Source organism: Coregonus clupeaformis, chromosome 7 (genome assembly GCF_020615455.1).
Source record: "Coregonus clupeaformis isolate EN_2021a chromosome 7, ASM2061545v1, whole genome shotgun sequence".
In the NCBI taxonomy this organism is placed as follows: Eukaryota; Metazoa; Chordata; class Actinopteri; order Salmoniformes; family Salmonidae; genus Coregonus; species Coregonus clupeaformis.
Window position 1 is genome coordinate 71,186,169 of NC_059198.1, and position 60,948 is coordinate 71,247,116.

Below are 60,948 nucleotides of genomic sequence, written 5' to 3' on the forward strand. Positions count from 1 at the left end.
CTGGTATAGAGGTCCTGGATGGCAGGGAGCTTGGTCCCAGTGATGTACTGGGCCATACGTACTACCCTCTGTAGTGCCTTGCGGTCGGAGGCCAAGCAGTTGCCATACCAGGCGGTGATGCAACCAGTCAGGATGCTCTCGATGGTGCAGCTGTAGAATTTCTTGAGGATCTGGGGACCCATGCCAAATCTTTTCAGTCTCCTGAGGGGGAATAGGCTTTGTCGTGCCCTCTTCACGACTGTCTTGGTGTGTTTGGACCATGATAGTTTGTTGGTGATGTGGACACCAAGGAAATTGAAGCTCTCAACCTGTTCCACTACAGCCCCGTCGATGAGAATGGGGGAGTGCTCAGTCCTCTTTTTTTTTTCCTGTATTCCACAATCATCTCCTTTGTCTTGGTCACGTTGAGGGAGAGGTTGTTATCCTGGCACCACACGGCCAGGTCTGTGACCTCCTCCCTATAGGCTGTCTCATCGTTGTCGGTGATCAGGCCTACCACTGTTGTGTCGTCTGCAAATTTAATGATGGTGTTGGAGTCGTGCCTGGCCATACAGTCATGGGTGAACAGGGAGTACAGGAGGGGACTGAGCACGCACCCCTGAGGGGCCCCCGTGTTGAGGATCAGTGTGGCAGATGTGTTGTTACCTACCCTTACCACCTGGGGGCGGCCCGTCAGGAAGTCCAGGATCCAGTTGCAGAGGGAGGTGTTTAGTCCCAGGATCCTTAGCTTAGTGATGAGCTTTGAGGGCACTATGGTGTTGAATGCTGAGCTGTAGTCAATGAATAGCATTCTCACGTAGGTGTTCCTCTTGTCCAGGTGGGAAAGGGCAGTGTGGAGTGCAATAGAGATTGCATCATCTGTGGATCTGTTGGGGCGGTATGCAAATTGGAGTGGGTCTAGGGTTTCTGGGATAATGGTGTTGATGTGAGCCATGACCAGCCTTTCAAAGCACTTCATGGCTACAGACGTCAGTGCTACGGGTCGGTAGTCATTTAGGCAGGTTATCTTAGTGTCCTTGGGCACGGGGACTATGGTGGTCTGCTTGAAACATGTTGGTATTACAGACTCAGTCAGGGACATGTTGAAAATGTCAGTGAAGACACTCGCCAGTTGGTCAGCACATGCTTGGAGTACACGTCCTGGTAATCCGTCTGGCCCTGCGGCCTTGTGAATGTTGACCTGCTTAAAAGTCTTACTCACATCGGCTACGGAGAGCGTGATCACATAGTCATCCGGAACAGCTGGTGCTCTCATGCATGCTTCAGTGTTGCTTGCCTCGAAGCGAGCATAAAAGTGGTTTAGCTCGTCTGGAAGTATTGTGTCACTGGGCAGCTCGCGGCTGTGCTTCCCTTAGTAGTCTGTAATAGTTTTCAAGCCCTGCCACATCCGACGAGCGTCAGAGCCGGTGTAGTACGATTCAATCTTAGTCCTGTATTGACTCTTTGCCTGTTTGATGGTTCGTCGGAGGGCATAGCGGGATGTCTTATAAGCGTCCGGGTTAGAGTCCCGCTCCTTGAAAGCGGCAGCTCTACCCTTTAGCTCAGTGCGGATGTTTCCTGTAATCCATGACTTCTGGTTGGGGTATGTACGTACGGTCACTGTGGGGACGACATCATCAATGCACCTATTGATGAAGCCAGTGACTGATGTGGTGAACTCCTCAATGCTATCTGAAGAATCCCGGAACATGTTCCAGTCTGTGCTAGCAAAACAGTCCTGTAGCTTAGCATCTGCGTCATCTGACCACTATTTTATTAACCGAGTCACTGGTGCTTCCTGCTTTAGTTTTTGCTTATAAGCAGGAATCAGCAGGATAGAGTTATGGTCAGATTTGCCAAATGGAGGGCGAGGGAGAGCTTTGTATGCGTCTCTGTGTGTGGAGTAAAGGTGGTCTAGAGTTTTTTTTCCTCTGGTTGCACATTTAACATGCTGGTAGAAATTAGGTAGAACGGATTTAAGTTTCCCTGCATTAAAGTCCCCGGCCACTAGGAGCGCTGTCTCTGGATGAGCGTTTTCCTGTTCACTTATGGCCTTATACAGCTCATTCAGTGCAATCTTAATGCCAGCATTGGTTTGTGGTGGTAGATAGACAGCTATGAAAAATATAGATGAAAACTCTCTTGGTAAATAGTGTGGTCTACAGCTTATCATAAGATACTCTACCTCAGGCGAGCAAAACCTAGAGACTTCCTTAGTATTTGATTTTGTGCACCAGCTGTTGTTTACAAATATACACAGACCGCCACCCCTTGTCTTACCGGAGTCAGCCGTTCTATCCTGCCGATGTAGCGTATAGCCCGCTAGCTGTATGTTGTCCATGTCGTCGTTCAGCCACGACTCGGTGAAACATAAGATATTACAGTTTTTAATGTCCCGTTGGTAGGATAACCGTAATCTTAGGTCATCCAATTTATTCTCAAATGATTGAAGATTGGCTAATAGGATTGATGGGAGAGGCAGTTTACTCGCTCGCCATTGGATCCTTACAAGGCACCCCGACCTACGTCCACGATATCTCTGTCTCTTTCTCATGCAAATGACAGGGATTTGGGCCTTGTCGGGTGTCTGTAGGATATCCTTCGCAGCCGCCTCGTTGAAGAAAAAATCTTTGTCCAATACGAGGTGAGTAATCGCTGTCCTGATATCCAGAAGCTCTTTTTGGTTGTAAGAGACGATGGCAGAAACATTATGTACAGAATAAATTACAAATAACGCGGAAAAACACACATAATAGTACAATTGGTTAGAGGGCTGTAAAACGGCAGCCATCTTCTTCGGCACTGAGTTTGAAGGTAGGCCTTGAAATACACTGCTCAAAAAAATAAAGGGAACACTTAAACAACACATCCTAGATCTGAATGAATGAAACAATCTTATTAAATACTTTTTTCTTTACATAGTTGAATGTGCTAACAACAAAATTACACAAAAATTATCAATGGAAATCAAATGTATCAACCCATGGAGGTCTAGATTTGGAGTCACCCTCAAAATTAAAGTGGAAAACCACACTACAGGCTGATCCAACTTTGATGTAATGTCCTTAAAACAAGTCAAAATGAAGCTCAGTAGTGTGTGTGGCCTCCACGTGCCTGTATGACCTCCCAACAACGCCTGGGCATGCTCCTGATGAGGTGGCGGATGGTCTCCTGAGGGATCTCCTCCCAGACCTGGACTAAAGCATCCGCCAACTCCTGGACAGTCTGTGGTGCAACGTGGCGTTGGTGGATGGAGCGAGACATGATGTCCCAGATGTGCTCAATTGGATTCAGGTCTGGGGAACGGGCGGGCCAGTCCATAGCATCAATGCCTTCCTCTTGCAGGAACTGCTGACACACTCCAGCCACATGAGGTCTAGCATTGTCTTGCATTAGGAGGAACCCAGGGCCAACCGCACCAACATATGGTCTCACAAGGGGTCTGAGGATCTCATCTCGGTACCTAATGGCAGTCAGGCTACCTCTGGCGAGCACATGGAGGGCTGTGCGGCCCCCAAAGAAATGCCACCCCACACCATGACTGACCCACCGCCAAACCGGTCATGCTGGAGGATGTTGCAGGCAGCAGAACGTTCTCCACGGCGTCTCCAGACTCTGTCACGTCTGTCACATGTGCTCAGTGTGAACCTGCTTTAATCTGTGAAGAGCACAGGGCGCCAGTGGCAAATTTTCCAATCTTGGTGTTCTCTGGCAAATGCCAAACGTCCTGCACGGTGTTGGGCTGTAAGCACAACCCCCACCTGTGGACGTCGGGCCCTCATACCACCCTCATGGAGTCTGTTTCTGACCGTTTGAGCAGACACATGCACATTTGTGGCCTGCTGGAGGTAATTTTGCAGGGCTCTGGCAGTGCTCCTCATGCTCCTCCTTGCACAAAGGCAGAGGTAGCGGTCCTGCTGCTGGGTTGTTGCCCTCCCTACGGCCTCCTCCACGTCTCCTGATGTACTGGCCTGTCTCCTGGTAGCGCCTCCATGCTCTGGACACTACGCTGACAGACACAGCAAACCTTCTTGCCACAGCTCGCATTGATGTGCCATCCTGGATGAGCTGCACTACCTGAGCCACTTGTGTGGGTTGTATAGACTCTCATGCTACCACTAGAGTGAAAGCACCGCCAGCATTCAAAAGTGACCAAAACATCAGCCAGGAAGCATAGGAACTGAGAAGTGGTCTGTGGTCACCACCTGCAGAACCACTTCTTTATTGGGGGTGTCTTGCTAATTGCCTATAATTTCCACCTGTTGTCTATTCCATTTGCACAACAGCATGTGAAATGTATTGTCAATCAGTGTTGCTTCCTAAGTGGACAGTTTGATTTCACAGAAGTGTGATTGACTTGGAGTTACATTGTGTTGTTTAAGTGTTCCTTTTATTTTTTTGAGCAGTGTACATCCACAGGTACACTTCCAATTGACTCAAATGATGTCAATTAGCCTATCAGAAGTTTCTAAAGCCCTGACATCATTTTCCAAGCTGTTTAAAGGCACAGTCAACTTAGTGTATGTAAACTTCTGACCCACTGGAATTGTGATACAGTGAATTATAAGTGAAAAAAATCTGTCTGTAAACAATTGTTGGAAAAATTACTTGTGTCATGCACAAAGTAGATGTCCTAACCGACTTGCCAAAACTATAGTTTGTTAACAAGAAATTTGTGGAGAGGGTTGAAAAACGAGCTTTAATGACTCCAACCTAAGTATATGTAACCTGACTTCAACTACACTGCTCAAAAAAATTAAGGGAACACTAAAATAACACATCCTAGATCTGAATGAATGAAATAATCTTATTAAATACTTTTTTCATTACATAGTTGACTGTGCTGACAACAAAATCACACAAAAATTATCAATGGAAATCAAATGTATCAACCCATGGAGGTCTGGATTTGGAGTCACCCTCAAAATGTAAGTGGAAAACCACACTACAGGCTGATCCAACTTTGATGTAATGTCCTTAAAACAAGTCAAAATGAGGCTCAGTAGTGTGTGTGGCCTCCACGTGCCTGTATGACCTCCCTACAACGCCTGGGCATGCTCCTGATGAGGTGGCGGATGGTCTCCTGAGGGATCTCCTCCCAGACCTAGACTAAAGCATCCGCCAACTCCTGAACAGTCTGTGGTGCAACGTGGCGTTGGTGGATGGAGCGAGACATGATGTCCCAGATGTGCTCAATTGGATTCAGGTCTGGGGAACGGGCGGGCCATTCCATAGCATCAATGCCTTCCTCTTGCTGGAACCGCTGATACACTCCAGCCACATGAGGTCTAGCATTGTCTTGCATTAGGAGGAACCCAGGGCCAACCGCACCAGCATATGGTCTCACAAAGGGTCTGAGGATCTCATCTCGGTACCTAATGGCAGTCAGACTACCTCTGGCGAGCACATGGAGGGCTGTGCGGCCCCCAAAGAAATGCCACCCCACACCATGACTGACCCACCGCCAAACCGGTCATGCTGGAGGATGTTGCAGGCAGCAGAACGTTCTCCACGGCATCTCCAGACTCTGTCACGTCTGTCACGTGCTCAGTGTGAACCTGCTTTCATCTGTGAAGAGCACAGGGCGCCAGTGGCGAATTTGCCAATCTTGGTGTTCTTCTCAAATGCCAAACGTCCTGCACGGTGTTGGGCTGTAAGCACAACCCCCACCTGTGGACGTCGGGCCCTCATACCACCCTCATGGAGTCTGTTTCTGACCGTTTGAGCAGACACATGCACATTTGTGGCCTGCTGGAGGTCATTTTGCAGGGCTCTGGCAGTGCTCCTCCTACTCCTCCTTGCACAAAGGTGGAGGTAGCAGTCCTGCTGCTGGGTTGTTGCCCTCCTACGGCCTCCTCCACGTCTCCTGATGTACTGGCCTGTCTCCTGGTAGCGCCTCCATGCTCTGGACACTACGCTGACAGACACAGCAAACCTTCTTGCCACAGCTCGCATTGATGTGCCATCCTGGATGAGCTGCACTACCTGAGCCACTTGTGTGGGTTGTATAGACTCTCATGCTACCACTAGAGTGAAAGCACCGCCAGCATTCAAAAGTGACCAAAACATCAGCCAGGAAGCATAGGAACTGAGAAGTGGTCTGTGGTCACCACCTGCAGAACCACTTCTTTATTGGGGGTGTCTTGCTAATTGCCTATAATTTCCACCTGTTGTCTATTCCATTTGCACAACAGCATGTGAAATGTATTGTCAATCAGTGTTGCTTCCTAAGTGGACAGTTTGATTTCACAGAAGTGTGATTGACTTGGAGTTACATTGTGTTGTTTAAGTGTTCCTTTTATTTTTTTGAGCAGTGTACATCCACAGGTACACTTCCAATTGACTCAAATGATGTCAATTAGCCTATCAGAAGTTTCTAAAGCCCTGACATCATTTTCCAAGCTGTTTAAAGGCACAGTCAACTTAGTGTATGTAAACTTCTGACCCACTGGAATTGTGATACAGTGAATTATAAGTGAAAAAAATCTGTCTGTAAACAATTGTTGGAAAAATTACTTGTGTCATGCACAAAGTAGATGTCCTAACCGACTTGCCAAAACTATAGTTTGTTAACAAGAAATTTGTGGAGAGGTTGAAAAACGAGCTTTAATGACTCCAACCTAAGTATATGTAACCTGACTTCAACTACACTGCTCAAAAAAATTAAGGGAACACTAAAATAACACATCCTAGATCTGAATGAATGAAATAATCTTATTAAATACTTTTTTCATTACATAGTTGACTGTGCTGACAACAAAATCACACAAAAATTATCAATGGAAATCAAATGTATCAACCCATGGAGGTCTGGATTTGGAGTCACCCTCAAAATGTAAGTGGAAAACCACACTACAGGCTGATCCAACTTTGATGTAATGTCCTTAAAACAAGTCAAAATGAGGCTCAGTAGTGTGTGTGGCCTCCACGTGCCTGTATGACCCCCCTACAACGCCTGGGCATGCTCCTGATGAGGTGGCGGATGGTCTCCTGAGGGATCTCCTCCCAGACCTAGACTAAAGCATCCGCCAACTCCTGAACAGTCTGTGGTGCAACGTGGCGTTGGTGGATGGAGCGAGACATGATGTCCCAGATGTGCTCAATTGGATTCAGGTCTGGGGAACGGGCGGGCCATTCCATAGCATCAATGCCTTCCTCTTGCTGGAACCGCTGATACACTCCAGCCACATGAGGTCTAGCATTGTCTTGCATTAGGAGGAACCCAGGGCCAACCGCACCAGCATATGGTCTCACAAAGGGTCTGAGGATCTCATCTCGGTACCTAATGGCAGTCAGACTACCTCTGGCGAGCACATGGAGGGCTGTGCGGCCCCCCAAAGAAATGCCACCCCACACCATGACTGACCCACCGCCAAACCGGTCATGCTGGAGGATGTTGCAGGCAGCAGAACGTTCTCCACGGCATCTCCAGACTCTGTCACGTCTGTCACGTGCTCAGTGTGAACCTGCTTTCATCTGTGAAGAGCACAGGGCGCCAGTGGCGAATTTGCCAATCTTGGTGTTCTTCTCAAATGCCAAACGACCTGCACGGTGTTGGGCTGTAAGCACAACCCCCACCTGTGGACGTCGGGCCCTCATACCACCCTCATGGAGTCTGTTTCTGACCGTTTGAGCAGACACATGCACATTTGTGGCCTGCTGGAGGTCATTTTGCAGGGCTCTGGCAGTGCTCCTCCTACTCCTCCTTGCACAAAGGTGGAGGTAGCAGTCCTGCTGCTGGGTTGTTGCCCTCCTACGGCCTCCTCCACATCTCCTGATGTACTGGCCTGTCTCCTGGTAGCGCCTCCATGCTCTGGACACTACACTGACAGACACAGCAAACCTTTTTGCCACAGCTCGCATTGATGTGCCATCCTGGATGAGCTGCACTACCTGAGCCACTTGTGTGGGTTGTAGACTCCGTCTCATGCTACCACTAGAGTGAAAGCACCGCCATCATTCAAAAGTGACCAAAACATCAGCCAGGAAACATAGGAACTGAGAAGTGGTCTGTGGTCACCAACTGCAAAACCAGTCCTTTATTGGGGGTGTCTTGCTAATTGCCTATAATTTCCACCTGTTGTCTATTCCATTTGCACAACAGCATGTGAAATGTATTGTCAATCAGTGTTGCTTCCTAAGTGGACAGTTTGATTTCACAGAAGTGTGATTGACTTGGAGTTACATTGTGTTGTTTAAGTGTTCCCTTTATTTTTTTGAGCAGTGTATATCTCCAGGCAATGGCAGTCCTAACTTGGAAGTGATAGGTGGGCGTAATTAAGGCTTATGTAACATTCACATTGGCCTGAGGTGGCTTTCTAAAGAACACTAATTGGCCAAACCCCATTAGACTTCCTCCTACTCATACGTAAAAAATTAATAAAATAAAAACTGTTCGGAACCTCTAATATTGAGATGTACCACTTTTTAGACTATTGACCAATGTTTTCCACCCCCAACACCAAACCTAAGCAGACAGTCCTCTAAAGGCAGGTAAGAATGCATTTGATTTAAGACATTGTACTGTAATCACTCGGTAAGTCAGCAATTGAAGCTCAGTTTATTGTACAACATTCATAATGTAACACTGTTCGCCTGAGGGGAAACAATATCCACGGGAAAAGGTCAACGCGGCATTTAACAAAGTCCTCTCTTCAGCACATTAACCACATGGAAATGGGACAAAACACAGTGACATACCAAGAACCATGCCACTTTACTGTTAGACATTAACATTTGACTGACACGCACATGAGCACATTCCAAGGCTAATACATGTTTTCTGACATCCCCATGCAAAGACAATGACAGTCTCAAGGGAAGAGGAGGGAGTCTCACTAACTGGTGTGGGACAAGGATTAGAGATCACATACAGAGGAGGAGATCTGGATAGGCATGCAGAGGCAAAGACCCACGAACAAAACAGCAATTTCTTCCCATTCACAACAAAACCCAACATTGTACACACAGTGTTTACAGAGTTAAAGGGCTTTCGGGTGTTTTTCCTCTGTCGATGTGTCTGAAAAACAGCAGCAGGGGACATCCCTCCCAGGCTGCAGTTCGGGGTCCTGGGCTGAGGGTTCCCTTCGTCAAGACCCCGGGGGTCCATTGCACCCCTACACCTCCAACCCCCTCATCCAAGAGCCCTGCTCATTGCACTCGCCCTATGTTCCACAATATTCAGAATGGGAGGGGAATGAGGTCCGTCTATGCCCCCAAAGGTTAAAGTTCAAATGCAGGGAAGCAGGAAGATTCCGGCTGGGTCAACTCTGACAGGTAGTGGATAGCCCCGGCCATACCTGGATAAGAAGAGAGAATGGTTTATTTCAAATTCAATAAGGCGTCATTACATGGTATCAACAGCAGCTAATGATGAATTATTTCACAATTTACAACAGTGAAATACACACTACACAAGAAATCAATCAGCAAAATCTACAACTTTAAAATACATATCTTCTGTGAGTAAGGATGAAGAAAGAGACCAGGGTCACATTACAAGCAGAAACAGTACAACCTAAGCTTGGGCGGTATACTGAATGACAGGATATTTCGAAATACCCTCGGTATGATTTTCCAATACAGTTTAATAAATAAAAATATTTGTACATTTTAAATAAATACCTGCAGTCAACTTTAGGTAATAGATAAAGCAGTCAACTTTAGATAATAGATAAAGCAGACTGAGTTAATCATTTCGCCTGTTGGATTATTTTTCATTATGAAGCTTACCGGCACTAATTTAAAAAACATCTGTTTGAGCCAGTCACTTGTTTGTTTACAAAGAAGCACAATGAGCTTCGTAAGGTGAGTCACTCCTGCAGTGCAACTTAAGTGAGGTGATCAAGTTACACTTGTATGAAATGTACTACTAATCTTAGCCAGCTATATATACAGTGCATTCGTAAAGTATTCAGACCCCTTGACTTTTTCCACATTGTTACGTTACAGCCTTATTCTAAAATGGATTACATAGTTTTCCCCCCTCATCAATCTACACACAATACCCCATAAATGACAAAGCACATTTTTAGATTTTTTTGCAAATGTATTAAAAATACAAAACTGAAATACCACATTTACGTAAGTATTCAGACCCTTTACTCAGTACCTTGTTGAAGCACCTTTGGCAGCGATTACAGCCTTGAGTCTTCTTGGGTATGATGCTACAAGCTTGGCACACCTGTATTTGGGGAGTTTCTCCCATTCTTCTCTGCAGATCCTCTCAAGCTCTGTCAGGTTGGATGGGGAGCGTCGCTGCACAGCTATTTTCAGAGATGTTCAATTCCGGGCTCTGGCTGGGCCACTCAAGGACATTGAGACTTGTCCCGAAGCCACTCCTGCATTGTCTTGGCTGTGTGCTTAGGGTCGTTGTCCTGTTGGAAGGTGAACCTTCGCCCCGGTCGGAGGTCCTGAGCGCTCTGGAGCATGTTTTCATCAAGCATCTCTCTGTACTTTGCTCCGTTCATCTTTCCCTCGATCCTGACTAGTCTCCCAGTCCCTGCCACTGAAAAACATCCCCACAGCATGATGCTGACACCACCATGCTTCACCGTAGGGATGGTGCCAGGTTTCCTCCAGACGTGATGCTTGGCATTCAGGCCAAAGAGTTCAATCTTATTTTCATCAGACCAGAGAATCTTGTTTCTCACGGTCTGAGAGTCCTTTAGGTGCCTTTTGGCAAACTCCAAGCGGGCTGTCATGTGCCTTTTACTGGAGGAGTGGCTTCCGTCTACCACAGGTGGACTCCAATCAAGTTGTAGAAACATCTCAAGGATGATCAATGGAAATAGGATGCACCTGAACTAAATTTCGAGTCTCATAGCAAAGGGTCTGAATACTTACGACCCTAAGCACACAGCCAAGACAATGCAGGAGTGGCTTCGGGACAAGTCTCAATGTCCTTGAGTCTCAATGTACTTTCCGAATGCACTGTTAATTAAGTTAACGATTTAAGATGTGCCAAAGGTATCAGTTAGATTTTTTATACATTTGCTAAAATTTCTAAAAACCAGTTTTCGCTTTGTCATTATGGGGTATTGTGTGTAGATTGATGAGGAACGTTTTTTATTTAAATCAATTTTAGAATAAGGCTGTAAGGTAACAAAATGTGGAAAAAGGGAAGGGGTCTGAATACTTTCCGAATGCACTGTATATAACTATTAAGTTAACTATTTAAGATGTGCCAAATAAATTCTCTCCAGCTGGGTTTTTTGTCAACTTCCTAACATTAGCTAACGTTAGCTTGCAATATCAAGCTTCTTGATAACAGCAGCAGAGACAATCCCCTCCTGGATTAAGAGCCCTGCTGTGTAATATTTGTTTTGTGCGTGCTGCAAACTGCGTTTTTATATACTTGCATAATCTTTTGAGCTGGGTTGTCTGTCTTAGTAGTAAATGTTTGCATGCGCTCATTAGCATTTACCTAGCATCCGCTATGGGGATTCCTTAGTACTTGTTAGCATTTTGATAGCATTCTGGTAGATGTTTTATTTTCTATTTATTTTTATTTTTTATGTCTGTTTTTAAATTTTTTGCCCCGTGTACACTACCGGTAATACCGTCTATCCCAGGACGGCACAGGCGCAGTATGATGGTATGGACATCTGGATACCGCCCAACCCTACAACCCCATATACATGAAAGCTTTGCTTACAAATCACTCACCACTCGTCATGGTTTTGTTCATTCACAATGATAAATAACTCCATCTCAAATCTCTTTGAAAGAGTTCAAAGAGCTTAAAATGCACTTGTAACACTGTTGGTACACCAGCAATGTGAAATATTACATACTGTATTCAGTTATTACATACAAGACATGAACATTCAATATTCTAGGTTGTACAGTCAAGATGGGTCCATATATTATTAATAAAATTAAACTGCTGCAATATTTTTTACCAGACTGTTTATCAGTGAAAGACTAATTCAGACAGGGATGGGAAAAGGGAGTGTACGTGTTTGTCTGTGTGTGTGTGTGTGTGTGTGTGTGTGTGTGTGTGTGTGTGTGTGTGTGTGTGTGTGTGTGTGTGTGTGTGTGTGTGTGTGTGTGTGTGTGAGAGAGAGAGAGAGAGAGAGAGGGAGAGACGAAGGGGGTTAAGGCCAACCAATCACAGCCCACAAATCTACTCCGACGTGGGCAGCAACTGGTTGCCATGGAGACATGGAGGTAAAACGCCAGGCAAGACGTTTCATGTGGCTGCACACAACACGTGGAGGGGATGGGGGGGGATGGGGGGGGGGACAAAGCTGGCATAGGGAACCCTCACCAGTGGACCAATGGCAGAACCAAACAGAGGCCAATCATTGCCAAACTGAAGGTAACGATTGCCGCTCTCAGATTATTTGGACTGTGCCCGTTGACAGGTCTTATAATGTAAAATCAGCCTTGCCTGACCAGCTGATAAAGCAATCAAAGTTGTCTTCACAGCCTCACACAACATTTATCACAATCTCCAATTTGGACTCCAGACCAAAGGACACATTTCCACCTGTCTAATGTCCATTGCTCGTGTTTCTTGGCCCAAGCAAGTCTCTTCTTGTTATTGGTGTCCTTTAGTAGTGGTTTCTTTGCAGCAATTCAACCATTAAGGCCTGATTCACGCAGTCTCCTCTGAACAATTAATGTTGAGATGTGTCTGTTACTTGAACTCTGTGAAGCATTTATTTGGGCTGCAATTTCTGAGACTGGTAGCTCTAATGAACTTATCCTCTGCAGCAGAGGTAACTCTGGGTCTTCCATTCCTGTGGCGGTCCTCATGAGAGCCAGTTTCATCATAGCGCTTGATGGTTTTTGCGACACCACTTGAAAAAACTTTCAAAGTTCTTGAAATGTTCTATATTGACTGACCTTCATGTCTTAAAGTAATGATGGACTGTCGTTTCTCTTTGCTTATTTGAGCTGTTCTTGCCAGAATATGAACTTGGTATTTTACCAAATAGGGCTATCTTCTGTATACCCCCCTACCTTGTCACAACACAACTGATTGGCTCAAACGCATTAAGAAGGAAAGAAATTCCACAAATTAACTTTAAGAAGGAACAGCAGTTAATTGAAATGCATTCCAGGTGACTACCACATGAAGCTGGTTGAGAGAATGCCAAGATTGTGCAAAGCTGTCATCAAGGCAAAGGATTGCTACTTTGAAGAATCTCAAATATAAAATATATTTTGATTTGTTTAACACATTATGGGTTACTACATGATTCCATATGTGTTATTTCATAGTTTATGTCTTCACTATTATTCTACAATGTAAAAAATAGTACAAATAAAGAAAAACCCTTGAATGAGTAGGTAGTGTATATTTAAAGCAAATTCAGTCTGCATTTTCCTCGGAAATGACAGTGGTTATTACATTAATTGAATGGGAAGAAGAGAAGGCGGAAAATGTCACGTATTTTGGGGATGTTTCTGTCTGCTTAAGGGGTTTAAATAAAGTTTCACCTTCAAACAGAGAATACGGTCTGTCTGGGATTCTGCAGCCGTGGGTTCCATAGTCCAGACACCACTCAGCAAACTGGGGAAAAATTAGGACCAATGTGATTACCAGAACATAAGGTTAAACATGAAAGACAATAAATTATACTGTACGCTACCATACTTGGATACATGAATAAATAATATATGTGAACCATGCATGCAGTAATTCAAAAATCCAAAGGATTTGATAAACGAATGCACAAATTAATTGATTAAAATTCAATGACTAAAAAGCATTCAGGACTAAAGTCATTCACAGACAACCGGATTCCACACTGAGACAATACATATCGACACAAGCAAGCGAGAATGCAGACATAACACCCTAACATAGGCTATATTATAAAACCAAGAAAGCTGGAAAACAATGAATGAAATCCAAGGGAATGATTCATCATATAATGATTATTTGTCAGTAAGAAGAATGGCCTTCAATATTGGCAATGGTACAATACAATACAATTACACACAATACTTGTCATGATAAAGACTTTTGCGTCTCTGTGTAGTCGTGCCTTTAGCAGCTTTGTTAGGGCAGGCTGCCTACGCTATACTGTACATGTGGGCGAATCCTTCCTTCCCCTCTCATTCACACAGAGGAATAAGATCTGGAGGACAATACTGCTGGAGTATCTAGGAGCTCCACAGCCCCTCATCACACACACCCACACACAGTGCAGTGTGTTACCTTGCATGCACGGTAGAGGTACTTCTTCTCCTGGGTGAGCTGATAGAGGGTGAGGAAGGAGTAGGCGTTGCCCGCCGTGCCGTGACAAATACCGTAACCTTTCCTTAGCAGGCCTCTCTGCCAGATCACCTCCCCACACTCCACAGCATCCTTCAGGTACTTCTCCTCCTTAAACACCTGGAGGGAGAGGGATGGTGGGAGGTAGGTAGGAAAGGGGAGACATGACAGACTGATGCCCAATCCCAAACCCCATCCGAAATACAACCCCTAACTTCCCACACACTTGTGGGGATCGGAAAGAATTTGATGTAAGAAACATGGTAGTAGTGTCCTTTCATCTTGCCCTGCCATTTATAAATCTGGAATTTTCTTCATGTACACCTAATCAATTGCCCTTACATTACATAGTGAGTCTGAAATAGCCAAAGACAGTATCAAATCAATGAACTTTATTTTATAAAGCCCTTTTTACATCATCATTTGTAACAGTGCTTTACAGATATCAAGCCTAAAACCCCAAAGAGCAAGCAATGCAGATGCACATTGGCTAGGAAAAACTTACTAGAAAACACGAACCTGAATACAGGTGATACGCAACATTTTTTCTTCATGAAGTTAATGGACCAAAGAAAGATTAAATGAAATGACCCTGCACCGTGTGTGCGTGTGTGTGTATGTATGTCTGTGTGTATTCATGCCAGACTACAACTGATGAAATGCACCATGTGGTTTGTCAGAGATGAAGCGTTTATCATGGGAAATCTCCTCTCCACATGCTCAAAATGTGTGTGTTCTCTCTCTCTCCAATCGTTCTGTCGCTCCTTCCATTAGTAATTTCAAAGGGTGAGAGTGTGCGTTTTCAGACCTGCTGTGAGAGTCAGTTTGTAAGAGGCCATGCTGAGCACAGCAGAAAAACAGCCCATTCCTCAACAAGGCCTCTTGAAATTGACTGTGGTATTAAACCAGCAGACTAGCATGTCAAAGCTGGGATGTAGTGATTGTTTAAATTCAGTCGGTAATCTAAATGTGACACCAGGGCCCGTAGTGATCCTAGTGCTGATCGAGGATCAGGCCTCCACTGTCCGTATAATATAATGTATCCTACTGTGAGACGCTTTGTGAATAGGGGCCTTGGTCCTACAGTGCACTTGATAGCCACTAGGCGTCACTGTGGGTTGTGTATTTCTCGTAGGAGACGAGCCACAGAGCTGGCGCATTGAGATGCAGCAGGAGCTTTTATGTTCATTACTTCCAGCTATAGATTTCATTCTCTTTCCTGGGTGATTCCATGCAATTACGTGAGAGTGGCAGAGCTGGAGGCACTAGAGGAGAGGGCCTGGTTCACTGCTATCTCTCAGTCCACTGTATGGGAGAGTAGCGGAGTGCTATAATGGAACTCATGGTGTTAGTTAACATGATATTGATATTAGGAAAACAAATTAGCCCTAATATTGTGAGAGCGTATTCATGAGGGTTAGAGAGCTGTGCTAGAGAGGAGAGGGTGGTGTTGAGTGTTCCTATCCAAATCCTTTCAGATCTACTTGAAGAGCCATTACTATCGTGTGGTGTGTGTGTGTGTCCCTAACCTTGTGTGCCATGATGAGCATGTGCACCACTCCTGGCGCCCCGTGGCACCAGTGCACCAGCCGGTCCGTCTCGTTGCTTAGCGACGACGGGTAGTTCCCCGAGCGGAACTTTTTGTGGCGGACGTAGTCCACACTGGGCCGCACCAACTCAGATAGGACTTCCTGGTTCACCTTAGCACTGGGCTAAGAGAGAGAGAGAGAGAGAGACCAAGAGATGGAAAGAAAAGGGAGAGGGGGGTGAGAGAAAGCCAGAAAGAGAGAGGGGGTGAGAGAAAAAAAAGAGGGAAAGAAAAAAGAGGCACAAGTTCAGGGGACATGAAGACAGGTGGTGTAACTATTGTGGAATACTGACATCTGTAAACACAGTCTGCTGAAATCTGATGGTATGCATATCACAACCATCCTTATCGCGATAAACAATTAATACACAACATATCACCTGGTCTGAAACATCCCAGAGCATTAGAATTCAGCTTTACATGCAGCAGGTTTGTCAGATTTTACATATATGAGAGAACGTTAGGCAAATACATGTAAGTGCGGGCCATTTTAACTTGGTTTCCCTAAGAGACTAAACTGTAAAATCAAATAGAAATCCCAGACTCAACGTTCATTATCCCAAATAACACTCAGCAGTGGTGAATATGCACTTGATGGTTTTTACTGCACAGAGAGAGATGAATTAGAGGGAAGTGTCAGAGAGAATTTATGACAAGGACAATCTTTTCATTTGGCTCTGGAGAGAGAGAGAGAGAGAGAGAGAGAGAGAGAGAGAGAGAGAGAGAGAGAGAGAGAGAGAGAGAGAGAGAGAGAGAGAGAGAGAGAGAGAGAGAGAGAGAGAGAGAGAGAGAGAGAGAGAGAGAGAGAGAGAGGCGAGAGAGAGAGAGAGAGAGAGAGAGAGAGAGGAGAGGAGAGAGAGAGAGAGAGAGAGAGAGAGAGAGAGAGAGAGAGAGAGAGAGAGAGAGAGAGAGAGAGAGAGAGAGAAATACAGACAGAAACAGAGAGAGCGAGAGCGAGAGAGAGAGAGGCCATGCTGAGAAACATGGCCTACAGGAGAGAAGACTGCTGTTAGATAATATTACAGCCAGACAGGGAGGGAGGGAGCTGTTGGATATTAATACTGCAAGAGAGGGTGAAGAGGAGGAGCAGGAGGAGAGAGAGAGGACTACTTTTACAGAATATTACAGCCAGAGAAGGAGTGATGGAGGAGAGGAGGAGAAAAGACTACTGTTAGATAATATTTGAGGGAGGGAGATGAGAGAGAAAGGAGAGCGCTTCTGTTAGACATGATTAGACAGAAAGGAGAGGAGGAAAAAGGATGAAGAGAGGGAGAAGAGAGAGAGCTACTGTTATTAAGCGGAGGGAGGAGGGGAGAAAGAAAGGAAGGATGAGTGGAAGATGGGTGTGTGTGTGTGTCTGAGTATAGGTGTAGCAGAGCATGTCCACGTGCGTCACAATGACACACCGCACTTGTACAGACATGCGCTCACACGCACGCACACACACACACTGCATTGCTCTAACACACAGGGAAGATAATGCATATACACAATCTATTTACTCAAAGCAGCTGGGTGCACACACTCAACGAGCGCAAATGGTAGTGGTTATCATCAAACACAAAAAGGAATCAAGTTTCAGCTTTATCCATTGTATCCATTGGGGGCTTGATAACTGTGTGCCCTGAGAGTGTGTTGGCAAATTTTTTTTTTTTTACAGAAACACACATTTGAAATGTAGCCTTTTAGAGCAAGAAAACCAGGCCTAAATAGAGTTACTCCAACAGCTTGGGGAATACTAAATAATTCATTTCCTATTGGGTTCGGTCCAGGCTGCTATTGGGGAAATTTGCTGGACAGTGTTCTCGTGGGGTTGGGTACGCCAATGCCAAATTGGAGTTGTTACAAGGCAAAATCTATATGAGCTTTCAGTTGTGCAACAGGGGACAAAATTGCATCACAGGTATTGGCAGAGAAACCCTGGTCCCTCTTTACCAGGGGGGTTATCAGGGAGTGCTGCAGCACCCTCAACACCCCTATTTCCCACGGCTATGTTTTCACATTTCAAAGAATGATCGATAGATAGATGGAAACACACTTTCATAAGTTCCAAATAAGACGTGTCGTTCCAAATAAGACGTGTCCAATTTTGAATTGGGAGCTCCTTGTAAATGCTCGGGGGAAAAATACTCACAGGAATGAACACACAAACAGGCGTACTAGTGTACGCCTGCGCACACACATTTTTGTAATTTAGCAGACACTCTTATCCAGAGCGACTTACAGTAGATGCATTCATCTTAAGGTAGCTAAGAGACAACCGCATTCACAGTCATAGTAAGCCAATTTCTTCCTCATTAAGTAGCTATCAGCAAAGTCAGTGCTAGTACATACTGTACACACACACACACAATTCCCAGGCCTGCAGTTGTTTACATGCGTTTCCTGTTAGTTTGGCTGGTGGCAGTCCTTCCTCTGTTCATGTTTTAATGAGGGTCGTGTGGGTCTCAAATATTTGCAAAGCTGTAAACGCCTACGGTGTGTTTGTGTGTGTATGTGCCCTAGCACCATAGAGTTTGAAAGGGGGATAGGTGGGGGTGCAGAGCCCTGTGGCTCCAATCATCGGGAGGATTTCAATAGTCTGAAGTGGCTTCCTCGCCTCGCTTCCTTCCCTTCTACTGATAATTGGAGGGGACAAGATAGTTGAAAGCAACATGGCAGGTCTGTTGCTAGTTAATGTGTACCAGTAGAGCGGTCCTGTATGGCTCAGTTGGTAGAGCATGATGCTTGCAACTTCAGGATTGCCATCCATATGTAAAATGTACGCACACATGACCGTAGGTCGATTTGGATAAAAGTGTCTGCTGAATGGCATATATTATTATATTATAGATCTAAAAAGGCCCCCAGTGCACCCTGGGAACTGGTTGTGGGCGCATCATTACTCCCAATCACCACACTCCTCCCCAGGGACAGATGATGCATGGCCAACCAATCATAAGAGAGGAGAGGAGGAGAGTAGTAGAGGAGAGGCATGCTGATAGTGCCAGCATCACAGGAGGATCATAGAAACATTTACAAAGAGAAGCAAATGCCTGAGCACAGATAGAACTCTGACTACTCTCCACTGGGGATAAAGGATAAGCTACTTTCCTCCACTCTGGCCTTTAAACTCTCAGAGAGGCAGATTACATATCCAACATATGGTCGCATGGCCTCTGACAGCCTCCAATACTAATGGGTGAAGATGGGTATTAGGACTAGCTGGCCTCCATAGGAGGCTGGTGTCATAATGGAATCTTCTATGGTGGCTTGTAAGCCCTCCTTGCCTTACTTTTTGTCATAGATACCATTGAGTTACATGGATGTTTTATTTATTGGTTGTGTGTAATTACATTGTAAATACACAGTAATTAGGCTATTTTGTATCTTTCATTGTACAACTGAGTAATGATATTCTAGTTACCAAATAGCTGCAGAGAAACTAGATAAAAAGTTAGGCTAATGTAAAGTGGTCCCTTAAGCTACATCTTTTTAAGGTTAATACTATGATCTATCTGTACTATTGTTCCTCAATCTCAATCATAAGAATACTCTGCATGTGCAGAGCTGTGGTGTAGTGGTAACACCTAAATGATATACACAGAGTGTACAATTACATTAGGAACACCTTCCTAATATTGAGTTGCACCCCCTTTTGCCCTCAGAACAGCCTCAATTCGTCGGGGCATGGACTCTACAAGGTGTCGAAAGCATTCCACAGGGATGCTGGCCGATGTTGACTCCAATGCTTCCCACAGTTGTGTCAAGTTGGCTGGATGTCCTTTGGGTGGTGGACCATTCTTGATACGCACAGGAAACTGTTGAGCGTGAAAAACCCAGCAGCGATGCAGTTCTTGACACACTCAATCCGGTGCGCCTGGCACCTACTACTATACCCCATTCAAAGACACGTTTGTCTTGCCCATTCACCCTCTGAATGGCACACATACACAATCCATGTCTCAATTGTCTCAAGACTTAAAAATCCTTCTTTAACGGTCTCCTCCCCTTCATCTACACTGATTGAGGTGGATTTAACAAGTGACATCAATAAGGGATCATAGCTTTCACCTGGATTCACCTGGTCAGTCTGTGTCATGGAAAGAGTAGGTGTTCCTAATGTTTTGTGCACATATGTAGAAATATTGTGCAGAAATATATTAACATCATAAAAACCTCCCTGACTAATTTAACTAATGAGGCACATCAGTGTTACAAGCACCATGGGGAAACAAAACAACTCACAAATGATTTTAAATGGGTTCTTTTTCCCTAAAATATGAAAACGTATCGAGGTACACCCGCACCTGCCATAAAATCCAAGAACACTAATCATTAAAAAGCATATTAATCCATATACAAAGCTAATTAATCCATATTGAGGGTTTTAATTCACCGTAGTAATGGGAGTATAGGAGGTTGATCCTCTCTAGGATCTCATTATGGGATGTTGTTGTTTAGATCCTGAATAACTTATCCTATTTTATTTCCTGTGATAAATGATTAATCAGCTCAGGTGAGGGCTAATCAATCTTCTGGGTGAATTAAGATGACATATCATGATTATAAACAGTACTCGCTGAAGCAAAATATGAATATAAGCCAACCAGGAACCAGTGGTTTTAGCATGAGTCCCAAATTCCCGGGAGATACTGTGAAAACCTGCAGACTCACGGATACGGAGCCTCAGAATGAAAAGATCTGGTACCGGATTAGGAGCCACTCCCTTAAGGAAAAGCGGTATATAAATGAAATATGTATTATTAGAAACATGGCCAAAGAGACTTACTACAGTGCTTTGTATGCTATACTGTAATACCTGTAATATGCATAAATGAAATAGCAGTCAAATCTACACACTGATCGATATCACATACTAAAGATAATGTGTTCAACTCACCTGCATCAGCATGCAGTAGATGCCCGCCAGGCCGTGGGCAGCGCCAACGTACTGCTTCTTGTGCCACTCGTAGAGCAGTGGGCACTTCTCCGCCTTCTTCTCCTCTTTGGCCATGTTCTTCCCCGACTCCAAGATGGCTGTTACAACCTGCAACGACACCAACAGGAAGTGGGTTAGCCTCCCTCCCGTCTGTTTCAAAAGGTTTGGAAGAGATACTGTACATCCATGCAAGACCCTGTCCAAAGATGCTAACTACCGTAACTAACAAACAGCAAAGTTTAATGGGTCAATTCTCATTTGCATTCCTGTCAGTTGAATTGAACACGACAGTTCAATGGGAGTGCAATTAAACCCCTGAATTGATTGATATCTCCAAGAGAGAGACAGAAAGAGAAAATGTGATCTGACAGATCTCTGCTCCTGCTCCCTGTACCCTGCCGTTAGTATGCAGACTTGAGGCTGAGAGAGAAAGAGAGTGCGTGCGTCTGAACACACGTGTGCACGCACATTGGTATGCATATATGCATTAGTACCCGGTGTGAGGCAGATCGAACAGAACAGGAGGGACACAGGCAGGCAGCAGACAGACATGTCCTGGTGTTTTACACACACACACACACACACACACACAGGTCGTCTAGACTCTATACAGGAGACTGTCTGTAGAGCACTTTAAATCACTCCCTCCCCTCACATTCTGGGCTGAGGACACACAGAAAAACAACACACGAACAGACACTTACACGGACACAACCACACGGACACACAACCACACATTCTCACAGGGACACACACAGACACAGACCACATCCTGGGCTGAAGCCCTCTCCCCCCACAGCCAGACACCTAATGTACTACATACTGATCAGGGTGGGGATTTCATGACGATGACTAATGATTGTAGAGCAGATAAAAGACATGGCTTTATGTAATAACTGATTCATATTATTATAGGTTTTATGAACCTGCAGCTGCAGTATTTACGTATCTTTACCAGGTGGCTTGGCATATTAGACACTTTACTGACAGGGGGAAAACATAGTTTAATACACCGTATCATTTGAGAGGTTCTGTAAAACGTAGAAGGTAGCTTGACATTTACACAAGCGTGTTAAAATGCTTTACACACACACACACACACACACACACACACACACACACACACACACACACAGACAGACAAAATTGTATTTGTCACATGCGCCGAATACAACTGGTGTAGACTTTACCGTGAAATGCTTGCTTACGAGCCCTTCCCAACAACAGAGTTTTAAAATAAAATAGTAACACAAGAGATATAAAATAAAATACACAAGAATGGAGCTATATACAGGGAGTACTGTGGAGGAAATTATTTAATTAAATACTCTGTTGTTTAAATTAGACATACTATGCTGTTTATGCTAGTATTTGTTACTGATACAAGCTTGTCTTGTGTGACTTAGTCATACATCTGAGCGTACAGATTTATAGCTGCTTGGGTGCGACTGCAGTATGTGACCTCCTTCCTTTGTTTACAATCGGCAGGAATTTAGCTATGTGGGAAGTGCAGGGAGGCGAAAGAAACGCACAACTATTTAGGGGAGGTGCTGGCTAACGGAGTAGAACACTTTTTAATAACCTAATAACCAACGTTCAAGCCAGCTTGTCTGTCGAAACGTTGGTTATTAAATGATTGCATCTGAGCTCCTAGAGTGTGCGGCTCTCCTTTTCTTATTCAAGTGCAGGGAGGAACAGAGAAATTGTGGCGATATCAGCTATCTTGATATACACAGATGAGCTAAATTACATTTTACAACTCTGTTCCCAGGACCTGTTTCTGCACATCTGCTATCTGCCATGTAGATAAGAGGTTGTATTTTTTCTATGAAAGTTGAGACCCAGCTATGATTCATTGGGCCTTAACTGCGCAACTGTTGAAGTGCATAGTTAACCGCTCCATTTTTGCAAATCTTATAATAAAGTGTTGTTTGAAAGAATTTGCAGTCTCTCTATACCAGTACCAGATCAATGTGGAGCTATATACAGGGAGTACCAGTACCAGATCAATGTGGAGCTATATACAGGGAGTACCAGTATCAGATCAATGTGGAACTATATACAGGGAGTACCAGTATAAGATCAATGTGGAGCTATATACAGGGAGTACCAGTACCAGATCAATGTGCAGAGGTACAAGGTATTTGAGGTAGATATGTACATGAAGGCAGAGTAAAGTGACTAGGCATCAGGACAGATAATAATTAGAGTAAAATAAAGAACAGAGCAGCAAATGATGAGTGTAAAAGTGTGTGTGTGTGTATGTGTGTTTGTGTTGTGTCGTTCTGTGTGTGTGTGTGTGTGTGTGTGTGTGTGTGGGTTTTGTGTGTGAGTGTCAATGTAGTGTGTTTGAGTGAGTAAATGGTTTGTATATATTGTCTAGTGAGTGTGCGTAGGGTCAGTGCAAGATAGAGTCAGTGCAGATAGTTCGGGTAACATTAATTGACTATTTAGCAGTCTGGCTATTTAGCAGTTTTATGGCTTGGGGGTAGAAGCTGTCTCGGAGCCTGTTGGTCCAAGAGCCGATGCTCTGGTACCGTTTGCCGGACGGCAGCAGAGTGAACAGTCTATTGCTTGGGTGGCTGGAGTCTGCCAATTTTTTGGGCCTTCTTTTGACACTGCCTGACATAGCGGTCCTGGATGGCAGGGAGCTCGGCTGCCGTGATGTACTAGGCTGTCCGCACCACCCTCTGTAGCACTTTGCAGTCAATGGCGGTGCATTTGCCATACCAAGTGGTGATGCAGCCAGTCAAGATGCTCTCGATGGTGCAGCTGTATAACTTTGAGGATCCGAGGGCCCATGCCAAATCTTTTCAGCCTGAGGGGGGAGAGGCGCTGCCGTGCCCTCTTCACGACTGTGCGGGTGTGTGTAGACCATGTTAGGTCCTTAGTGATGTGGATGCCAAGGAACTTGAAGCTCTCGATCCGCTCCACAACAGCCCCTTCGTTGTGGATGGGGGCATGTGCTCCCCTCTTTCTCCTATAGTCCACGATCAGCTCATTGGTCTTACTGACGTTGAGGGAGCGGTTGTTGTCCTGGCACCACACTGTTAAGTCTCTGACGTCCTCCCTGTATGCTGAGTCATTGCCGTCTGTGATCAGGCCTACCACCGTTGTGGCGTCAGCAACTTGATGATAGTGTTGGAGTCGTGCGTGGCCATACAGTCGTGGGTGAACAGGGAGTACAGGAGGGGACTAAGTACACACCCCTGAGGGACCCCTGTGTTGAGGGTCAGTGTGGCGGAGGTGATGTTGCATTCCCTCACCACCTGGGGCCGGCCCTCAGGAAGTCCAGGATCCAGTTGCAGAGGGAGTGGTTCAGTCCTAGGGTCCCTAGCTTGGTGATGAGCTTGGAGGGGACTATGGTGTTAAACGCTGAGCTGTAGTCTATGAACAGCATTCTCACATAGGTATTCCCCTCTTGTCCAGGTGGGAAAGGGCAGTGCGAAGTGCAATTGAGATTGCGTCACCTGTGGATCTGTTGGGGCGGTATGTGAATTGGAGTGGGTCTAGGGTGTCTGTTAGATTAATTTGTATTTTAAGAATAATGACTAAAGGATTTCACCCCAAATACAGTATAAATGTGTGAACGGTGTTAGAGTTATAATGTAGTGGCAACCCACTAACAGAGGGGGGCGGGACTAAACATTCCAGGGTGAAGGGGACTGAGAAAACGGGTTAAAAAAAGCCTCCTAAAGGTGGGCGGAGCAAAGTGCCTTTGTGTGTCAAGGGGTATAAAACAGTATGTATGGGTTTTTGGCGCCAGAGCTCTCCATGAATAAAAATACAGATCATTCTTGCTGGTTGTGGACCTTGAATAATTTATGATTAAAACCAGAGCCTTACAACCTCTGGTAATGATTCAAGCTTAGGTTGAATTAGAGATATAAATTATTGTGACAGTGTCTGCGATGATGGTGTCATGAACAGCCTTTCAATGCACTTCATAATTACAGATGTGCTACAGGGGGATAGTCATTTAGGCAGGTTACCTTGGTGCTCTTGGGAACAGGGACAATAGTGTTCAGCTTGAAACATGTTGGAATTACAGACTGGGACAAGGAGAGATTGAAAATGTCTGTGAAGACACTTGCCAGCTGGTCTGCGCATGCTTTGAGAAAGTGCCCTGGTATTCCGTGCGGCCTTGTGATTGTAAACCTGTTTAAACGTTTTGCTCACATCGTCCACAGAGAGCGAGATCACACAGTCATTCAGAAAAACAGGGGCTTTCACGCAAGGCACTGTTTTATATTCCTCGAAGCGAGCATAAAATGCACTTAACTCGTTTGAGAGTTCTGTGTCGCTGGGCAACTCATGCCTGGGTTTCCCTTTGTAATCCGTTATCGTCTACAAGCATCGGCGCCGGTGTAATAGGATTCCACCTCCTATATTGTCTTTTTGCATGTTTGATGTCTCGTCGGAGGTCGTAGCGGGCTTTCTTGTATGTGTCCATGTCCGTGTCCCGTTCCTTGTAAGCGTTAACTCTAGCCTTTGGCCCAGCGCAGATATTGCCTATAATCCATGGTTTTTGGTTTGGATACGTTCTTATAGTCACTGTGGGGACAACATCGTCTATGTATTTATTGATGAAGCAAAACAGTCTTGTAGTCTTGCGTCTGCTTCATCCGACCACTTCCATATTGAGCGCATCACTGGTGCTTCCTGTTTGAGCTCTTGTTTGTAAGCAGGAAGCAGGAGAATGGAGTCATGGTCAGATTTGCCGAAGGGAATGAGGGAGGGCCTTGTGTACATGTCTCTGGGTAGAATAAAAAGTGGTCTATAGTTTTTCCGCCCCTAGTGGCGCAGGAGACGTGTTGGTAGAGGTGAGGTAGGACGGGTTTAACATTTACATTTAAGTCATTTAGCAGACGCTCTTATCCAGAGCGACTTATAGTTAGTGAGTGCATACTTTTTTTCATGTTTTTTTTTTTTTTTTATACTGGCCCCCTGTGGGAATCGAGCCCACAACCATGGTGTTGCAAACACCATGCTCTACCAACTGAGCTATATCCCTGCCGGCCATTCCCTCCCCTACCCTGGACGACGCTGTGCCAATTGTGCGCCGCCCCATGGGTCTCCCGGTCGCGGCCGGCTACAACAGAGCCTGGATTCGAACCAGGATCTCTAGTGGCACAGCTAGCACTGCGATGCAGTGCCTTAGACCACTGCGCCACTTGGACGTTTAAGTTTCCCGCATTAAAGTCTATGCCCACCAGAAACGCTGCCTCTGGGTGAGCATTTTTTTTTTATGGCCCCATACAGTTCCTTGGGGGCCAGAGTGGTGTTGGCTTGGGGCGGGATGTAGACAGCCGTGATAATTACAGATGAGAACTCTCTTGGTAGATAAAAGGGTCTGCAGCTTACCATGAGGTATTCTACAGTGGGGGAAAAAAGTATTTAGTCAGCCACCAATTGTGCAAGTTCTCCCACTTAAAAAGATGAGAGAGGCCTGTAATTTTCATCATAGGTACACGTCAACTATGACAGACAAATTGAGGAAAAAAAAATTAAGAAAATCACATTGTAGGATTTTTTATGATTTTATTTGCAAATTATGGTGGAAAATAAGTATTTGGTCACCTACAAACAAGCAAGATTTCTGGCTCTCACAGACCTGTAACTTCTTCTTTAAGAGGCTCCTCTGTCCTCCACTCGTTACCTGTATTAATGGCACCTGTTTGAACTTGTTATCAGTATAAAAGACACCTGTCCACAACCTCAAACAGTCACACTCCAAACTCCACTATGGCCAAGACCAAAGAGCTGTCAAAGGACACCAGAAACAAAATTGTAGACCTGCACCAGGCTGGGAAGACTGAATCTGCAATAGGTAAGCAGCTTGGTTTGAAGAAATCAACTGTGGGAGCAATTATTAGGAAATGGAAGTCATACAAGACCACTGATAATCTCCCTCGATCTGGGGCTCCACGCAAGATCTCACCCCGTGGGGTCAAAATGATCACAAGAACGGTGAGCAAAAATCCCAGAACCACACGGGGGGACCTAGTGAATTACCTGCAGAGAGCTGGGACCAAAGTAACAAAGCCTACCATCAGTAACACACTATGCCGCCAGGGACTCAAATCCTGCAGTGCCAGACGTGTCCCCCTGCTTAAGCCAGTACATGTCCAGGCCCGTCTGAAGTTTGCTAGAGTGCATTTGGATGATCCAGAAGAGGATTGGGAGAATGTCATATGGTCAGATGAAACAAAAATAGAACTTTTTGGTAAAAACTCAACTCGTTGTGTTTGGAGGACAAAGAATGCTGAGTTGCAACCAAAGAACACCATACCTACTGTGAAGCATGGGGGTGGAAACATCATGCTTTGGGGCTGTTTTTCTGCAAAGGGACCAGGACGACTGATCCGTGTAAAGGAAAGAATGAATGGGGCCATGTATCGTGAGATTTTGAGTGAAAACCTCCTTCCATCAGCAAGGGCATTGAAGATGAAACGTGGCTGGGTCTTTCAGCATGACAAAGATCCCAAACACACCGCCCGGGCAACAAAGGAGTGGCTTCGTAAGAAGCATTTCAAGGTCCTGGAGTGGCCTAGCCAGTCTCCAGATCTCAACCCCATAGAAAATCTTTGGAGGGAGTTGAAAGTCCGTGTTGCCCAGCGACAGCCCCAAAACATCACTGCTCTAGAGGAGATCTGCATGGAGGAATGGGCCAAAATACCAGCAACAGTGTGTGAAAACCTTGTGAAGACTTACAGAAAACGTTTGACCTGTGTCATTGCCAACAAAGGGTATATAACAAAGTATTGAGAAACTTTTTTGTTGACCAAATACTTATTTTCCACCATAATTTGCAAATAAATTCATTAAAAATCCTACAATGTGATTTTCTGGATTATTTTTTCTCATTTTGTGTCTGTCATAGTTGACGTGTACCTATGATGAAAATTACAGGCCTCTCTCATCTTTTTAAGTGGGAGAACATGCACAATTGGTGGCTGACTAAATACTTTTTTCCCCCACTGTATATCAGGTGAACAAATGCTCGAGATTTCCTTCACACTTAAAGCAGCACACCAGTTGCTATTTATGAAAAAACACACTCCACCTCCTTTATGATCCTGACACTGCATGGAGAATCCACCGAGTACTACGTGCATAGCGTCATCATCCAGCCACGTTTCAGTAAGACATATAATATTGCAGCTTTTCAAATCTCTCTGATAGGAGACTCTCGAACGAAGCTCATCAATCTTATTCTCGAGTGACTGGACACACACATCCACCTCCTCCACACACACAGCAGAATGACTGACAAGTGCAACCCCCCCTACTCTTATTCAAATGAGGTTCGGTCTTCTTTTGATAGGAGAAAACAGGTGCGATATGGATTTCCTTTAAGTGAACTGGAGCTGTTGGCCAGGGAGCTGCTGAGCTATGGATGAGCTGCTGTACAGATCTGTCTCTATAGAGGGAGGGAGGGAGGGAGGGAGGGAGGACTGTGGGGGCAGTATGGATCTATGGGAATATAGGTCCCTATAAAATCTGCTTTGCGGAAAACCCGGAGGCGTCACAGAATCCAGTCATTATAACAGAATTCAACAATATTCAAAAATGTATTGAAATTAGTAGGAAATCAACTAACACTGCTAACCAAACAACAGTCTCTGGCTGGTGCCCAGTTGAATTTAAGGGTAACTACACCCAAATGTAAAAATTTCTTAGATTTTTCCCAGACCTCAAAAGTGATCTCCTGATGTGGTTTAAGCATTGTTGTGGACAAGCATTGTTGTTTTCCCAACAAAACAAATTTGAGAGCGAAAACCTGAAAAACAGAAACCTGGAAAAACAAAACGAAGAAAAGGGAATTTAGAAAAACTGATTTTATAGGGCCTAGGAGTGAGCAAGTGTGTGTGTTTGTTTGTTTGTTTGTTTGTTTGTGTGTGTGTGAGTGCTCATCGTAAATCCACCTTGTCATAAAGGGAAGGGCTGCTGCAGTACTCCTCCTCTCTCCCCTGACTTCCTCCCTCCCCCCCTCACAGTCGTATCCCTGGAGACGGTGAACTGGGGGCTGCACAGGGGGAAACTGCAGACTCAGGGCCATTTCTGCTCTCAGTGGCAACCCCACTCAGCGCTCTGCTCACCCTCTAGGTCTCCTGGAAGGGCTGTGTCAGTGAGGCAGGAGAGAGGCAGGCAGGGCAGGGCCACACTGGAGAGGAGGGACCGATAGCTCAATGGTCCTCACTGACCAAGCTTAAAAAATACATTAGAACTTCTTATGCGGTATTACACTGACCAGCAAATAGCTATGGCTATAATATAGCTCCAGCACTATCAGATTGTATCAGCAACGTAGAACAGTAGGAATAAGTCTGTTCAGGTCTGTCCCAAGAACGACCAGAGAGACAGGTGCCGTGCAATCACAGCTTCCTAGATTCACAATCATGGCATTAAGGCATTACTGTCAACCATAGTCTCCCAACCAACCTCCATTCATTACCAACCATAGTCTCTCAACCCACCTTCATTCAAAACCAACCTTAATGCGTTGTGAAAAGTGTTATGAAATATTTTAAATTGTATATAACTGTCTTAATGTTGCTGGACCCCAGGAAGAGTAGCTGCTGCCTTGGGAGCAGCTAATGGGGATCCTTCATAAATACAAAAATACAAACCTTACAGCCTCAACCCACCTCCATTTAATACCAACCATAAAGTCTCTCAACCAACATCCATCCATTCCCAACTCCTCTCATTCACACCATTGTAACTCCTCTCTCTTCAAATCCCTCGCCCCTAAAACACACAACACATTAATTCACAGGGACTCATTCATAAGCCATCAAATTGTTTCACCCACAGGGAAGGCTATGTAATTTAGTGGGAATTAATTTGTTTATAGAACTAATTAAAATCACAGCCTAGCATGTCAAACAAATGCCTGCAGCTGTTTGGGAAGACGTCACAGGGAAAAATAGTTGTGACTAGATAGACTAGAGCAGTGTTTCAATGTGGTCTGAGAGATAGGAGCTGTGTCTGTCTGTCTTCATCTTGTGTTGCTGTACAGTACACAGCTATGACAGAATGGGATTAGATAAGTAAGCTCTCGTTTGGCTAGAGGCAAAAAGAGAAGGCAAAAACAGACCAGACCATTTTGGAATAGAGATAGGGAGGGGGTGGCAGGTGTGTGTGTGTGTGTGTGCGTGCATGGACGTGTGTGTGACTCATTAACATATCAAATGTGTCTCTTCTGTCTAAGACGGGGTGGCGCCTTGGAAGCGAAGGAAGTTTTCCACCTTTTCCCCTCTTTCTGATGTTTTTCCAAAATGGATCTGTCACAAGAGTAGGTGTAAGGCTGTGCAAAGTGCAAAATAAAACTAACATTTGAAAAACACAAACGCTGCTCTCTCTTTCCCTGCAAGCTCAGACTCCCTCGCCACAAAGCTGTCAACTGCAGAATGAAAAGAACGAATGTTCAAACACAAGAAAAGGAGAGAGAGAAAACAACAAGAGAGAACTGAAGACACGTCGAGAACAGCCATTCAGCAGATTGTATATTTGTCCTTTCATACTGCGGAAGAAAACCCATCTCATAACTGAAACAGAACCGACAGATCATTATTCTACACAAAGCATCATAACCTATATTTGTCATAATAATATATCTGTCCGATCAGGGCCCCAGAAAAGCGCAGGCCATTTGTCAACGGTGTACCGTAGCATTGCTTAGTTGGTATGCTGGAGATGAATAAATTCACTCTCCCAGTTGTGTTCTGCAGTGGGAATTCAGCTACTGTACTGAATATATAGGGCTGGAGGAAATCCATCTTCATTTGGAGGATGCAAGGAAACCAACAGTATGGCCAAGGACAGGGATGTGATGAGTGTGACTGTGTGTGCATATGCAAGTGCAAGAAAATCCACATTGCAAAAAATCCACATAAAATGTGCAACACTGTGTGATAAATAACGATAGAACAAAAAAATACCAAGTGTACAAGGGTAGATGTTCTGAAATCTGTCTCTGTTGGCCATATCTGCGTTCATCTGAGTTACAGTGCACTACTGGTGAATTGATATACAGTACATGGACACTGTGGACACTAGAGCTGTCCCCTGCTGCAGTGACCACAACAGAACACGAACAGTGTTTATCGCGCTGTCCGTGTTGCGGAAGCTGCAACATAATTACAGCCACTTCTGACTGAAAAGTTCTGTTACCGAAATCCCTCATTTGTTTAGGAAAAACATTCCTTATTCCCTCAACCCTTGCTCTCTTTACATGACAAATGTATGCATTGCATGCACGTGACCAATAGTGCCTGACCTATAACATAAATAATCACATCAATAAATTGGTTATAACAAACTCCGAACACGAGACAGCTAAATGGATGCAGAGGACGTGACAAAAACTCGAAATGGGGAAATGTTTACTGTTTGCGCAGGAGGTAAAGGGAATGTCAGATGTGTGGAATAATAGTTGTGGAAAATACTGGAGATCAAGAAAAATAAGGTATGGAGCAAGTGCTGCGTGCATATTATGTGTGCCAAACAGGTGCTGGTAGATTACAATATAATTTTTCTGACCGTTTGGAACAATGTACACAACACTAAATAAATTATAAACGTACCAGAGAGTCTGTTGTACATTTTGTTATTTGTTTTTGTAAAGCCTTTATTACTGCAAAGACTAAAAACTGTCGCATTCATTCCTGAATGCAATTTCAGAAATGGAAAGGTTTATTTATTGTTTTATGCAAATTATTCAAGGATCCCTTTGTTATTTTATTTGAAAACTAAAATGCTTGATTGCATTTCAAATCATGAATGACTCTGTGATGACATGAACGAATGAATGATTGATACAGTAGCCTAACAAACACTCAAACAGGCAACAGAAGCAGGATCTGTCTTATTTCTGTAGATAAATATGGATGATTTATAAAGCCAGGCACATTTAACAGTTAGGCTATTGATTATAGATCTAAGTTGAGGTTTCCTCTCTCCTCACTTTTCTTAGACAATTAAGGAAAGGGCTGTTTTCGTGTCTCCTAATGCCGCTGCTGCCTCCGCCGCATTGTTCTCAACACCAATATGCTGGTTCACTTTGCTAGTATGCACATAGCAACATGGTCTAGGAAAAGGCGCCAATTCAAAAGCGCACTGCAACCGCTATCCAACGTGGGATAGCAACCGCTATCCAACGCAGGAGAAAGTGCATGTTATAAAATAATATTTTATTTTTGCACCTTTGTTCTTACATTAATATAGCCATATACAATTTCAGTGGCACGTCTTACACTGATGGACTGTGCCATCCTCATGGCCTCCACAATGGATCAGTCCACTCAAACAGGCACGAATCAGACAAGTGTCTTGTACACCATGTACAGTGCTCAACTAAAGAAATCTCGGTCGACCAACAGCCTACCGACTAAATGGGGTCAGCCCTAGTGGGCACACACTAACCAGTGAATTGACATAGTGCTATGACGTGGGTACAGTCAGACAGTAACTGGTGAATTGATGGAGGGCGACAAGGGCAGCGGGCACAAGCTCAGGTGGTCCATCCGTCCCGGCCTACCCTAAACCCTACGGGCCCTCGCCTGAACCTTCGCTCCCCGTCCTGATGGAGCATGAAGGGGGCTGATGCCTACCTCTAGCCTGCCCTGGGGCTCTCTACTGGGGCTAAGAATAGCATCATATTGAACCTCCACAGTGGAAGAGATAGATAGAGATAGATAGATATAGTTGAAGTCGGAAGTTTACATACACCTTAGCCAAATACATTTAAACTCTGTTTTTCACAATTCCTGACATTTAATCCTAGTAAAAGTTCCGTGTCTTAGGTCAGTTAGGATCACCACTTTATTTTAAGAATGTGACATGTCAGAATAATAGTAGAGAGAATAATTTATTTAAGCTTTTATTTATTTTATCACATTCCCAGTGGGTCAGAAGTTTACATACACTGAATTAGTATTTGGTAGCATTGCCTTTGAATTGTTTAACTTGGGTCAAACGTTTTGGGTAGCCTTCCACAAGCTTCCCACAATAAGTTGGCAGAATTTTGGCCCATTCCTCCTGACAAAGCTGGTGTAACTGAGTCAGGTTTGTATGCCTCCTTGCTCGCACACGGTTTTTCAGTTCTGCCCACACATTTTCTATAGGATTGAGGTCAGGGCTTTGTGATGGCCACTCCAATACCTTGACTTTGTTGTCCTTAAGCCGTTTTGCCACAACTTTGGAAGTATGCTTGGGGTCATTGTCCATTTGGAAGACCCATTTGCGACCAAGCTTTAACTTCCTGACTGATGTCTTGAGATGTTGCTTCAATATATCCACATAATTTTCCTTCCTCATGATGCCATCTATTTTGTGAAGTGCACCATTCCCTCCTGCAGCAAAGCACCCCCACAGCATGATGCTGCCACCCCTGTGCTTCACGGTTGGGTTGGTGTTCTTCTACTTGCAAGCTACCCCTTTTTCCTCCAAACATAACGATGGTCATTATGGCCAAACAGTTCCTATTTTTGTTTCATCAGACCAGAGGACATTTCTCCAAAAAGTATGATCTTTGTCCCCATGTGCAGTTGCAAACTGAAGTCTGACTTTTTTATGGCGGTTTTGGAGCAGTGGCTTCTTCCTTGCTGAGCGGCCTTTCAGGTTATGTCGATTTAGGACTTGTTTTACTGTGGATATAGATACTTTTGAACCTGTTTCCTCCAGCATCTTCACAAGGTCCTTTGCTATTGTTCTGGGATTGATTTGCACTTTTCGCACCAAAGTACGTTCATCTCTAGGAGACATAACGCGTCTCCTTCCTGAGCAGTATGATGGCTGCGTGGTCCCATGGTGTTTATACTTGCGTACTATTGTTTGTACAGATGAACGAGGTACCTTCAGGCATTTGGAAATTGCTCCCAAGGATGAACCAGACTTGTGGAGGTCTACAAATATTTTTCTGAGGTCTTGGCTGATTTCTTTTGATTTGCCCATGATATCAAGCAAAGAGGCACTGAGTTTGAAGGTAGGCCTTGAAATACATCCACATGTACACCTCCAATTGACTCAAATGATGTCAATTAGCCTATCAGAAGTTTCTAAAGCCATGACATCATTTTCTGGAATTTTCCAAGCTGTTTAAAAGGCACAGTCAACTTAGTGTATGTAAACTTCTGACCCACTGGAATTGTGATACAGTGAATTATAAGTGAAATAATCTGTCTGTAAACAATTGTTGGAAAAATTACTTGTGTCATGCACAAAGTAGATGTCCTAACCGACTTGCCAAAACTAGTTTGTTAACAAGACATTTGTGGAGTGGTTGAAAAACAAGTTTTAATGACTCCAACCTAAGTGTATGTAAACTTCCGACTTCAACTGTATATTAGATAGATAGATTAGATAGATAGAGATAAAAAAGGGGAGAGACAAGACAGAGAGAAGGAGAGAAAAAGAGTGGGAAAAATATAGATGACAGACAGAGAGGGCAACAGAGTGGTAGAGCGAGAGAGAGAAGCATACAGGTCTTTCCTAATGAGCTGTTACTATAGTTAATGACAGAGGCATTGGAGCCCGAGAAGAACAGAACTTCTAACGATTAGCAATTAAGGTTCAGATAAAAGAGGTGATTTGATCCTTGATCGTTGGAAGGCAAACGGTACATTTAGGCCAATGGGATTAAATGGGACCTTTGTTTCCGAGTACAGTAGTATAGACGTAATGGAAAAGTCCCAGCTGTATCCACTGTAAGGTTTTCCTCCAGAGGGGAGAGAATAGTTAAACTGTGCTTTGACTGTGCATATTTTTTGTGATGGGGGACATTTTTCTCCATTACACCTCTGTGTGAAATACAGCTCTACAGGGAAGGTGTTCCATCGCTCCTCCAATAACCATCTGTCTACCAGAAAGACAAGGGGGCGGACTAGGGTTGGAGAATACCCACTCCTACGCTACCCAGTACTCACACACACACACAATCCCAGACATAATCCCCACACACACAAGTACTTGACAGTAGCCAGAGCGTATGTTTGGGCTCCCGAGTGGCGCAGCGGTCTAAGGCACTGCATCTCAGTGCTTGAGGCGTCACTACAGACACCCTGGTTCGATTCCAGGCTGTAACAACACAGGCCGTGATTGGGAGTCCCATAGGGCTGCGCACAATTGGCCCAGCGTCGTCCGGGTTTGACCGGTGTAGGCCGTCATTGTAAATAAGAATTTGTTCTTAACTGACTTGCCTGGTTAAATAAAAAATCAAATTTTAAAAAATGTTAGATACTGTTCCCTCTGTGCTGTGCGAATAACTGATAGTAAATTATGATTTGACTTGGTTGTTTTTTTCCCGGTTGCTAACCAGAATGTTCACGGCGTGTTAGAGATGACGTGTTCTTGCACTATAATTGACATGGTGGTCCCGTCCACTGTGTGTGTGTGTGGGCATGCTCATTGCTCTAACCCTGGCGATGGTGGTCTCATCCACAGTGTCTGGTCCTATCTCCTTGTTGACATAGAGCAGGGCATACAGGTAGCCGGCCCGCCCGTACAGCAGCTCATCCGGCATCTCAGAGTCTGCAGACACCACCCCACGCTGCAGCTGGAGCAACCTGGGCGAGAGGAGACATGTTAACGCAGAGTTAGACAGGCACACACACACAGTATACTCAGAAAAAAAAAAAAACTGTACTAACAGAACTATTTCAGTAATAAATGCACAACCGAAAATTAAAACACAAATAAACACATTTGAAAGAGGGCCAAAACAGAGAGGCGGACTGAGTCACAGTCCCTTATTAGATTCAATTGGATCCCACGTATGTAAAAACATGCAGGCTCAGGGCTCAGACTGCTTTGATGACAGCAAGAGGGCCTTTGGTGGGGCTTTTGTGAGTAGAGTGTGTGTGTGTGTAATGAGGTTCAGACATTTAAATCAGCCCCTTGCTGTGAGCTCCACTGTTAGTTCCATCAGCGTGCTAACAGAACCAGTTAGAATACTAGAGGCAGGGAGGGCCAGTAAATTTAGCTACAATCTATCACCCCACCCAACATTACACACCACTCCAGCCCCAGACCACGGGAGAGACATTTGACCGTGATAAGCGGAGATCTGCGACTGAAAATAATTTAGGGACAATTGACATGTTGGATAGTGTAGGGATTCACTGAATGGTGCATGATGAAGAACACAGTGCACCTGAGGAATCAGAGTGGAGAGTAAAAATGAGCAAGTGAGAAAAGGTAGAGATTAAAAGGAGAGAAGACAAAGACAGTGAAAAAGAGTATTGGAGAGAGAAAGAGAGTGAGAAGGTTGGAGAGCATAAAGAAAATGAGGGAGGAGGTAGGGAGAAAGAGTGAGAAAGAGGTCAGCAAGTTAACACTAGAACCGCCATAGGCCAACAGTCACTGACTTTTGACTTTGTCAAAAACAAAACAAAAAAATACAATAAGCCATGCCCTGCTCATTCCCTGAATTTTCCTAAATGTTTGTATTTTACACTGCTCATTTGTCAGAATTTTGAAAATCACAAACAGAAAAGTATTTAGAGTCTTTTAAACCTGATTTTTTTCACACCTATTCCCAACTTAACCCGCCAAGACAATGTGCTGTAGGACGTTGGTACCCAGCCAGGTGCTAATGCTTCTCTCTCTCTCCTCACTGAATGATTGACAAATTGATGAATAGGCAATAATTGTGCACCTTACTTCACAATTGAATTTAAATTCGGCCTAACTGAATGATAAGGAGGCTGAAGTGGTTTAATTAATTTATAAGACAATAGTGTAATGATGAGTTTGTGTTATGCCTATTTATCAGCAGCAAATAATTTGACCACAAGCCTTGCGGGTTGATACCATTGTCTTCTACGTTTTACTTTGTAAAAAAAGCTGTTATGGGGCAGTTTTATTTACTATAACTCTATTACTAATCAAATGTATTGCAAGGGCAACGAAAACATGCTATGTGTTGCAGTAGGCCTTTAGAATAATGCAAAATATAACCTTACCTCTATCCAGTCAGCCTGCAAAGCCGGCCCATCGAAACTACACCTAAACTGTACCGAAACTAAATTTCACACATAATAGGAGTTAGCCTATAGACTAAGATTAAATTGACAATAATCTGATGAGTGACAATATTAGGTTTATCAGTTGTCAAATTCTACATGAAGATGGGCACATCTTGTAATTGACAGATGCAGGGAAAGGAGCATCACTTTATCAAATCCTCCTTCAATCAAATGCAGGTAAAACATTTTGATTTCTATATAGTGTCAGAAAGAGCATATTCTGCAGCTTCTATGACACTTACCTTTGTCAAATAACTCTCAAAATGGAAGAAGTGCATCTCTATTTCCAAATTTCACTTTTTCCAAGAATATCCGTGCTGTCCATGCACTCAGCACATGACCACTCACGCGACAGCATTTCTCTGGCTGCTAAGCAAAAACTAGTAACATAATAAACTTACAATTAAAAAAGTATATTCTGTCATCAATGGATGAATGGTTGATAGAAACTGGTAATGGTGCATTTGACTTCAATGAACTGAATGATGAGGAGGGTGAAGAGGGTGATTGAATTTGATTGATCAATGATGAGGTTGAAGAGGATGATTGGATTTAGAACAATAGTGTAATGATGAAGAATTGTTTGAGGTGTTACAGGTTTTAGTTTTTCCATTTATGTTTTGAGGTTGGACTTTTAGCACGTACAGCATGTTAGCATGTAGAGCGCACCGATTGGTGTCATCTCATTAGCCAGAATGTGTTACACCTGTGCTGGTTGCCATCTCGTTAGTGGGAAGGTGTTTCACCTGTGTTGCACAGGCTATTTATGGGTGACATTTTGAGTTTGTCTTGTGGGAACTTAACAATTATTTTATTATGAAAGGCTGGAAATGATATATAATTTCCACTCGGAGAGTCAAATCAGACACGGAGTACAACATACAATGTGTGTAGGTCCCAATGGTAAGCAGAACCAAATGAATGGACGCACTGACAGCATTGCAAATGCTGCAGAATTTAGATGAGTTGGAGTCAGATGGAATCTGGATATTGAGATTGAAATAGAGGTTGCTGATGAGTCTTTATCTGATTCTGATGTTGACTTCGAGCCTCCACCGATAACTGAGCCTCACAGCAGAAAAACCTGAACAGGGCCAACGGAGACGGTGATCCCAACTGCCACTGTGAGTCTGGGAGGGATGGCACAGTTTGGATAGAAAAGAGTGACGAGTTTGTGTGACATGCAGATGTTGCAGCACATCAGAGATTGTACCGTCGCTCATGAGCACAGAAAAGGAAACAGTACGTGTCACATGTCTATGGATGTACTCGAAGCATTTATTGCACTCTTGTATGTCCACGGGGCATAGGGCGAAAAGAGCATGGAGGTGGAATCATTTTGGTTTGATAGGTATGGGGTGGACTTTTTCCAAGAGACCATGCCACGCAACCGCTTCAGAGAGATTACGCCACACCTGCGGTAAGTGCACATGAAACAAGGCCCTTAAACTGTGTGCAGTGCAACCGATTTGTTTGTGGGGCTTGCTCACACAAAGCCCCAAAGCTGTGTGCTGACTGTGGACCCGAAGCATAAAGAGAAGATGAGATTGATTAATGTGTAAAGGCACGGGTATAAGGGCACAATACAGTGTCCGATACAATCAACAAATGATTGTTTTTGTATCTTGTCATTAATATATTTCCACAAATATTTATTTATGCAATTCATCCTTTACAATTGTTCATGCACTGGTGCTTTTGTTTAGGAATACAGCATAATTTTACCTGTGCACCTGGCTGGTTAGATTATATTTTTAGCTTCTACTTTGTCAAAGGAAGCTGTAACTGGAAGCTGTAAATTATTATAACTAATCGAATCTACAAATAAAAGTTGATCAAATGCATTACACTAATGTTTTTATTGTAAGGAAAATTAAAATAGTCTATAGGCCTACTTTTTTCTAGGACTTTGTTGAATTACACAAAATATATCATTGACTCTATCCAAATAACTATTGATGTAATTGTTTTAAATTGATATTTCTACAAATATCTCTTCATGCAATTAATCCTTTATAATAGTTTATGCACTATTTATCAAGCGTTGGTGTTTATGTTTGCACACCTTGCGGGTTAATATGCATCTGATGCATATGCTAAAGAGGATGCTCGGCAACGTTCTCTAGTGGGTACTTATAGGCTGGAATGGCCAGGCGGTTCTAGTGTTAATGCCGGCAACAAATCCAGAACAAAAATGTTTCTACTGCAGTCAGAGAGAGAGAGTTTTTAAAGTCCCCTACTTGGTGAGGCACTCCTGACTCTCTGTCTGGTTCTTGAGGCGGTGGTGCACCACGGCAGCAACGGCCAGTGGCCCTGCATCCCCACACAGGAAGGTGACCTTGCGGCCGTTCAGGATCCTCAGGGTCCTCTTCACATAATCCTGCGCCCTCTGGAGGTGGGAGGCCTCGCGGGTCACCCGGTGCAACTGCAGGTAGAGCAGGGCAATACCTATAAACAGGGAAAATGAATCTCGTTTATAACTGGTATTGGAAATAATTTCTCAAATCTGTTTAGAGGTTGATGCAATATCTATCTGATCACAGTTGTGGATAAATTCATAATAGGACACGTTTTAGTAGCAGGAGTGCTAAACAGGGTGAGAGACGGCATGGGGTATTTCTGTGCTGATGATTTAACTTTCAACTACTCAACTGCAGTTCACTTTGGCTGGTCAAACTGTGTTCCGTTAGCCATGAAATATGTAAGTCTAGAGGCATTCTGACAGTTCACTTAACCAAAATATCTCACTGGATCAAGAAATAAATATTAGGCTAGATACAAAACAAAAATTCACATGGATAGCATTATGGACAAGTACCCAGCCAGTATCACTTCCCCTGGACCTAAGGCGTATGTAACACGGTCACAACAAGGCCTACACAGAAGCTGTCACAAACCATTGCCACATCTGTCTTGTCATTACTGTAACCATACATCTATCATGTCATTAGCACAACATGTCATTACCGTAACAATGTAATTACCGTAACCCTCAAGATGGACTGTTCATGTTAAGTGGAACGGCCCAGGACTGACAGCATCCATGGTCAACCAGGCCATGCACGCAGAGGCTATTGTCCCCAAATGCCTACTTCCAATATTCTGCAATAATAGCGGCGCACTTGGAGTCCTGTGTTTATGAACATTTCTACATTCAAGCCTTTCCATGTCAACATCCTAAACCCTTAGATCAAACAGTGGTTTATAGCCCTAGGAGTCAGAGATGAGATTTTCTACCCTTGAGCCATGATTAATCGTCTCTCACCTTCAATCCCAGCGAGGTCTCTAAATCACAACTGAAGATCAGTCTACGCTACACTGACCTGTGGTCTGGGTCTGGGACACTGACCTGTCCAGCCCGTGTAGGTGGAGAAGTCGTGGGGGTCGGCCGTCTTCAGGCCCTCCTCCATCTGTTGCAGCAGGTCCTTGATCTTGTTCTGCACCTTCTTCTGGAATGCCTCGCTGATCTGTGGAGGGATAGAGGTAGAGGAGGAGGGTAAGAAAATGCAGAACCGTACCATATCTTGTGTCTTCCATTCCCAGTCTATGAAACCGTGTGCAAGGGAGACAATGGTACACAAATGGTACAAACAGACCGCTCGGAGAGCCTCTGTACACTGAAAGCAGACCAGACCTAAAGAACTCAACTAAATCCAGGTAGGCCTATGTTAATCACAGCAAGGGCTAGGGTTAGGTTAGGGTGTGGAAACTGGAGTTTTGAAAAGAGCTTGCGAGCCAGAGCCAGGTGTATAGTCTTCAAAGGAAGTGGAGATCCATGGAATTGTGAAAAGATATGCACCTTTGCTTTTATAGCTTGGCTTTCCACAAGCAATCCCCAATACAAAGCACTTAGGTGGGCAAGTCGCTGTGAAGAGATGAGTGGGAGTAGGCCTAACTGAGTGAGATTCTGCAGCTCCTGCAAACAGCAGACACAGGGCATAGAGAATGGGTATTCAACTCTTACCCTACGAGGGCCGGAGCCTGCTGTTCTTCTGTTTAAGTGATCATTAAATTGCACCCACATGGTCTCCCAGGTCTAAATGACACACAAACACTCCCTATGGAAATACAGCCTACACCTCAAGGCAATATCACAGAGCATGAATCCTTTGGTTGGAAGTAAGGAACAAAGGGGCACACCTTCAATTCACAGAACAACACAGACTCCAAAAGACTGACACACACCAGCTCCCTTTCCCAGGCCAAAACAACAGAGTGACAGCTTGGGTAACGCCGAAGGCCTCCATTCAGCACCCCAGAGCTACAAACTGCCTTAGAGAGTCTTCTTGTGTTTCTGAACAATAGAAAATAAAAAAAATAGGCCACCTCAGCAATTCTCTTGTGATGCAAATCCAATATGCATTTTCAATTTCACTGCTCCACTGGTTTGAGACGGTAGAAGAACAGCTCAGCATCGACAGCTAGGCCAATACAGACTTTCTTGGACTCACACAATGCAAATACCCTTAGAGGCTAGAACAGCGCAATCTCTCGTGGACAAACTACGTAGACATAAAATGGTACACAAATCGAGCATCTGACCAAATTATGCAAGATTTTTGTTCTGGGTTAACGGAGATTAACAACAGTGCAATCTAGTAGCTAGTGAACACGACCTTAAGATTGTAACTACTGCAGCTCTGGAACTAAGTCAGTCAATGGTAGTATTTATCTTGAGGAATGATGATGACACTGGTTCGAATCCAGGCTCTGTCGTAGCTGGCCGCGACCGGGAGACCCATGGGGCGGCGCACAATTAGCCCAGCGTCGTCCAGGATAGGGGAGGGAATGGCCGGCAGGGATGTAGCTCAGTTGGTAGAGCATGGCGTTTGCAACGCCAGGGTTGTGGGTTCGATTCCCACGGGGGTATGAAAAAAAAAAAAAAAAAAGAGAATGTAAGTCGCTCTGGATAAGAGCGTCTGCTAAATGACGTAAATGTAAAAAAAATAAAAATGTCACTTTGATGTCCTGAGTCCTCAGGAATTTTATCATAGCATCTTTCATAAATTAAAGTAATTTTGCTAATCCATTTTTATATCAGTAATTGTCACAAAGTGTTTTACACCATCCTCACGATGCAAAGGTAACAAATCACATCAGTTTTAACATGCTAATTAGCCTACCTTATCGGGGTATGAAAGGATCTTGCCTGAAAACTACCCTGATGAACAGTCCAATGATGGACATTGTGGCCGTCCCCATAGTGATAATTCAACATGAGACAGGGTGCATCACTGCGGAAACAAAATGGTAGCCATCACTTCTAAAGCTCTCCTGGCCTGGACTAGACTTTCTACATTTTAGTAATTTAGCTAGAAGACACTTTTATCTAGAGTAACTTAGGCTCCAAAGAAATGCAGGTTTGAATCCTAAGCAACCTGCATACACATTGTTTGAAGTACAATGGACCAATATAGCTACTGTAGTAGGTCTAAGCTGTGTGCTTGAAAACCTTGGTAGAGCATGGGTGAAGTAGGCATTGTGGTGCTTGTGAATTCAGACCAACCCCTACTTCTCACTTACACCTGAAGGTGATTATACAAAATTAAACAACATTTCCACATGCAAAATTGGTTTTTCTAAAGTTTAATTTGTGCTTCAAATGATGTTTAAAAAATGGATGCGTTGTGTCTCATAATTTATTGTAGAGGGCCCGGTTTCCCAAAAGCATCTTAAGGCTAAGTTCATCATTAGAACCTTCGTAGGCACATCGTTAAATCTCCGAGCTGTTTCCCGAACTATCGTTACTAAAGTTGCACTTGAAAACAGCTGTTATTTACAGACTGCCTTAGACCACTCGTTGCCCTTCCACGTCACTTCATACACAGCTTTACCAAAACATAGAACCAACATGTTTATACGGCTCTCTGTGAACGCTGATAACTTCAGAACAAAGTTCACTACAATACAAAATTGCCAATGTCTTTGCAATTGTTATAAACAAGTAAAAGGGTAAATGGAATGGATGCGTCAAATAACAGAGATGACTGCATTAAAAGATAGAGTAGTCTACATAGGGCTATATATTTTAATCATATTGAAATAAATGTAATGTTCAATCAATTGAGTTCTATTTAGCTAATTGTAGGCTGCTGTCTGAAATGTCTCAATTTCATGATGTGTAGGCCTAATGATGTGCACAATGATGTGCCAAATAATCAATTTACTGCATAGCCTAAGCATTAGAATAAGCTGCCTCAATATTTGCAGATATAGGTGATAATTTCCCTCTAGGAGCTGATCCGTTGTCAGGATCTAAATGTTAACCCTCTAGGAGCTGATCCGTTGTCAGGATCTAATGTTAAGGTAAGATTTTAATGGATAATGCTGATCCGAGAGCAGTGCTGCCTTTCTTTCGGTCCTAATCAGTATCGACACGTGCTAGGGACTCACTTATTGAAATTACTCCCTACGTGGTGTTTTGGGAAATGCATCCATCGCTATCGAGAAACTGGGCCCTGGCTATTAATTCATAGACATGGCTATTTGCATTTATGCAAAACATATGGATTCTCCCTCTAAAGAGGGGAGGGGGTGAATATCAACAGCTCCTTTACATTAAGCACATACAAGTTCCTGTAAGTGACTTAAAGTACTGAAAAAGTTGGCCGAGTGAGCATTTGGAAAGAAATCCCCCCAAACATCTGGGGGAGTTCCCCCAGACCCCCTCCAACTTTGTACTTGTTGATGGCTACCGGACCGGCCTTGATTTCAATGTCAACGGATGGGACTCCCTACAAAACACACTACTTCGATACAAGTGACTTTTCGTAGCAGGTTAGGAGATCATTTCTGCTAACCCTAACCCTTTTCCTAAACTTAACCAAATTCTCCTAACATGCTATTTTAATTATCCTAACCTGCTGCGTAAGTTCTCCTAACCTGCTACAAAAAGGTCATAGCTGCATCAAAGTGCCATGTTTTTAGGGAATCTCATCCATGTTTGGTCCAATCTGGACTGGCCTTGATTTGGCCCAAACAGACATCTTCATTATTATTATTTTACCAGGTAAGTTGACTGAGAACACATTCTCATTTACAGCAACGACTTGGGGAATAGTTACAGGGGAGAGGGGGGATAAATGAGCCAGTTGGAAGCTGGGGATGATTAGGTGGCCATGATGGTATGAGGGCCAGATTGGGAATTTAGCCAGGAAACCTGGGTTAACACCCCTATTCTTACAATAAGTGCCATTGGATCTTTAGTGGCCACAGAGATTCAGGATACTTGTTTAACATCCTGTTATAATGAGTTTCTGGTATTGAGAAGTTCAAGATGCAAGAATTTACTTAGACATTCTGTGGAGATTTTATACCAAGTATTTATTGGATCACGAGCTTGTGCGTTCATCTAACAAACGGACATGGCTTTGCCCTTCGTCAGTTGAACTAACTTGAACAAAGACACTCTACCTTATATACCCTTTATTACCCTCTTCCTAGCATACATCTGTCAAGTCTCCATGGGCACTCCCTGTCTTTGATGTACATCACTCTTTACCCCAAGTCACTATACTAAACATCACTCATGCTATCCTAAACATCACTAATCTACCTTGACATAATGGAATGTAGACTTCATGGCCCCAAACCACTCATCTCTTAACTCTTCCTCTGTCCTCACAATCCTATAGCATGACATCATTACACATCCCAACTCAAAAGACTGCGCCTTACACAGGGCAATGTCCCCAATCACTGCCCTGGGATCTTTTTTTTTAGACCAGAGGAAAGAGTGCCTCCTACTGGCCCTCCAACACCACTTCCAGCAGCATCTGGTCTCCCATCCAGGGGCCGACCAGGACCAACCCTGCTTAGCTTCAGAGGAAAGCCAGCAGTGAGACGCAGGGTGGTACGCTGCTGGCTTGTTTGGTTTAGATTTGGTCCGGTCCCCGTTCCATGTAATTGATCTATTCCAGAGCTAGCACACCGGATTCAACTTGTCAACTCATCCTCAAGCTCTTGAATCTGACCAATCTATTTTAAGATGAATGCACTAACTAAGTTGCTCTGGAAAATACGTATTTCTGTATTTAATCATACATTGTCACGGATTCTGCCGAGGCTGCCCCTCCTCCTTGCTCGGGCAGGTTTCGTCGTTACCGGAGTACTAGCTGCTGCCGATCTATGTTATATGTTTCTATGTTCTACCTGTTGTGTCAGATTGTTTCACACCTGTTGCCCATCTTGTGATTACTCCGCCCCTATTTAACCCTGTGGCTCCCATTGTGTTCTGTGCGTGTTTGTTGTTTGTTCGCTGATGTCGTTGGTGAGCGGGTTTATTCCTCCCTGCGTGGAGGCTTCTTGTTTCTTTACGTGTATTAGTAAAGATACGTTTTTTCATTGAGTTCTGTGTCCTGCGCCTGACTTCAGTCTACCGCATACACTGACATCGTGACATACATTTGCTAAAATTTCTAAAAACATGTTTTCACTTTGTCATTATGGGGTATTGTGTGTAGATTGGTGAGAAAAAAATATTTAATCAATTTTGAATTCAGGCTGTAACACAACATAATGTGGAATAAGTAAAGGGGTATGAATACTTTCTGAAGGCACTGTAGATATGATGGCAGGTAGATTTGAATTTAACATTGACTGGCACGATTATAATTAACAGTATTGCACTTTTCATGTAGCCTACTTTTGGCCAGCTAATAGCCTAACCACCGATCATACAACATTATGGACTAAACCTTCAAATCCTGTTGCTAAATTTAAATTGTAGTTTATTTTGGAAGAGGTAGGCTATTTCACAGGAGACTTCACCCAATGTAGGCCATCCTACCTTTCCCTCCATAATCAGCCTTCATTGATTTCATTTGGGCTTAGTGTTTAGCCTAAGCCCCGGTAAAATGTGTTTATTCTGATGAATCAGGATCAATCAAGATTTACTCTTAATCTTGTGTTTACTTGGAGTGTGTCTGCTAGCTTTGACTCAAGGCCATGAACCACATCAGCATTATGCTAACGAACGCCTCAAATAGGCCGCCAGTTTGACATGCTTGGCTTTGTGCAAGACAAGCTCATTATATTGCATGTCAAATTATGGAGTTATGACAACATCATTTTAATGGATTTACAGTATAAAAATAACCCTAAAGTGTCAATATTGAGGTAAAAGACAAAGGGAGAAGCTTAGAGCCACCCAACCCCAACACTTTGAGTTGATAAATAAAAGAGCAATATCCAGGTCTAAATATCTGAATGAAGGGAATCCTGTATGAACAAGCATCAATACTACCTCAATCAAAATGGCTGGAGGCCGCTGCTGCCACAACAAACAAACTAGGTCTTAGTGAATTCTGAACCCAAACTGTGATATCAACAGAGCTTGAGAAGATAGGGAAGCAGGAAGAGGGTTGGTTCTAGAAGCAGACATGTCCGTGTGAAAGATGGCTCCATCTCGGAGAGGATATAGGGGAGAGCCAGATGGATGAGGGTGAGGCCTTGAAGAAGCCCCAGGAGCCAGGAGGACTGAGCCAGATTTTCATACCGTCCTTCTCTCATATCGGGATTTACGGTATTAGTCAAAGCACACAAGGGGGCGCCATTAACGTAAGAAAAGCCCATTGGGCCTCTATTACCAGAATGCTAACAAACTTAGCACAAAATAATAGCGATATCACATAGATGCTGTTAGCTAAATGCTAACAAGCTAAAACAAACTAATTGCAAAGACAGGCAAATCCAGCTCAGAAAGTTATACAAGCATAGCTAGTAGCTACCGAATGTCATTTTCGGTGAGTGTGGACATTTACAAGTGAAAGTGAATGAGAGAAATTGTGCAAATGAACAAAGTTGTGATGCATGCTTTTCTGAAGGAAGAGCAGCATGAGTACATGGAGCAGAGGGGAGAATAAATTAAAAATGCTAGTAGGAGGCGCAGGGAAAAAATGCCAACTCATCCAGAGCTCTTTGACTTCTGGCAGAAAGCCATTATAAGATATCTGATGGCAAACATTTAGTAGTGAAGTGTAATGTCATCCCCTCATGTGCACTGCACAACAGAGACTCGCCGATAGATCTAGAACGCTATGGACTCACCAGCTCACTTTCTCCCGTTGTGCTATTTACAAACAAACACGTGACTGGCTCAACTGTTCTGGGGAACTATGGAAACTGCATAAAATAATGTGACAGGTGAAATGAACAACGCAATCTGCTTAATCTCCTAACGTGTTGCACAAGTTGACTGCAGGTAATAACTTAAAAAGTAGCTACAAATATTCACATTTATTGAAAAACGTCAAAGAAATACCCTGCCCGGTATACCGCTCAACCCTAACACACAGCCAGACAGACCACAGACACACCCAAGAACTATCACAACACTAACTGCATCAGCACCCTTAGATATTGTATTATATTCAGTGTCAATACCACATACAGCCAAAGCCAAGACTAGAGTAACCTGACTTTGTGTAGCCTAAGACTACATAATATAGCCCAATTCTGTTAGCACCATGGACAGAGTCACAACGAAGGCTAAACTAAGCCTGGGTCAAGTGTGTGCTGTAATGCTAAAGGCAGCAACAAGCAGCACTACTGCATTTAGGCACCTTGGACAGTGACACACAACCTTGACGTAAGGTTAATCCAGAGATAACAAAACTAATCTATGAGGATTTCATTTTGACAACAACCAATCATATTCACAAAAGGTATTATTTGTATTTTCTAATGCAGGCCTAGTACATGGCCTTATGATTCATTCTGTAAGGCCAACCCCTTGTTTGATCATGGATATGCAGTCCATTCCCTTGGGACCAATTTCCCATCCACAGTATACACTGTAGGACAAGAGGGTACATGGCCTATGGAATGCAAAACACAAGCAATTGAGATCAATTGAAAGAACCTGCTCATATTACTGATAGCATAGGCTTAAAGAGCACAGTGGGCCTGACTACTATCCACTAGGAGCATTCTGCTGGAGTTTCTCTCCCGGGCCTGAGTCACAATTCCCACTGCAGCCAGGCACGGAGAGAGGGAGTGTTCAACAGAGATAAACAAACATTCACTGTTTAACATAACAATAGGAGAGAGAGAGAGAGAGAGAGAGAGAGAGAGAGAGAGAGAGAGAGAGAGAGAGAGAGAGAGAGAGAGAGAGAGAGAGAGAGAGAGAGAGAGAGAGGTGTGCTACTGTATTGCATGCTGCAGTATATTCTGCTGAGGAGCTGATGTGTTGTACACATTAAAATGGATAGTTAACCTCCAGAACTTCAATGTCTCCCTACAGTAAGAATAAATTGTCTACATTATATCGTCATTTGGTTGACTATCTGCTTTAACACCAACTAGGCCTATCAGATATAGCCCCAGAAAACATTTGAGGTGAAGGATCAATGGGTTGATGGGAAAACATTTATAGTAATGTTATTATAGTAATTTATAGGGTGTTTGGTCATAAATCACGGCTAAAGATCTTTGCGTTTGGGCACTGGATGATGGTTCACTTTATAGCACACAAACTCCTGCTTTGTGCTTTCCTCCTTTCAGACCTACTTCCTAGCTGCAGCCTTTCTCAATGCAAAGCATAACATTAAAAATTGGTAGCTACTCTTTCTGAATTTATCAAACTCAGTTTATAATAATAATAATAATAATAATAATAATAATGCCATTTAGCAGACGCTTTTATCCAAAGCGACTTACAGTCATGCGTGCATACATTTTTGTGTATGGGTGGTCCCGGGGATCGAACCCACTACCTTGGCGTTACAAGCGCCGTGCTCTACCAGCTGAGCTACCGGTTTATAATGTACACTGAACTAAAATATTAATGCAACAATTTCAAAGATTTTACTGAGTTACAGTTCATATAAAGAAATCAGTCCATTTAAATAATTTCATTAGGCCCTAATCTATAGATTTCACATGACTGGGAATACAGATATGCATCTGTTTGTCACAGACGCCTTAAAAAAAGAAAAGTAGGGGCGTGGATCAGAAAACCTGTCAGTATCTGGTGTGACCACCATTTGCCTCATGCAGCTTGACACACCTCCTTCGCACAGAGTTGATCAGGCTGTTGATCTCGTCACAGTATCTCTGTGCATTCAAATTGCCATTCATAAAATGCAATTGTGTTTGTTATCCATGGTTTATGCCTGCCCATACCATAACCGCCACCATGGGACACTGTTGGGGCATTTTGCCCACCAAAGTCGGTTACGACACCGAACTGCAGTCAGGTCAAGACCCTGGTGAGGCCGACGAACACGCAGATGAGCTTCCCTGAGACGGTTTCTGACAGTTTGTGCAGAAATTCTTCAGTTGTGCAAACCCACAGTTTCATCAGCTGTCCGGGTGGCTGGTCTCAGACGATCCCAAAGGTGAAGAAGCTGGATGTGGAGGTCCTGGGTTGTGAGGCCGGTTGGACGTACTGCCAAATTCTCTAAAACGACATTGGAGGTGGCTTATGGTAGCGATATGAACATTAAAGTCTCTGGCCACAGCTCTGGAGGACATTCCTACAGTCGGCATGCCAACTGCACTCACATTTTAGAGTGGCCCTTTATTGTCCCCAGCACAAGGTGCATCTGTGTAATGATAATGCGGTTTAATCAGCTTCTTGATATGCCACACCTGTCACGGGATGGATTATCTTGACAAAGGAGAAATTCTCACTAACAGGGATGTAAACAAATTTGTGCACAAAATTGAGAGAAATAAACATTGTGCATATGGAACATTTCTGGGATCTTTTATTTAAGCTCATGAAACATGGGACCAACACTTTACATGTTGCGTTTATATATTTTGTTCAATATAGAAATACATTTTTCATAGATGCCATGTTGGCACCAAATGTTCCTTGACATGAACACCCCAATGACAATATAAAAATTGAGTTTCTCTAGGGCTGTGTGGGAACTTTCATTTCTCCCTGGGTGCCAACTCAATCTCATCCAAATCACGACCCACTCTGCAGGTAGCCCTGGGCCAGACAAGTGTGTGTGAGTGTGAATGAGTGAGTGAGTGAGTGAGTGAGAGAGAGAGCGCTAAAGAAAGAGGGGTGAAGTGTAATTCTGGTTTATTGGGTTCTTTTATGGAGCCTTCTATCTTTCTCTCCTCCTGGGGTCGAGGTACTGTTGCTGACAGTGAAGAAACACTCAACACCAACCCAGGAATTAAGGTAAGAACATAACTTGTTTTAACTGCACAGGTGACTGATGATCCCTCTGGCTCTTTTACCGTGTCCCCCGATATTTCCCTCTGTTTGATTGATGTAACCCAACAAAATTTTGGCCTGAGGACCAGCCTACAGTAGCCAAGCCTCTCAGGAGCAGGAAAAGAGATATGATGTCAGGCCGGGTCTAAGTGTATTCAGGGCAGGCTATCCACTCAACGTGCAGAACCTATTTGTCAATCCTCATAACAGCATCAAGGTTGAGAAGTAAGGACTCAACCTGTATGAATCTAATGCATGAGCTGCTGAGCATGACATTATTCCTGGTATCTCCCGTCACACTTGTGAATGATCTCAATTCAGTCCAGGGCTCTAGACTAGCTAGCAGCAGCCTGAAGGCCAAGTCATTAGACAGGCAGGATTGAGGCTGGGCGGCTTATGACTGGGCGGCTGTGGCAAGAAGCATTGTGCTGGACAGAGAGGGCCAGAGGGAAATTCTAAAAGGCTTTAGAGGGAGGGTCACAACAAAAAATGGCTTGGGAAACCACTGGGTATTAATGAAAATAGCAAAGAGATGGAAACCAAATGGCCTGCAGTCTCAGGGTGAGCAATTTTGTCTTGTAAGTAAGTAGCCTTGGCTTGTGCGAGCCAGCACGACTTATAGGAGCAAGCGCCTATCTCCTGTTTCTGTAGCTTGATGTACAAGTACACCCCCGAGTCCCATTTTTACAGCCTTTAGTATGACTCGGCAGCGGATCGAACTCCCAACCTTCCAATCTCAGGGCGGACACTAACCACAAGGGCACCGAGTTGTAGTCTTGCATGGCCAAATTCTTTGTCTCCAAGGCTATGTCACATGACTACATGATGTATTATGACAATTATGTCATAGCTTTTAGGGCTGTGACGACACCAGTATCGCAATATTTTTTCCATTGCAAAAATGAAAACCCGAAGCAGACCAAACTCTTTGGTCCTTTAAAAACCCGCTGTATGTAAAATATTGTGTGCTATAGCTTGGAAAATAAATAAATGTGACTCTGTATGACAACATCATGATCTTTGTTTCCAACATTAGGGCTGTTTTCTAAAAAAGTTAAACACGCTTCGTGTTTTGTTTCCTTGCCACGATACTAATGAGTATAAAGGCTGAGAGGGAATTAAATGATTAGCCACAATACTGCAAGACTGACTGGAGCCGGCCGTTACAACAGTTTCTTGATTCATAATTGTACCCCACTGCCATAACTAAGCGGAAACTAGGCAAAACAGATCAACATGAAGGGCCTCATTAGCAGTTAAGATGCAATTACTTTTCCTAGGGGGAGCTGCGGTTCAAAATGTTACAATTCAATCCATCACTGTATAAGGGCCATAGACCTCCTAGCTACCAGCCTTGCTAATCGTCTAGACCAGGGGTGTCAAACGTCCGGCCCGCGGGCCGGATCAGGCCCGCAAACGGGTTTAATCCGGCCCGCGAGATGATTTTGTAAAGTATAAAAATGAGCTGCAATTTTTCAATAAAAGAAACTGCTGTTCCAATTGTGTCCACTGGATGGCGCAATAGCAATTGTGTTAAGCAAGCAAACTGTTTATACCGGGGCAGAGCAAATAGGTCAAGCAAGTGCAGCCAGTCCGGATGAGCTACTTTGTTTTGCCCGCGATATTTATTACGGCTTCTACTTTTAACATTATGTCCTTTGGCACCCTCATTGCCCAAATATGTCTCTGTCAAAAAAGAGAAAAGTGGACGCAGAGTGCAGAGTGTTCCAAGAAAAATTGTCATCCTTCTATTTATTCACGGAATTGAATGGGAAAGCTGTATGTTTGGTGTGTTCACAGCATGTTGCAGTGCTGAAAGAATATAACCTTTGTCGCCACTATGTGAGTCTTCATGCCGACAAATATGACAACTTTCAAGGACAGCGGAGAAGAGAGAAGGTGAATGAACTGTTGGTGGGTCTGAAGAAACAGCAGTCTGTGTTTACTCACAGCCGAGGCATCAGTGACGCTGCAGTGAAAGCTAGCTACCTCATTGCTAATGAAATCGCAGTGGCTTCAAAACCATTTAGTGAGGGTGAATTTGTAAAAACATGCATGATGAAGGCAGCGGAGATTGTGTGCCCTGAAAAGCACTAGGCTTTTGCAAATATCAGCCTGACAAGAAACACAGTTGCAGACAGGATTTCCGATCTTTCAGTGGATTTGGACAGCCAGTTGAAGCAAAAAGTAAAGTCATTTATTGCGTTTTCGGTTGCAATTGATGAAAGCACGGACATTACAGATGTTGCACAACTGGCCATTTTCATCCGCAGAGTTGATGACACATTGACCGTCACCGAGGAGTTCGTGGAGTTGGTGCCGATGACAGATACAACGACAGCAGCTGATATTTTCACTGCACTCGTCGGCGCGCTGGACAGGGTCGGAGTGGACTGGTCCCGCGCTGTCAGCCTGGCTACAGATGGTGCGCCCTCAATTATCGGGAAAAAAGCAGGCGTTGTGACAAAGTTCAGAGAGAAAGTGCAATCTGCAAATGGAGGACGTGATTTTTTGACTTTTCACTCGATTTTGCACCAGGAGGCTTTGTGTTGCAAGTCATTAAAGATGGATAACGTCATGAATAAAACAAAGCTACGCTCAAGGCTCACGCACAAGCACTTGAATCACATCCTGAAGTTGGCTGCCACTCAGGATGTGACGCCTGATATTGATGCGCTGGTGAAAGCTAAAAGATGCCAGGTATCAGGAGTCAAATAAACTATGCAACCCCACTTAAAGTGCTGCATGAGACACCCTGATATAGTTCTGTGATCTGTGATATACTTCTGTGAATCACTGAGGCATTGTGTGTTTGTGTGTTGTTTGTCCTCAGAATTTCAAATAACTTGAGGTGTTTTATGATTAATAGTGATGTTGTGCTTTTGGACACACTGTCCTCAGGCTCCAGCTTTATGTTTATATGTTTTTATGGTGATGTGCTATTGTTTTTAATTGATTTTATTTTATTTGTATATTTAACCTATTCTTGACTCTGTGGTTCTTGCACTTGTTTGGGGAACAGGATTTCATTATTTGTATCTACATTTCTGCCTGAGAAATGACACCCTGATATAGTTCTGTGATCTGTGAAACAGTTATGTGAATCACTGAGGCATTGTGTGTTTGTGTGTTCTTTTTCTTTAGAATTTTCAAATAAACTTCAGGTGTTTTATGATTAATAGTGATGTTGTGCTTGTACTATTTTGGACACACTGTCCTCAGGCTCCAGCTTTATGTTTTATGTTGATAGTATTAAAACAAAGAAAACAATCTGAAGTTGTTGTTTTTAAGTTATATATATACCATGATTTTACCGGTCCGGCCCACTTGGGAATAGATTTTCCTCCATGTGGCCCCTGAGCTAAAATGAGTTTGACACCCCTGGTCTAGACCATCTCTAAAAGCCCTTTCCTCCAGACCACTCTTTCCTCCACGGGACCAGGGATTCGCTGCGTTGCTGTGAGAAGTGGGATGGTACTACCATGAGGCCATCTGTCATATGGTGAAAGCCTACAGGTAAAATGAAGACATCCAAAGGAGCTTGTGGTGCACAAGTAAACAATGTTTCAGAAGCATGGACCCTACCACCATTAGCTCACAATAAAACAAAGACTGCTGATCGCCAATTTCAGCACCTGAGCCTCTGAACAGCTCCACACCCAGCTCACAGCTCATAAATTACAAGATTCAGCACACATGTCCATTGTCGAAACGTCATACTTTTACCATGGTTACTCCATGAATATGTCTAAAAGAAGTCGCTGTAAAAAAGGCACAAAAGTCTCTAGCTACAAGGCAGAATGTTGAATAAAATTATATTTACACTTACTTTACAGGTTATACATGCTGTTGGTCCTTTTGGTGGTAGGAGGTGGAGATTGTTTAACTGACTTTTTGCGGTGCCGGTAGGTTCTGTCGCTTGTATTTTCAATCTGTAGCTCAGTTGGTAGAGCATGGCGCTTGCAACGCCAGGGTTGTGGGTTCGTTTCCACGGGGGCCAGTATGAAAAAATGTATGCACTCACTAACTGTAAGTCGCTCTGGATAAGAGTGTCTGCTAAATGACTAAAATGTAAATGCGCAATATGTAAACAATAGCCGAATGTAGCCGATCTAAGCATTTTCCCTCGCAATCAGCTGGAAGTGGTTGCTGTTAGACTCGACCATATTGTGCAAGTGTTTTGTCCGTGTGACGGAGGAGGTTGTCGGGTGAGGTCGTCGGGTAAGCTTGGCTTTATACATAGTTTGGGCTTTGTCGAGGAAAGCTTAAACTATGGATTTAGATTGTAGTTAGGTATTGTAGGTAGTTATCGTGGGTTGTTGTATGTAATTATTGTAGGTTAGTATTGTATTCAACTGAGCCCGGTGAAGCACGAAGCTAGCTAGCTATGACTAGGTGCCCTGGACGATTTTCACGGAAGAATACTGTACCAAGTTAGCTAGCTGAATAAACTAAGTTAGTCTATTCCTAGAAAACATTGAACCGCTGTAGTTTACAACAATTATAGTTTCTGAGGTGGAAGTTGGGAGAGTTATATTTGGGTGTTGTGGTGAGGGAGGCCCCGCTCTCTCCTTTCCCAGATGTTTAGTTCATTTCATTCCGATCTCCTTTGCATTATTGTAGCCATTTTCTGCAGCCTGTCAACTATGCCTCTGTCTATCCCTGTTCTCTCCTCTCCGCACAGGCTATACAAACGCCTCACACCGCATGGCTGCTGCCTCTCTAACCTGGTGGTCCCTGCACGCACCACCCACGTGGAGTTCCAGGTCTCAGGCAGCCTCTGGAACTGCCGTTCTGCTGCAAACAAGGCAGAGTTCATCTCAGCCTATGCTACCCTCCAGTCCCTCGACTTCTTGGTGCTGACGGAAACATGGATTACCACTGAAAACACTGCTACTCCTACTGCTCTCTCCTCGTCTGACCATGTGTTCTCGCATACCCCGAGAGCATCTGGTCAGCGGGGTGGTGGCACAGGAATCCTCATCTCTCCCAAGTGGACATTCTCTATTTTTCCACTGACCCATCTGTCTATCTCCTCATTTGAATTCCATGCTGTCACAGTCACTAGCCCATTTAAGCTTAACATCCTTGTCATTTATCGCCCTCCAGGTTCCCTTGGAGAGTTCATCAATGAGCTTGACGCCTTGATAAGTTCCTTTCCAGAGGATGGCTCACCCCTCACAGTTCTGGGGGACTTCAACCTCCCTACGTCTACCTTTGACTCATTTCTCTCTACCTCCTTCTTTCCACTCCTCTCCTCTTTTGACCTCACCCCCTCACCGCCCCCCCCTACTCACAAGGCAGGCAATACGCTTGACCTCATCTTTACTAGATGCTGTTCTTCTACTAATCTCACTGCAACTCCCCTCCATGTCTCCGACCACTACTTTGTTTCCTTTTCTCTCTCGCTCTCCTCCAACACTACTCACTCTGCCACTACTCAGATGGTAATGCACTGTCGCAACCGTCGCTCTCTCTCTCTCCCGCTACTCTCTCCTCTTCCATCCTATCATCTCTTCCCTCTGCTCAATTCTTCTCCCTCCAATCTCCTGATTCTGCCTCCTCAACCCTCCTCTCCTCCCTTTCTGCATCCTTTGACTCTCTATGTCCCCTATCCTCCCGGCCGGCTCGGTCCTCCCCTCCAGCTCCGTGGCTTGATGACTCATTGCGAGCTCACAGAACAGGGCTCCGGGCAGCCGAGCGGAAATGGAGGAAAACTAGACTCCCCTGCGGACCTGGCATCTTTTCACTCCCTCCTCTCTACATTTTCTTCATCTGTTTCTGCTGCTAAGGCCACTTTCTACCACTCTAAATTCCAAGCATCTGCCTCTAACCCTAGGAAGCTCTTTGCCACCTTCTCCTCCCTGCTGAATCCTCCTCCCCCTCCCCCCTTCCTCCCTCTCTGTGGATGACTTCGTCAACCATTTTGAAAAGAAGGTTGACGACATCCGATCCTCGTTTGTTAAGTCAAATGACACTGCTGGTCCTGCTCACACTGCCCTACCCTATGCTTTGACTTCTTTCTCCCCTCTCTCTCCAGATAAAATCTTGCGACTTGTGACGGCCGGCCGCCCAACAACCTGCCCGCTTGACCCTATCCCCTCCTCTCTTCTCCAGACCATCTCCGGTGACCTTCTCCCTTACCTCACCTCGCTGATCAATTCATCCTTGACCGCTGGCTATGTCCCTTCCGTCTTCAAGAGAGCGAGAGTTGCACCCCTTCTCAAAAAACCAACACTCAATCCCTCTGATGTCAACAACTACAGACCAGTATCCCTTCTTTATTTTCTCTCCAAAACTATTGAGCGTGCCGTCTTTAGTCAACTCTCTTGCTATCTCTCTCAGAATGACCTTCTTGATCCAAACCAGTCAGGTTTCAAGACTGGTCATTCAACTGAGACTGCTCTTCTCTGTGTCACAGAGGCTCTCCACACTGCTACAGCTAACTCTCTCTCCTCTGCTCTTGTCCTTCTAGACATGTCTGCTGCCTTTGATACTGTGAACCATCAGATCCTCCTCTCCACCCTCTCCGAGCTGGGCATCTCCGGCTCGGCTCACTCTTGGATTGCGTCCTACCTGACCGGTCGCTCCTACCAAGTGGCGTGGCGAGAAGCTGTCTCCGCACCACGTGCTCTCACCACTGGTGTCCCCCAGGGCTCAGTTCTAGGCCCTCTTCTCGCTATACACCAAGTCACTTGGCTCTGTCATATCCTCACATGGCCTCTCCTATCATTGCTACGCAGACGACACACAACTAATCTTCTCCTTTCCCCCCTTCTGATAACCAGGTGGCGAATCGCATCTCTGCATGTCTGGCAGACATATCAGTATGGATGACGGATCACCACCTAAAGCTGAACCTTGGCAAGACGGAGCTGCTCTTCCTCCCGGGGAAGGACTGCCCGTTCCATGATCTCGCCATCACGGTTGACAACTCCGTTGTGTCCTCCTCACAGAGTGCGAAGAGCCTTGGCGTGACCCTGGACAACACCCTGTCGTTTTCCGCTAACATCAAGGCGGTGACCCGATCCTGTAGGTTCATGCTCTACAACATTCGGAGAGTACGACCCTGCCTTACACAGGAAGCGGCACAGGTCCTAATCCAGGCACGTGTCATCTCCCGTCTGGATTACTGCAACTCGCTGTTGGCTGGGCTCCCTGCCTGTGTCATTAAACCCCTACAACTCATCCAGAATGCCGTAGCCCGTCTGGTGTTCAACCTTCCCAAGTTCTCTCACGTCACCCCGCTCCTCCGCACACTCCACTGGCTTCCAGTTGAAGCTCGCATCTGCTACAAGACCATGGTGCTTGCCTACGGAGCTGTGAGGGGAACGGCACCTCCGTACCTTCAGGCTCTGATCAGTCCCTACACCCAAACGAGGGCATTGCGTTCATCCCCGTCTGGCCTGCTGGCTCCCCTACCTCTGCGGAAGCACAGTTCCCGCTCAGCCCAGTCAAAACTGTTCGCTGCTCTGGCACCCCAATGGTGGAACAAGCTCCCTCACAACGCCAGGACAACGGAGTCACTCACCTCCTTCCGGAGACATTTGAAACCCCACCTCTTTAAGGAATACCTGGGATAGGATAAAGTAATCCTTCTACCCCCCCCCTTACCCCACCCCCCCCAAAAAATAAATAAAAATACATAAATCAAATACACATTGTAAAGTGGTTATCCCACTGGCTATAAGGTGAATGCACCAATTTGTAAGTCGCTCTGGATAAGAGCGTCTGCTAAATGACGTAAATGTAAAATGTAAATGTCACCTGGGAATTGCATCCATATTGAAAATAAAACCGGAAATACAAACGATATACAGACCAGCATACTGAAGGTCGGGTTGATAACACTACTCTGTGGATATTTTGTCTCACATTCATCCCTGAAAAAGGACAAACCACACAGACAACCGGTAAAGTATCCTTTTATTCAGCATTCTGGCTTGCAGAGGTCGTGAGAGGAAACTTTCCTGATCCAAACGCTCATTTCTGCCCTACATAGTAGAATTCTATGCAATTCAACGTCGTCGGGTCTTCAGGCTAGTAGTGTGGGCTCTGTGCAGGAATGTCTGAGTGACTGTTATTACTGGGTAATATGGTGTTTACTGACTAATAACGGTCACATTGGGGCTAGCGTTGTCTAATACTGCACTTTGTCTGAGATAGAGCTCTTTAGAATGACAAAGATCCGCTTGTGGCACGACCATGTGCATGTGAATCATAACAGCTACGTTAGCCAGATACGCTCTTACCTTTCCATTTTCGTCGAAAGGCTCGTTGCAGTCATTGTCCGTTCCTGAATTGGAAGACGTGAAGACTCCATGGTCCCAGTCGGGGTATGGGTTGATAAAAGATCTTTCCTCCATCTCCGCTTCCGTAGCCGACACTAATTTCAATCTTTTGGACATGTTGTCTCCCATTTTAACGGCACCTCGTCAAGGCCAAAATGTATACGGACTCCCTGTTGGTAGGCAGTAAAGCGCGTTTCAAAATGAGGAAATATAATCTTCCAATAGATTTCGCTTGTGGACAGTGTCTCTGAATAAATCTGTCTAGTTTCTCAATGGCCTATCTGTAGTGAGATATAGGAGATAAGTCTTCTTATATAAACTAAATAGGCTACATTTGGAGTCCAGACACCTGTGGAAAATCGAGGCTACTAAACGAATGGTGGCTATCCCCTATCCATTCACCTTGGATAGGTAGTTTATGATAAGGAATCTATTCTCAGAACTCAAATAGCAATAAAAGGCAGTTCTTGAATCAAAAAGTTAAGTTAATCTGAATCAGCGCAAGTTTATATTTTTATTTTATACAAAACATATTCATTTGCAATCAAATAATTTGCTAGACTTTTATAATGCATTTATAAAACTGGCGGAGAAGTATGTCTATTGGCTTAAACAAACACGTAAAATACGAAAGCCATAATACATAGCCTAGGCCTACTTTAACAAATGCAACGTGATCACACGTGTGGTTACATATGACTTTATCCTAAATGTAACAATGTCACTAGGTTTTGTATCACTGTCCGTTACTGCAGCAAAGTGCATTCTCAATGGACAAAATAAAACCCACAATTCAACACAAAATAGCCTATTAATGAACATAAAAACGCGGCAGGCTCACCTATTTTTGATATCAAATAATGACCATGCAATTAATTTCGTTTGTTTTCAGCCGTTGCAAGCGCTTCATCGATGGAGGGGAATGGATGGACCACACTCGTAGCAGCCTTCAAAGCATCCAGGATGATTTCAGCATTAACACATTAATGCAGTTTTGTGATAGGCTATCCTCATCCAATTCAGTCCTTTTAAACGTTATCAATTCTCGGAAATTAAAGCAGCTATAGGATACAGATCAAAACATGTAAATACTTTACTCTCTCAACGATATTAGTTCGCATATTCTCTCATCATCATGTTCCCGCTTTCGCAGTCGGTGAGAGTGGTTTTTAAATTCAGAAATCCTACTGGTTGACGGGCTACGGGAGGCTACGGGAGGCTACGGGAGACAGCCCACCAGTCCTGCAATAAGCAGCTGTCTCGCCCGGATCTGGACCACATTTGAGTCCTAGCCTCGGAGGAAACAGATGGTGTTTCTGCTGTGTACTGATTTGCCGCACGCGCACAGATTATTCTACGGCAAACAAATCTATAAACACCCCTGCTTGCCTCCATCACTTCTCTCGCTCTCCCTTTCCCTTAATTAACGGCTTTAGTTGTCCCCCACGATGAATTCGGGGAGGGGACTGTGGCTCTGTCTCTGTCCCGTCGTTTGTACATTAGTCACACGCGATATCTCAGACAGCACTGGGCCGATTTTGACGAAACTTGGTTGAATGATGCGTCTTGCCATCGAGATCCGGCATTTACAAAATTACACTAATTGGCCCAAGGCGGGAGCTATAATAATTAACTGAAATGTGTTAGTCACACGCCACATCTCAATTGGCCCAAGGGGGGCGCTGCATCATTGGTGGGGGATGACATGTTTACTGTTGTTTTCATTCATGGGGCACGTGATTCTGCTGAACAATACAATCCTATTCTCTTCTGCATCCTCTGTGCATTTCTCAGCCAGAAGAGATAACTTTGTTTTGTTTTTTGTATTATACAAAAAGGAGCATACTCAACTTTCTTGTGGGTCAGGTTATTTCCACAGATAGATGCTTTGACAAACTATTAGTACACCTAACTACTAGTACACCTCTTTTTTAGTTAGGTAGCCTATGTCATCACCAAAGCCATTGCAGAAAAGGTTAACATAAAACGAATTAAACGAGTCTGAACACACTAAAGCCATTTTTCATCTAGACTTGCCCTTATCTCTGCGCTAGTGCTTAATGAGCACATTGATAACAGTGTGAAATACAATATTAGCAATTTGGCCACTCACACCTTCTACAGAAGCTGTCAGTTAGTTTGTCCCTAGTTACAAAGTATTATATTTTGCTTTGTTCTGCCAGCTATTGTTTCTTCCCTGTTCACATAGCTGTCAACCAGCAAAGAGGGATTGGAATGTCATGTGTTAGGCCTATACATAGGCTACATGCAAGAGCAGGGATGTAGGTTAATACATTCAGCAAGGGGGCTTGTGAATGTATGCTTAATGTATTTAATATGTAGACATGAGAATAATTAACACAGTACAGTGGGTGTCCTATACAGTGCATTCGGAAAGTATTCAGACCCCTTGACTTTTTCCACATTTTGTTACGTTACAGCCTTAATCTAAAATGGATTTTTTTTTAAATAACAAATCATCAATCTACACACAATAACCCATAGTGACAAAGGGAAAACAGGTTTTTCGAAATTTGTGCAAATGTATTACAAATAAAAAACAGAAATACCTTATTTACATGAGTATTCAGAGCTCAGGTTCATCCTGTTTCCATTGATCATCCTTGATATGTTTCTACAACTTGAACAGAGTCCACCTGTGGTAAATTCAATTGATTGGACATGATCTGGAAAGGCACACACCTGTCTCTATAACTTCCCACAGTTGACA

General features: G+C 44.1%; 1 protein-coding gene across 2 annotated transcripts; it reads right to left on the reverse strand.

Moving 5' to 3' along the window:
* Positions 1-8,516: 8,516 nt before the first annotated feature.
* Positions 8,517-59,720, reverse strand: LOC121569132 (lanC-like protein 2). Of its 2 annotated transcripts, XM_041879792.2 has the most exons (10): positions 59,059-59,720; positions 58,179-58,387; positions 40,099-40,216; positions 38,990-39,197; positions 35,141-35,288; positions 20,680-20,826; positions 15,739-15,921; positions 14,153-14,329; positions 13,429-13,501; positions 8,517-9,278 (listed from the first exon to the last, which is right to left on the reverse strand). In XM_041879792.2, the coding sequence occupies exons 2-10, from the start codon at positions 58,344-58,346 to the stop codon at positions 9,202-9,204; spliced, it is 1,299 nt and encodes a 432-aa protein (XP_041735726.1). In that variant the 5' UTR covers positions 58,347-58,387; positions 59,059-59,720; the 3' UTR covers positions 8,517-9,201. The 2 variants fall into 2 exon arrangements, with proteins under 2 accessions (XP_041735726.1, XP_045077445.1); XM_045221510.1 differs by having other exon boundaries at positions 58,179-59,720.
* Positions 59,721-60,948: the final 1,228 nt, after the last annotated feature.

Coding starts and splice junctions, on each gene's coding strand:
- LOC121569132 (XM_041879792.2), bottom strand. CDS start 58,346: ATGGGAGACAACATGTCCAAAAGATTGAAATTAGTGTCGGCTACGGAA. Junction 35,289..38,989: donor AGTCAGGAGTGCCTCACCAA/GTAGGGGACTTT, acceptor CCTCTCGCCCAG/GTTGCTCCAGCTGCAGCGTG. Junction 15,922..20,679: donor TCTACTGCATGCTGATGCAG/GTGAGTTGAACA, acceptor TCTCTCTCTTAG/CCCAGTGCTAAGGTGAACCA.